This window comes from Amborella trichopoda, chromosome 4 (genome assembly GCF_054954075.1).
Source record: "Amborella trichopoda isolate Santa Cruz 75 chromosome 4, AtrichopodaSantaCruz75HAP2 v2.0, whole genome shotgun sequence".
NCBI lineage: Eukaryota > Viridiplantae > Streptophyta > Magnoliopsida > Amborellales > Amborellaceae > Amborella > Amborella trichopoda.
Window position 1 is genome coordinate 8,971,732 of NC_142339.1, and position 72,089 is coordinate 9,043,820.

Below are 72,089 nucleotides of genomic sequence, written 5' to 3' on the forward strand. Positions count from 1 at the left end.
GATCTATAGGGCATACAAGGTGGTTGAAAGAATAAACCTTCAAACTCTCCCAAGACGGTTCAACAATTGGATCTTCCCTAACCGCGCTTTACATAAAAGAATTTGGTTCGCAAGTTGCACCTTTGAATTGATTTGTAACTGGAAAGAAGGTTGCATCTTTGACTTGATTTATAACTTGGAAAAGGATATTCAAGTTTTGAACCCTCAAATCGCTTAAAATAAAGGGAAAAACATAACAATGCCTCTACATCACTATCAACCATCCCCAAATATGGATATTTTTTAATTCCAAAAATTAATTTGAGTCTGTACATAGATTTTTCAAAAGAAGAAAACTCAGTAATTTCTTTTCAGTGCCTTCTAACCGTATATTTGCCTTAAATCGGCAACCCTAGGTGATAGTGCCCCTACATCAGCAGGACAATCTGAGACGTAGCTCACCATTAAGCTCTATACAGTGCTAAGGCTTTATAAGTCGAATCGCTTTCAGAAACTTGAAACCGGTTTGTTATATGTTCAACCTGGGCCTCCAATTTCAATGGTTGATGGAAATTCTTTTGTGACTAGGTCAAGCTTACGGAATCGAGAGAGAAAAAAGACTGGGCCATCAAGTTCTGAAACAATTAGCCAAAAATGAAAAAGAAAAAAATTAGCCAAGAAACAAAAGATTATACAGGAATTCTCCATATTTAGATGTCATGAACCACAAAACCATGGTTTTCTAGCAAACAACAGACTAGGACATAATCATCACCAGCTCAACCCTGCTTAAAGGCATCCACTTTTGATGCCCAACTTTATGTGGGAGACAGAAAATACCGGTATTGAGACGTAGATAGATTTGGTCAAGAGTGAGCTTTTAGTGAATGGGGTGATATTGGTCTGAGACACGCTTTGGTGGCAACTTCCGGAGGATGAAAAGGACCAGAGCTGATGGAACAATCTCTACTAACTGTCAACCCAACAATTCGTTTATTAGCACAGAACATTCTCGACATATCAAATTGGACAAACGAATATGAGGCTCTCTCTTTCTCTCTCTCTCTCTCTCATCATATACATGCAACATGCAGACTGGTATGATACAGTAGCTGTGTAAATGAGCTTTACATTCAGTTTAATAGGCAGTGCAGACATAGTTTGGTTGATCTGGAAATCATGTACAAAAGAGAGGTGCACTTGCATCTAAAGTTCGCTAAAGACATTACAAATTAATCTGATTTACAGTGTGAAATAAATACATAGGAAGACATTACAGATAGAGCCATGAAGCAATTGGAGAATGAAGATGCATGAGAAAATGGAATGGATGACCAAAAGGAAAAAAGAGCTACTGTTCTTCAATTTAGAAGAACTAGAATATCAGCAACTATAGATAACATATAATTGAACATATCCATGTAAAATTGGAGTAATAGAGAAGAATACCAGGCTGTAATGGTCAGAGGTATAAAAATTGTTGGTACCAAATGTAGTATCTAAAGCAATGCATGAACTCATGCATATGTATAGACATGCACCTCAGGGATAAATGGATAAATGATTGAAAATGCATGCTCACCGTGTAATATATGAGATTAAGAATAGGATGGTTGAGGACATCAAGGTCCACATCTTTATCAAATGCAGAAAAGGCGACCTGCGAATGCAATTTATGTTAGGGCCACAAAATCCACAGTAATATGTTTTCAAATTAAAAGTAACAGAAAATTCGAACTCACCATAAAGCACCTAATCAGGAAGCAAGTGCAGCAAATTGCAGTCACAAAACCGACCTGCAAAAGAGATGGCCCTATTCTTAATGATGAGATAAATGGAAATAGAAGGAACAGAGTGAGTTCTTTAATAAATTCTCACTTATGCTCAGCTTGTAGGAAGGTTCAGGTCTAGAAACAAGCAAATGTGAAGAGTATACTTTTCCTGGATTGCAATTGCAGTTATTCTGAGACGGAAAGAGAATGCAAGGGATATGATCCAATGGCCCAAAGGAAGATTAGGAGAAAATTCAATGCCATGTAACAATGGCACACATTGGGAAGGTATTTGACATGAGTGATGATGTCACACATGTTCTACATGTTCTAGATGCGGGCACCAGTAGCATATGCACTATCTCATCAACAAACTCTGTGTCATCTGTTGACGTGTCAAAACATTACCATACCATGTACACATACTAGGCACATGTGCTTAAATATCAGGAAATAACTTGTGTCCATCATTTAAAGCACACTGTCCAGAACCCTTCTCGAGGAAAGCTAATTGTATTAAAGAGTTAGACAAACTTCATTCAAGTATATTATTGCGTGTAAAAATTGGGAAAAGTCCTCCCACAATCAAAAGATGCAGCCAGTCTCACACTATGACAAAGACAGCCAGAAATGAGGAAAAATGGAGGGTGGCTTCACACTTCAAGGCGTGTTGAGCATTAAAGATGTACGGAGGGCCCGATGTTTTGTGAAGCCGTTTGCAATGGTATTGACCTCTCACCAAAAATGATGATATGTGGCAGTGAGCGAGGAACTTCTAGGATGTATCTCTTAAAAAATCTGGTCTAAATCTCCATAGGTGGGTAGAAACTCTATTAGCACAACTGATGGTGTTTGGAGTCCCCTTCAAACACTAATGGTGGCCTCAGCTTCCATCAAATAGCTTTAGACTTGTTAGGAGAGAACATGATTCATACAATTTAGCATCCCAATTTAGTAGGAAGTCTGAGGTGATGTAACTTTTGAATCCTTCAAGCCATCTGGCCCATTTCAATCACCACCTTTTTGATGTTCTTCATAACATTTAAGATGGCTCTCTCCATGGCTTCGAAAGTCATCAGGTTTCATTTTAGCCATGTATTATAACAAGGCGAGATTGTTTAGACCAGGACTGAACCTTGGGGTTCAAACTTGATACCCCCTGAACACTTCCAAGACCTCTGTGATGGACCATGTTTGATTTGAGGTCACGAGAATAAGAATGGGAACTGTTCAGCGATGCTCAAATTCCCCAGCCATCTGTTCAGCCATAACCATACACTTTCCCTAGTTTTTGGTAGCAATCGAACTACAGTTGCGAAGTTATTGCAAGCTGAGAGTACCCCTTTCCATGCTGCAGACATACCAAGGTTGGCATTGATCTTTGGCAGCCAACACGACACATTCGACCCTTATTTTTGCTGAGTGACCACCTTCCAATGATGTGTCTCTTGGGTCACATGGCACCAAAGCCATGTCTGCACTATTGGACATACATGTCTACATTATTGCATGTACATGTCAATGATTAGACATAGATAATTTATTTTTATTTAATTTTATTAATAAAGAGTCAAAAATTAATTCGTATATAAACATACATGATACAAATTAATTATATATATATATATATAGGGAGAGACTACAAAATGCCTATGGGCAAAAATGAACAGTATTTTCGCCCATAGGCTAGGCGCAGTCCGATTTTTTCAGACAGCATGGATTAAAGACCGTCATGGACATAGTGACGGGATTTTTTTCACACAAAAATTGTACGATGGCCGCCATGGCTCCCGTAGGTCCGTCGTGGGCGAATACTGTAGCAATTAGCCTATAGGCATTTTTTAAACTTTTCCATATATATATATATATATATATATATGTCCCCTTCCTCGTAATAGTACATTTATGTTATAATGAAATGGCCCTCTGACTTCCTACATCAGCTCGGGGGAATCCCTTCGCCACACTAGAGGACTTACTCAATGTAGGGCACAAAGGGACAAATTGAGAGCAATAAGTCTATCTCCCACTAATGGACTCGAGCTATGGGAGCCAGAAACTATAGCTGGCAGCCCAAACAACGAGCAAGCCAAACATACATCACCCCTAAAGCTTGACAGGAGGTTCTTTTCAGTCGAGCCTCAAAATTGATAAGAGTAACCATTTTAGGCTCATGCTTGGTGAATGATGGTTAAAGATGTTAAGAAGTCATGGTGCAAGGCCAGAGGACAAATGCAGCGTACCCAGGGATTAACATTAAAAAGGTGGGTTCGTCTCTTATGGGAGATTAACAGTTTAAGGTGATCAACAATGGAACACCTTACTGGAGGAACCTGTTTCCTTCTTGATGTAATACGTACTGTCAACATTTCGAAAAAAAAAAATTTATGTAAGACGTAACTCTACGACAGGCCATCAAGTAAAATATATAGTGGGTATCCATAGAGCGAACTAAGTGAATCAGGGGAATTTGATGGAAAAAGGTTGAGTCTATGAATCGGAGCAGACATTAACATTAGTCTTTAGAAGATCCCCATATGGCCATTTTTTGAGAAGAATGGGTAGGCTCCCCAAAAAATAGGAGAGCTCAAGATAGGACAAAATGACAAAGTAAAAACCTTAGGCTCTTTGGACAATTGCTCTGGAGGAAGTGAAAACAGCACAGGGGTCTTATAGACCTGGTCAAAATAGTTACAGAACCTAGCCAAAAAAAAGTTACAGAACCAGTCAAAGGAGAAAATATCTAAATGGAAGTGGACAAGTAGGTGGAAACAGGGCCTATGGTCTTATAGACCTAGACAATATCACATATGAATCAGCAAAACAAGAACATGGTACAAATCTTTTAAAAAGAAGTAGACTAAGGATGCAATATATTAGTTGTAGCTGAGAAACTAATAGTCAGTTTGGATGTACCCAAAGATGCTAGTTTTTTCGATGATAAGTGAATAAAATCTCCCAGAGGTCTAAACACGTTGTATGTCAAGTTTTTTCGGAGGCAAAAATAAAATATCAAATCTATGGTGAAATCGACATCCTAAAATATCCCAATAGGACTCGACCCACCCCCCTAAAAATGGAGTTACTCTACCCCGTACTCCAACAGAAGAAACCCCTTCCCAGCTCACCACTTTAACTCGTTATTTCCACCATTACCAAAGGGTGCAATCTTTGTTGTTAGACAAAAAGAATTGACCTCCCTCTCTAAAACCATCTCAAAAGCTATATCCATCTCTCTTTTCAGCCTCTCTCTCAGCCAACAGCCGGAATCCTCAATTTCAAGGGTTCTTTCTCTAATCCTCAATTTCTAGGGTTCTTTCTCTCTACCTTTCATTTATTTGAAGGCATTTCCGGTTTGGTTCTTTTGCAACCCTACCATTCATGTGTTTCTGTCTCTTTCAGAAAGAGAAAAACCATAAAACCAAGAATTGCTTAATGGAGGTTTCATGGGTAATTATCTGAACTTTCCAATGGGTTTATTTGGGTCTTGGGATTTTCGGGTTGGAAGTTTTGCAGGATTTTTTGAGATGTTTAGTTGTGCGCATTGAGAGAGAGTCGCATAGAAGCAAGGGTTTTCAATGGGTTGGGAGGAATGTAAAAAAAAGGGCTTTTAGAATGTCCAAAAAACTTTGTAAGGGTAGAAAACAATTCAAAGTTTTTAAAATGTATACTTGAAAGACTCGTAAGTATTTCATAGTAAGTTTTCATAATTTGACCTCCAAACTAGCTATAAATGATATAAAAATGTTAAGTTTGCAAATGGAGTTAATATACAGACTATATCAAAATATGGCAGATACTTGTGGATAGATAAATATTATTATATATTCATTTCATAGAGATTATTGTCATATATTTATTTTTAAATTTCATATTTAGACAAAAAAAATATGCTCAATCAGGAGTGTCATCAAACGATGTGCATAATCCTTCCTTCATACACGAACTTTTTCATATTTTAGAACCTTGACTGCCATTTCTTCGTTTCTTTGACTATTTTTCAATACAAATCCTCTTTATTCTATTTTAAATATTTCCCAGGTTAAAATAATTTAAAACAAAAAACTGTTTTACACCTGAACAATCTCAATAGTTGTGTCCAATTATGGGATTATTCCTACATATATATCCTGTTATAGCTACATCCAAGATATATGTATGGCACAAACATAGAATAGCAGCATATTTTGCTAAATTAAAAAGAATAGGTGAAGCAGAAACCCATCCATACATGACCTAATGATTTCGTTATGATATAAACAAAAGATTGTGTTAATTAATCTCTAAAACTAGTATAAAAATAAGGAAATGAAGCAAACATCAGATAAAACATAAAACATCGTATATCAAAATAGAAACAGTGAAACATTAGTTTAACAATAATCTAACAAAATAAAATGAAAAAAGAAACCAGATGCCATAAAAAATAGGAACTACGTATAAATTTAATTAAAAATAGAACAAAATCTTTCACTTGAAAAAAAAATACAAGGAAATTTTGTCCGGTCTAATTATTTTCATGTATGAATTGCTTTTTGGGTAAAGGGATTCTCAGTCCCCCAAAAGTATAGGCATTAATCAAAAAAGAGCTTGCCACAAGATATTTATCACCAATGGACCTTTTATTAGAAAACATTAAGTGCTCCAATTCGTTTTCTCTTTCATTGTCTTGTTTTTGAAAGATAATTAGTAAAACATTTCACTAACCGATGTTCCCATTCACACTCGGATTTCCCCAGCAATGAAGCAAATATTGTTGTCTACAATGGAGTAAACCCTAGGCCAAGCCAAAAAGACACAAAATTAAGATTAAGGAAACAGCATGACAGAGCACTAAGATAGGAAAACAATGAAATCATAAAACCAGCTTCATGGCACTAGAATGATGCACTTCCACATACCAAGATGGGTCTAGCCTGAAATTCTAAAGATACATGAGCATCCCCAACCAAAATTAATGTCCATTGGAGTCCTAAAAGATGTTTATATGCTGGATGTGCTAAAGGAGCCAGTGCAAAAATCTTAAGCACTATTAATAAAGCTCTGTAATTCAAGGAATATGCTAATTTAGATGCAAAATTCATCACAAATTAAAGAGGTACCAACCTACCGAACAAAATCAAGCAATATGTCAGATATGAATAAAAAATGGAAAGATCATATCTGATGCAAGAGTACTGGCAATAGATAGCATCCAATTGTTCTATTCCATTATGACAGAAGTAATTCAGCACATAAAATAGAGAACGGTTAATAACAACTCATTTTTTATTCAAACCTCATTCAGCTTCTTTCGACGTCCTTTAGACTCAATTGGGAACCGTCTCAACATAAAGAACAACCTAAAAAGCATAAATGGTCTTGTAAGGAATAGTTCATTTCATGAAATAATATGGAAAAACTTGCATAATTGCTCCCTCAAGAATAGTATGGAAAAACTCGCATAATTGCTCCCTCAAGAATAGAAAATTACCTCCCACCATACAACAAGAAACCCAGTGCCGCAAAGAAAGAAACAACTGCAAGCAGTATTGAGTGAGAATGCAAGTCAGCATCAATCTATCCAAGGGAAACATGACTATTCTCTGCCAATAAAGTATAAAAATGATGACTTAGATTTGTAAGGCTGTATTCTTCATGGGAATAACTCAAAATCCCCCGGGACCAGGGGGGGGTTTGGTTTGTTGGTTCTGAAGGGAGCAGGATACAAGAAAATCTAAAGGAATAGAACTACAACCACCTGCGAAGAACAGTTTAGCTATTTCCAGAGCAACAGCATTTGGACTTACACGTACATAAATCCAGATGCACACCTGCCAAAATAGTTATATAGTCAATCAGTCGACAAAGATACACATAACAGCATACAAAAAATTAGAATAATGACTATCTCAGTAGTTCGTGAATACACAACTATCACAGGAAATTGGGAAGCTCTCTACATGCCTGTAGAAGGTATATAGCACCATTGATCATCAAATATGCAGGTCTGAGCCTATCAATACGTAGGCTTCTTGCCTGAAAAAAACATCCCAATAATACGATAAGTCGACATCAGCCCTTGGTTTATTACATGATATAACGAGATGAAGACAACAACATGAAAATAAAAGGACCATGCCTGGTGATATATCTCTGCCCAAAATAAGACGAGCAAAGTGTATGTTGAAAAGAAAAGAAGTCCAGGAAGTTCTAGAAGTACCATTTGCAAAACCTGCATCAATAAATAAATTTTAGGAAAACCATCCTCCCAGCCGACACGAACAGAAGCAAATTACATAGAACAGTGGAAGTAGCATCATGCAGTTGATGCAATAATACTACAGAAACTTAGAATTCCAGGTGAATGGTTCATAAGCCCACTAACAATATGACTTCATAAGTGAAAGTGTGAAAGAGAAGCGAACCTTTAACTAGTGGAGGACAGTGGCCATTCATGCAATTAAGAGACCATCATACACAAATAAACTCCACATGTAAGTTACAAATGCAAAATGACCGAGCTGTAAAAGCAAAATGCCATATAGGTCTCTTTAAGTGTATTAATCTTGCAGACGTGTATCATACAATTATTGTCTATTTCTAGGAAACGACCATCATTAATTCTGTTATTTAGACTTATTCTGTATCGGATCAAGCAAAGTGCAATATAGTTCTCTGACTGGTATTTCCAGAAGAATCACCATTGAGTTTTATCTTAAATAGAGTGTTGTCTATTGATCATCCATGTATCTCAAGACAGACTCGGGCAAATATGAAAGTGAAGAATCTTGAATGACTCAACGCAAACTTCAATAGAACCGTTTTCAAGTCACAATGGAACATTCTATTCCCTAAACGAAGAACATATAGCATAATCTTGTAAAGAACTGGTAAAATATCAGAAAGGAGTTTGAAAACCCTTATAATGTCACTAAAGGGGTCAAAAGATTACAAATTACATTTGAAGACATATGCTTTTAAATTTCTATATCCATCAGGTACCTCCTCAAAAAAGTATTAAAAAATTCCCAAAATTGCCCCTATTTGGTGTTGGGAAGCAAGAACAATTAATGGTACTTCAGTAATTTTACCCCCAAAGAAGCCTTAACCTAATGAGTGTACCCCTTTGGGTGTAAAACTGCCCAAGTACCCCTAATTGTTAGGGCTTCCACCACCGAACAGGGGGAATTTGGAAAATTTTCGAAGTTTTCTTTTTTTTGTTTTTTCTTGGGGAGGAAGTACCTGATTGATATAGAAACTTAAAAGCATACCCTACATGAAGTTTGTAATCTTTTGACCCTTTTAGTAATATTGTAAGAAGTTTCAACCTCTTGTTTGATATTTTCCCTAAAGAATATTAGAAAAAGAGATATGATGAGTGGCAAAAATATTGACTAGTCATATTGCAGCATAAACAAATGAGTTGAGAAAACAAGTCCAAAGCTCTAAACAGTCAAAAAGTTAATTCATTTTCTGAGTGGCACAGACAAGAAGTTCATCAGTTTGAAGAGAAATGTGTTAGATAATGAATTATGTCTTAAGATCCATTTCATCAGCGAGGTTTCCCCAAGCTTCCGTTTTTCAGTTCCTCAATTTCTCAAGGAAACATACATGGCTCTTTTCTATGAGAAATAGATTGCTAGTTACAACTCTACGTTGTTTCCGATTTCTGGAGCACGTGTAACAGCTCCATTGGTGTTTAGTAAGTTCTTATACAGCAGAAACAATTAAAGAAAGTTTTTTACATCATAAAAAACAAGACCCTTACAAAGGTAATAGCTAAATCCTAAAAAAAGAAAGGCAATCATAGCACAGTATTTACTGCCATCCAAGGGGGATTTTCTGTACCCCAGATCCCAGCATAGCACTTGGAGAGATTTCAGTGTTACTCTTAGACAAAGTGGTAATTTGATCAACTGTTAAATTTACTTAGCCAATAAGCTGTCATTCTAACAAAGTTGCATATGCTCCACATAATATAACTTCAATTCACACCCAAACCAAATAAATAGAGATCACCTCAGTCAAATAAAAGATTCCCACCCATATAGAGATATATCTTCCATTCAATAGAACCAACACATTTAAGACTCTCGAAAGGATTAAAATATCCTGCAGACAGTAATTTTCCAACTTTCATTTGAAAGAAAGAGAAGCTAAGACCCAATTTCTCTATCTCAATTTGCAATGTGATAGTCTGGAACTAGAATATGCATTGCTTTTTAAAATTTCAAAAAAATTTAAAAGGTCAATTTAACAATTTTAAAAATAAAAAAAAAAATCATAAAGAATGCAAGCCTCTCAGAGGCAGAAAGCTCATGACAGTAAGACCCTCTCTCTAGCAGCTTTTCTTAGTCTTTCTTCCAAGCTTTACCTTCAATTCTTACTCTTTCTTCCAAAATTATACCCTCAACAGTCCCATTAATTCTATGTAGCTCAAGGCCAAAGAACCTCTACGGAGACCAAAATGGCCATCAGCCCAAATATTCCACTTCCCTCTAAGACCTATCAAGCAAGCACATAGCTCTATGGTCGCAGGATCCTATCTTATCTACAGTAACCAAACCACCATCAATACAGATGCACATTTGTTTACAGGTACGTGGATACAAACATATATAACTTGAAATACGCATATCTATAAAACTACATGAATTTGCAAAGGGTGCTGCAAGGACATTACAATTTCAAGATCTTGCCAGTCTCCCCACAACAAAAAAATGCATATAATCATCAGCACTGTCTAGATCTGATAAAATTCCCCTGTTCCTTTGGTACATAACTATTTCAAAGACATTCCATCATAGGTCAAGCCAGCACAAAGGAACACCGAGAACATGTTGCATGCATCTTCTCATGAAGACAAATATATAAGTGTAAACCTGCAGGTCATCTCATAATATTATAAATACACAGCAATTAAATTTGAAAAGTTAAGGCCATGTGCAACATTCGACAATTATAACATGCAACATTCGACAATTATAACATGCAACATTCAACAATTATAAACGATCTGACATATTTATGCTTGGTTGACTCATGAAAGAAGAACTTACTTTAGGCTTTAGAAGGAAAACACTTCTATAAAATCCAAACAGAATTGCGCGGACTGCCACAGTACAGAAATAATTAGCAAATTAGGTAAAAAAAAAAAATCCAGCAAATTGTAAATAGAACATCAATCCAGCTTTCGCTCTTACGTCCATTCACAATGAAATTCATCAAGTGGAAAACCTTTTGTGTTGTCCATCCATACTCTGGTACACGCAACTGAATGCGGAAAAGTTGTATCTGCAAAATGGTTAACAAAATTTAGGTCATCCTACAACATCAGCTTGCAGTCATCCTACATATCATCTTGCATAAATTAATTCAACCAACAACAAATTCATGAGAATGGATGTGAAACACGAGATACATAGTGAACATCCCAAATCTTAACTCTTCGGTGGAAATGATTAGTTTTAAGAAAGAACCAAAAGTAAGAATAGTTTTAATATTTTGTTGTTATTTCCCTTTCCTCATGAATTTAGTGTTGACAGAATTGAGATTCATGATAGTCAGCCTGAAGGAATTATGGCCAGAAGGTTAGGCATAATTCAAAGATTCATCCAATTAACTAGGCTCTCTTCCTAAACTCAATACCAAAATTCTGGATCTCACACCAACAAGATCCACGTTTTTCCTACCACATTTCATCTTAATAGAATAACTAAATATAATAAGATTTACACAATAATTTTGCTAAAGTATATCGTTAATGAATAAGTTCAGAAATTTTTTTATAGGAAAGAAGTCCAAGAACAGTCAAATTTATTGATGGAGGCATATAGCTTCTGTACAGCCATAACTTTTAAAATGACCATTTCCTTCATTATAGTGTATTAGATCATACTCATCCCATATCATTTTTATTTTTTTCCTATATCATTTTTATTTTTATTCTATCCAAGAGAGTTTAATCCACCATTAAAAAAAATAAGACTATTTGTCATACTAACTTGTTACAACTTAAAACGGGATAGGACTTAGCATTTTCACCAAAATTCAGCTGCCCACACCTACTTATCTAATTCTTGCAATATTGCTACAACTTTCATATTTCTCAGCATATAATTTTAAAAGTTTGTGAGCAGCATCACATTACATTAAATCCAAGACTGCATTCAAGCAAGCTCAGCATTGATATCCTAGCAGCTGCCATCATCATCATCTGAGCCTTATCGCAACTATTTGGGGTCAAGTATACGAATCATGTTCCACCATTCCTCTCTATCAAGGGTCATACCCTGAATCAGACCATAGGTCATCATATCTCTTCTCATTACTTTCATCCATGTCCTTTTGGGCCTTCCCCTTACCCTTTTAGAGCGTTCCACTTGAACCAAATCGCCCTTCCTATTTGGTGTTGTTCTAGGTCAACGTGACACATGGCTAGAGCACCAAAGTCTATTTTTCCTCATCTTATCGCCTTTTGGAACCAACCCTAAGTTCCTTCTAATGTATTCATTTTGAATTTTATCTTTTCTTGTTTTGCAACTCATCCATCTCAACATCTTTATCTTAACTACATTCATTATATAAAAATATTGTTTCTTGACTGCCCAACATTGCGTCCCATAAAGTATGGCTCATCTTACAACCTTTGGAAGGACATATCCACTTTGTACAGCAAACTCTAATCCTATACATGCTATCTTCCTCAATCTCTCCATTCTCATAGATTATTGACCCAAGATATCGAAAATAATCTCTTTTAGATACTTCTTGGCCATCAATCTTAATTTATTATTCGTTTTTATACCTGTTATTACTAAATTTGCATTAATATATTATGTATGTCTGGCCAATTTTAAAACCTTTAAATTCTAAAGATTCCGTCGAAAATTTTTACTTTGCATTGACACCATTTCTAGTCTCATTAATCAAACGTATGTCATTCGCAAACAATATACACCACGGTACCCTCATCTTATAGATGCCCAGTTAACTCGATCATAACCAAAACAAAGAAATAAGGGATCACAGCCGACCTCTGATATAAGCCTACTATCATTGAAAACTCACTTGTCTTTCTACTAGTTGTCCTCATACTAGTTAGCACTCCCTCATCAAATATCTCTCTTTCATGTTATAATTGTTGCTTAGTCACACTCCCACTATTACATAGTGTAGCTCATAAGTTTGATCCCTCTATAATTCATACAATTATGTATGTCTCCTTTGTTTTAGTCATAGGTAACACGGTAATTTTTCTCCATTCGTCTGGCATTTTCTTTGTTCACAAAAGCTTCTTGAACAACTTGGTCAACCAGAATCAAGTTAATCTCTACCAAGCACTTTCCAAAACCTCTATTGGGATACCATCTGATCCTAAAGACTTTCCTATCTTTATTTTTCTCAATGCTTCTCCAGATTCAGATATCCTAATCCTACAAATGTATCTATGATCTTTGACCTCATTTATGTCAAAGGTTCCTCCTAATGTTGTGCTCCCATAGTGGTCGTCATTTAGCAATTTTTGAAAATAAATTCTCCACCTTTCGTTGACCTCATCATCCTTCACTAACACCCTCTGATCCTCAATCCTAATGCATTGAAGATGATCTAGATACCTACATTTCCCCTCTCTCATTTTTGCTAGTTTGAATACATATTTTTCACCTTCTCTTGTCCCTAATTTATTGGATAGTTCAATATATGCCTTAAGCTTGGTTTTACTTACTATTTTCTTGGTGTTCTTCTTGTCATTTTTATATTCTTGCAAGTTTTGGTCATTTCTATTCTTTTGCCAAGGTTTGTAACATGATCGTTTTTTGCTGGTAGCCTTTTGAACCTCATCACTCCACCACCAAGTTTCCCTATTTAAGGGTCTTTTCCCTTTAGATTCTCCTAAAGCCCCACCTTCTTAATACATTTAGCCATCTCATTCTACATAACATTAACTCCATCCTCAAAATTATATTCTCGTTCTGTTATCAATTTATTCCTAAGTAAGTCTATTTTCTCCCTTTTTTAATTCCACCACCTAGTTCTTGGACACCTATTAATTTCACTCCTCTTCCATCTCTTTATGCAAACATCCATAACCATGAGCTTATGTTGTGTAGCCAAACTCTCTCCTAGGATGACCTTACATGATGGTCTATTTGCCTTCTTAACTAGAAAAAAGTCTATTTGGCTTTTATACGTTCTGCTTTTGTGAGTTATTAAATGTGAAGGCCACATTTTAAAGTAGGTGTTGGGTATTGTGAGGTCATAAGCCATAGAGAAATGAAGAATAGTGTCACATATCTCATATCTTCTCCAAATCCATATCCTCCATTTACCCTTTTACATCGTCTATTATTTTTTTTACATGACCATTTAAACCCCCCCAAAAAAAGTCATCTCTCGACCTTGGACTAGTCCATCCATGTCCTCCCATAATTGTCTTTTAGTTCTATCATCTAGTATTAGGCAGCTGTCAATTTCCAAAATCTCTTCTAGAAAATCCACATTACTCCAAGGTTCAGGGAAGCCCCAAAACATCTTATCAAGGCGTGGATAACCTTCAATTATTTAGGGCATCAGAAAATATTGCTAAATTGAAGGAAGGGCCTTTGCCCATGCTTCCAGAGAGTCCATCCTTCCAACCAATCCCATCCCAAATGCACCTTTTTATATTTCGTCTTACCTAACTCATCATCATCAAAGCCTTTTCCCATTTGGGGTCGGCATACCTAACTATCCCTGATAAAACTCTGGTCACCCAATAACCAAAAGGATATCACATCAATATAAGTTTTAAGAATTAATACCTCGTTTGGAGTCTATTTCGGTGCTACCAAAGACCCGCAACAAGATTCTGACCTATCCTTTATAACCCTCTATTCACAAACTTATGCTGCATCCACATCCCATTGAACTCCTCACTAGTTAGCTCCCATGAGATAAAACCCAATATACCTGTACACCACTGCTCTAACCACCATCACAGATTAAAGGAGGCTCTTAATTTCTATCCTCCAAAAAGCCCGAAAACATGAACTAGTGTATAAGTTCAAATTTCAAAAGAAACAAGTCGAGTTCCAAAAGTGCTCACCATCCACAAGCTAATCAGCACCATAGGACACCTAAAAGCATCCATTTGATGGACACAGGGAAAAAGGGTCTAACCCCAAATACCACTTTATAATTCAAAATGGATAAGTAGATGCTCAATTGTCTCCATCATTTTACACACAATACAAATTCAAAACTGAAACCAGACGGTTTCCTATGAGGAACTCACTTCTAACCACATGATCCTTCCAACTATCGGCTCTCTACATATATATCCATTCATGGTCCCCAGAAGCAAACTCCCCTTTTAGGAATGGAGAGCAACTCTAAAATCTCCAACAGATAATAAACCAACTCTTCAAGCTCATCATCCCTGATCCCCACCTAGAGCGGTGAAGTCACATTACATTTTCAGTTCTCCCTTCCTATTGAAGCACACTGCTCAAAGGCCTCCTGATCCCCAGATAGCTAAAATAGAGATAAGAAGTACCATCACAAGCAAGCATCTTGGAGCATATATTTCAATTCTTCAGGAGCTCATCCTTTTCCCTACCCAACCTACCAATTACCCTACAATGTCTTATGCCTCCAATACCTACGGTAAAATGAAAACCAAGTGAAGTACTATCCCACCTAGCCCCACAATCTCCCACACTGACACCCCAAATTCTCCTTGTGATGCCACAACCAGTTTAGTGAAGTGCATGTTCCAATTTCTCAAAAGCTTTCTAACAGTATTTTGGTAACATGATATTTTATATACTGAGTGCTCAAAAAGTAGGAGCACAGAAAATTAAAAATACCATGTCAATATCAGAAGAAACTCTACAAGCCCTAGACTATTTCTAGGGATATCAAAATTTTATCTGTCATCTGCTGTTGCTTTCACTCATGTAGTACATGTAACATGAGACAAGTCCACTATACAATAAGCGCATGACATCTATTCCATTTATAAAAAACAACAAACGAAGGTTTTCAGTTGCCCTTAAGGGACTTGAGGAGATTGAGTGAGGAATCAAATAGTGTTTTGTAAATCACCTCAAATCTTTTCAATTAAAATACAAACTACTTGGATAACAACAAGAGTATTGCCCCAATTCGCATATCCCAAACCCATTGGATCCAATCCCCATGCCTCCTTGCCACTGATCAAATAAAGGAAGGACTCCTCCCTGCTCGTTGTCTTTCAAGTTTTTCAAAATAAGACATAGGTATCTACAAGTGTTAAATGAAGTAAACCAAGATATTAGAACTGGGCTTGACACAGATAATTCCAAACCTGTACCAAAAGGGCCCATAGAGCCAAGAGTCTCCATGGTACAGGCCTCCCAACTGCCTCGAAGTGTATTATATCAATCCCAAGCATGTACCTGAAACCAAGCCCATATTTCACTCAAACTGTGTCGGATTGCATCTACACACTCACCTCTCTTCCCCGACTCCGGGCACTGAACACCTCAAATTAATTTTATGCCCCAATGTCAGAACAGAATCTGAAAATAAACATTAGCTTTGCGAACTAAAGATTGCTAGACAAATCCCTCATTTCAAAAATACAACTAAATGGCTCAGATATTGTTATGAATAAAGAGGGGGAGAAGGAAACCTCCCTTCATAATCATCTCCCCAATTACACTGACAATTATTAGGATACATCAATTTGCCTAAGTATTTCAGACATCAATATTAGAGTACAGTTCATTATGTAATGCAGGCCATTTTAGTAGCCATCTTTCATTCCCCTGTATCCCAATGTCATAACCAGTTGTTGCAATGGTATTTTATGATGTTATTATTATTCACTTTCCATGTAAATGAGAAATGCCTACAGAAGCTACAACTCCCGCTTATCCTTTCTCCTTGCCTTGAGCTTCAAAGATCAAACCCTACTCACTATGCAAAGATTCAAGAAGGATTCATGCACAACATCTCTAATTGATCAAGGAAAACAAAAAGGGAAGGGGGGAGGCACGTAAGATAGAACAGTACTCGATCTTTTCTCAACAAAGTCCCCAGATGGTATCTGTCCCACCTTTCCTCATGGATGTGCTGGGTTTCCCTATGGCTCCAAGATTTCAAAGCATTATATATCCTAGCCAAGGAATCTCCTTGAACCCCCATGATTATCGCCCTCCCACTTATTGTTGATGTTTTTTATTTTTTTAGGTTAGTTCAAGGGGGATGGTGTCCTCAACCCGTGGTAGGAATGGAACTCGAGACGTTGTGTTGTAGCGACCCACCACCTTGACCACCTAGCCTTAAGCCCATTCCTGCCTATTGCTCATGCTTGTGCAGGGTTTTCCAACAAGTCCAAGGTTTCAAGTGATCACTTAGCCTTGCTCAGACTTTTTCCTAGAGGCCCTTTCTAATAGATGTTCTCTGGTGGAGATCACACCAAATATAGTTTTCTGGACTTTCATAAGCCAAGAGTCAGAGTTTTACATGCCACCTCTTCCTGGATCAAAAAACTTTATTGTTTTAGTCAAAAAGGTATGTTATCCATGAGAAGCTTTTCCCCACTTATCTCGAATTTCAACAAGGAGCTTGGCTGCTATGGAGCTCTTCCCAAATCCTAGAAATGAAAAATGAGAGGGCTCTTCCAGAATTTAAGGGGATGTAATGAAATTCAGTTCCCCTTCAAACGAAGACCATCACACTGAATCCTAGATTACAGCAATTAGAAACAAAGTTCACTGAAGTTGGTGCATTCTCTCATTCAAGCATCAGTGGGTCCTTGGACATTCACCATACAAAACAATGGTCCTTAGTGCACCCATTATAATGAGATAGGGCAAACTAAGGCCTCACCTGGATGCCATCCCAAACCATGGCTCGAGCGCTGTTGGGGAAGCATTTTGAGTGATGCCCAATTTGTCGGTCGGTGGTTTCTATCTTAACTACAAATGTAAGAGGGACAAAGATAAGTAATAGCTGTTTTATCTTAACCACAAAAGTAGCACACATTTCCATTAAACTCAAACCACATAATTTCTAAACCACAGGTTGCAGCCAAACAATGGGTGAAATGTACCAGTTGGCTTTTTCATGGATATAGCCAACAGTAATTTCAAGTGCACAATCTAGACTAATATAGCATTTCTCACAGATTGCACGGTCCAGATTTTAACCCGCAAATTTCATGACTCAGAAATGAAGAAATGCAAGGATATGTGTCCTTCAAAGGACAAACCAATCAACAGATCCCACCAAATCAACCTTCTATGGCTGTATTTTTTCTTGCCAATCCATCTCATGTATTATTGATATTACAGCCAGTAAAATCTCTGTAACTTTAATTCCTTTAGGAGTTTTAATTAGCTTAGTAAAGTCAAATTTGCACATGGCTTCCCAAAGACTGAGAAGGCAAGAAGAGGAAGCAGCCAGCCGAACACCAAACAATCACTTACCACCACCCAAGCAAAAGCATCAAATCATAAAGACCCATTATACAAATGACAGGAGAAAATACCCATCAACTAAAGTCTTTGATATTGTGGTAACAAATCTCAACCAAGTCAGAATCCATAAACAAAGTCATACCTACCAAGACTTTGACCCCAAAGCTACACGAAACCAAAAAAAACAAAAAGAAAAAGAGGACATTTTTTGAAGGTCAACATAAATAGTAACCTGCTTCATGTTTTTATGATTGGCCACTTAAACCAACTTTTCAATACAACTAATATATAAAGTCCCATTAACTGAACTAATGAGTAATGACCACCTCAAACAATCACAAGAGAGGCCAAACATAGAAATATCACAGAGAGAAAATTCCAACTCATCAATTCACCATGCCCCAACAATCTAGAAAACAATCGAATCCCTAAACTAAAACAAAGGAACCAAGCAAATCAAGCTTAAAATCAAAAAATGAAGAAAAATTTTTCTGAATAAAATCAGGACCATGACAAAAAGAATCATATTCACTGAAACGATCACACATCAAAAAACAAACGCATCAAAACCTGAGACATTATCGAGACAGAAACCCTAACTTTCCCAAAAAGGAAATAAAAGATAAAGAGTACAGACTAACTTACCAAAGCAACAGCAGCAACAGCCGAATAAGCAGCACAGAGAGCATAGAAGATCCCATCCTGCCATTTCTGAGAGTTCTGGACCTCGTCCCACCAATCCGAGGCCGCACTGTAAACTCTTTCGTCTTTCGGCAAAAGAACTGCCATTGTTGATCTAGGGGCCAGTGATACAGTAACCAGAAAGGGCGTCAGGTAACGTAAAGGAGGCAAGGCCGAGGAGGCCATCGACGAGAGTGAAGAATGAAGAGATCGGATGACGAGGACAGATGGAGACAAGAGGCTGCATCATACAAGTAAACACGTGGCGTCAGGCGAAAAAAAACAGTACTTGTTTCCGTCACATCCACTTTTGTTGCCGTGAAATAGACAGTCTACTATGTTGTATATCATTTTAGTGCGTGTGAAGTTTATTCTTTGGGAAATTTACGTCCGGAACGGGTTGCAATGAGTGCCTGGAAAATAGCATGTTATTATACAGGAGGAACGCATCATTAAATTTTTTTATTTTTTTTATAAATTTTGATTTTTTAAACATCAAAAAAAATGATAACTCCCGATATTTTTTATCAAATTTTTTATTCACTTAAAAAAATTCAACATAATGTGGTTTGATGGTCTTAACATCGGACTACTTGATTAACTTACAAAATTCAACAGAATGGGAGCCGATTTTCATAAAAAATTGCAACAGGATGTGGTCTGATGGCTCTAACATCTTAGCGCTTGGTTAACTTTCAAAATTCAATAGAATACGGTCCAATGTTAGAACCATTAGATTATTTGATTTTCATAAAAAAATGTCAACAGAAGGTAGTTTGATGATTCTAACATCGGACCGTTTACTTAACTTACAAAATTCAAGAGAATGTGGTCCGATATTAGAACCATCAGACGGCTTGATTTTCATAAAAAATTGCAACAGAATGTAGTCAAATGGCTCTAACATTGGACTGCTTAGTTAAGTTACAAAATTTGACATAATGCAATTCAATATTAGAACTATCGGACTGCTTGATTTTCATAAAAAATATCAACATAAGGCAGTATGATGGTTCTAATATCAGATCGCTTGCTTAACTTATAAAATTCAACAAAATGCAGTCCGATGTTTAAAGCATCGAATAGGGGAAAACTTGACAAACAATGAAAAATGTCAGGGTTACCAAGCAATCCGAGGTTTAAAAAATTAGACTTGGAAAAATTTGGTAAAAAATATAAAAAAATCAGGGATCCATCATTCCAGATAATAACAGGCTATTTTCGGGCCATTCTGTTATGACGATATTTATCTCTTCCTTATGTTTTAAAAACAAGGCTAACATATCCGAACCAATCAAATCATGCTAATTCATATATATATATATATATATTTTTTTAAAAAAAAACTAAGTTTCCAATTTTACCCTTTAAAAACTAAAAAAGACAAGGTTAACTTAAAAAGAAAACTAAAAACTCAACTTAAATCTAAAAACATAAAAATAGTAAAAATATAAAAGCAAAAGAAAAAAACCCAATGCATCGTAAACTACATAAAATTATTCGATGTGCAATGAAATCGACGAGATCATAATTTTAAAAACTATAAAGGATCCAATCTTAAATTGATTTCAGTATTTTTTGAATCAGTAGATGATCCTATGTTTGATAATTATCTTATATTTGCTAATGATCACAATTTTTATAAAGAATAAGAGAGATAGGGGAATTATCCGGAAATATATTCTCCCTCCCAAATCCTTTTAAAGATAAATAATAAATAATACATAATGTTCTTAACAAATATTAACCAAGATAAATAAAATATATGGGGAATTTGTGAGGCCCATCTCCACACACGCACGAACATTTCAAACTTTAAATGAAGGGTTGTTTTGGTCAACTCCTAATCAATTAAGCCAATGTTCAAATCCCTCAGACAAATCTTTTATTACAATATTAACTTAACAAGGGAAATTTACCAAAAATACCTATAAGAGATAATTATTTAATATTTTGTCTAGTTGTAATGATTTGCAAAGATTCCAACCCAATACCATATGTTTTTTATAAACATTATGAAATTAAATTAAAAGATATAGGTAAAAGTTTATATTGTTCTTCTCCCATGGGTAATTTCATAAACTTCCCATTAATAATAAAGGCGTAGTTGTAATGATTTGCAAAGATTCCAACCCAATACCATATGTTTTTTATAAACATTATGAAATTAAATTAAAAGATATAGGTAAAAGTTTATATTGTTCTTCTCCCATGGGTAATTTCATAAACTTCCCATTAATAATAAAGGCGTGTTTGATATTTAATAGGTTGACCTCTAAATTATATTTATAACAAATGTCTAAACCAGTTTAAAAAAACGTCGAGTCGAACCGGACTCACCCGGTTCGACTCGGAAATCACAATGGATGGATCGAATCGGCGAAAAAAACGGGAATCGTCCGGTTCTAGAGAGAACCGGACGATTCTGCACAGTGACTCGCCGATTCACTGTACGGAATCGGCGAGTCCAGTACGGTTTTTTTTTTTTTTGTAATCCATGATAGATTTTTTTGTAATACTTGATTGATTTTTTTGTAATCCATGATCGAATTGTTTTTTTTTTTTTTTGTAATCCATGATCGAATTTTTTTATTTTTTTTGTAACCCATGATAGAATTTTTTGTAATCCATGATCGAATTTTTTGTAATCCATGATCGAAATGTTCGTTTTTTTTTCTTGTAATCCATGATCGAATTTTTTGTTTTTTGTTTTTTTTTTTGTAACCCATGATAGAATTTTTTGTAATCCATGATCGAATGTTTTGTAATCCATGATCGAAATGTTTGTTTTTTTTTTGTAATCCATGATCGAAATGTTTGTTTTTTTTTTTGTAATCCATGATCGAAATGTTTGTTTTTTTTTTTTTTAATCCATGATCAAATTTTTTGTTTTTTTTGTTTGTTTTGTAACCCATGATAGAGTTTTTTGTAATCCATGATTGAATTTTTTGTAATCCATGATCGAATTGTTTTTTTCTTTTTTTGTAATCCACGATCGAATTTTTTTTTTTTTTTTTTTTGTAATCCATGATCGAATTTTATGTAATCCATGATCGAATTTTATGTAATCCATGATCGAATATTTTGTAATCCATGATTGAATTTTTTGAAAATTTGTGATTTTTTTTTTTTAATCCATGATCGAATTTTTTTTGTAATCCATGATAGAATTTTTTGAAAATTTGTGATTTTTTTTTTTAATCCATGATTGAATTTTTTTTTGTCATCCATGATAAAAATTTTTGAAAATTTGGGATTTTTTTTTTTTAATCCATATCGATTTTTTTGAAAATTTGTTTTTTTTTTTTTTAATCCATATTATTCAAAGAGAAAATGAGAGAGATGATGATTCTGAGGCCACCCTATCCCAGCCATATTATTCACATATCGAGTCCCAACAGCAACAGTGTAGGGATGAGCACAACAGTGCAGGTGAGCATGAAGGATGGACAATCTTCGGGGATTTTAGATTAGGAACACAACAAAACACTAACACTCAGGGATTTAGAAATAGTCAGACGGTTGCTAATATCGATGATTCGTTTTTAGATCGAATCAATGAATTATTAAACGAATTCAATCAATGGCACCAGCGTGACCAAGAAGAGCAATAACATCGTCTATCATTTTATTTTTAGATCATATGTTACTAATTTTATGCTTTATTGTAGTTCATGTATGTTGATATATTTATTCCATGATAATTCTATGTTTATCCTTTTGTGTGATGTAAATTAAATGCTGAATGGCGGTTCATGCAGGGAAAGAACATATCAATATTCGCATATTCATTCAAAAACATGAAAATTCTTAATGGAGTACCCTCATTTTTTATTGAATTCCTAAAAAACAATATTTATAATGAATTTTAATATTTTTTTCGGATCTTTTTTAAGCTTTATTCTGATCGATTCACCCGATTCCCGATCCGTATAGCCGATTCGCCGATCCGGATCGGTTTTTTGAGAGCCCGATCCGGGTCACTGATCCGTTTTTTAAACCATTGGTATAAACCAATTTTTTTTTAGTGTTAGTCGCCACTTCTCATTTTACATGTTATTTTGGAAGTTGCAGGTATAATTGCGGGAAGCTCCTAGTTCTAAAGCCGCAACTTCCTGAATCAAACACGTCCTTTTTGAGTTCTACAAAATTTTGGACTCATAAGATTGGTAATATTTCTCTAAATTTTTATAATCAAACTAGTACCATTTATGACAATCTACAAATCTTTTTAAATTGAAAAGATTATATATTCCTATGGGAGTAGTGTGTATATTTGCTCCCTCAGGAGAAACATTTCTTGGAACCCTAGATTTTTGGAGATGTAACGTACTAAATTTAGCATCAAGTTTTGGACGGTTAGATCTAGGTATTTGAAAACTAATATCCTTTTTTTTTTTTTTTTTGGGTATGCATCTAGAGATTCTAAAGTTTGACCAAAAAAAATTTGAACAAGTAAATCCTCCTAAAAAAATAATTTGTGATCAAGAAAATTCCCTAAGTAGGTTTTTTGCTCAAGAGAGCATATGTACAACATGCTCCTATGAGAGAACTAATTTTGTAGGATTGAGTCTTGGTTTGGGTAGATGCTTTCAAAAATATGGTAATGAATGTTGACCATAGGAAATGCATAATTTTTGGTACCCAACAAGATCACAATCATCTTTAACCATTAGATATGAAATCATGCAAGTGATAAATTATTTGCTTAGCCCCAAAAAATTTTTTCCTTTTCTTCTTTTGAATTTTGTCAGATATTCCTGACTATCTGATTTCACATCTGATAATTAGGAATGACGATGACCTTCTAATACCATGGAAATATTGAAATACATTCCCTAAATTTCAAGTATCAACTTTAGATTTAAGTGAAAGGAACACAAAAACCATGGTTTATGTAAAAGAAAAAATTATGTCCAGACAATTAAATTTTGTAATTATGGACTGGTTCAAATTTATGGAAAATTTATTTGTATGTCTATTTTTTTTCAATTTTGCCCCTCACTCCAATGTTGAAAATATCGGACTGCGTTTTTATTTTATTTTTGTAAAAATTTTGAAACATAAGGACTTGTCCGAGGTTTGAATTCTCAAACTACCCTATAGTTTATAGTTTTTGTTTTGAAATATAGGGTTTGATGTTCAAGACATTGGACTAAAATTTATAAAAAGAGAGCCAAATAGGTTAGTCTGATGTTCATGATATTGGACACCCACCCAACTACCACCTATGTGGATGATGTTTCTCTGCTTTTATGGATGATCTTTAATGGAATAGATGATGTTTTCGACAATGTGGTTTTGTTATGGATGATGTACATTTGATGTTCGTGATAATGTGGTTTTATTATAGTTAATGCCTTTAATGAAATTATACTTTCTCTATGATACAATGGATGAAGTGATTGTGGATACGGAAGATGTATGGATGATGTCTTTGTTAATCCAAATACTTTCATAATAACATTTAGCCTTTGTTATCTGTAGCTATGGATCCCCAACGCCGTCAGCTGTTGGTAATATTTAGTGTTGTATATACAATGTGTTGCATAGCATGTTGGTATATCACTGCCCAATAGAGAAGAGAACATGTTCACCCTCGCAAGTGCTTCAACAAGTTGCAAGTGGAGTAGTTTGCTTACCTCGATCTTTGTAATTTGCTATAGGAGAGGTCACTGATTACTGACACACAATATTTGGCAGTTCTGGAACAAGTTGCAATATTCTTAAGCACCGTAACACACGATCAGCGGAATAGGGTGGTCCAAAAACGTTTACAACATTTAGGGCAAACCATAAATTTCTTCTTCAATAGAGTTTTAAAGGCAATCTTAAAATTGGAACCCTTGTTTATGCAACCACTCGGCAATGAAACACTTACGCAAATTGCTAGTGATACACAGAGATTTTACCTATATTTCAAGGTAAGCAATTGTCATGGCATCCACATTGTCGTTCACACATGATAGTTAAATCTGATAAGGGTATGATATTTTGTCTTAATAGGATTGTGTCAAAGCCATTGATGGGACTCACATCGTTGAGTGAGTTAGAAGTCAGTTTACGAAATAGAAAAGGCTTTCTAAGCCAAAATGTTATAGTTGCGATTGGTTTTGACATGCATTTCCATTGCATAATTGCTAGATGGGAGGGATCCACATCAAACTCTGAAGTCTTGTATGGCGTAATTAGTAAGGAACACAATAGGCTCCTAGTGATTGAGGGTCAGTCTATTGGATTCTTTCTTCCATGAAACTTTTCTTTCTTCCATGAAACTTTCTTATTATTTGGGCGTATAAATTACTCACTCCATAAACGTAGATTAGGAAAATAGTACCTCGTGGATGGTGGCTCCACTATGTGTGGTTTCCTTGGAGTATATCAAAGAGTTTGTTATGATCTAAATGATTTTGCATCAGGCCCACAAGCTCATCAGGATCACAAAGAGTTATTCAATATACGACATTCAACACTTAGGAATGTGATGGAGATGACATTTGAGCTGTGGAAGGCAAGATTTCTTGTACTCAGAAATCAAATGCAATATCCCCTGAGAACACATGTTGATGTAGTTGTTGTATATCCAATATTGCACAACTACATCATATTGACAAGATGAGCCAATAGTAGAACAGAAATGTGATTCTGAATGAGGGTTGAGAGACAACTAGTAGATGAAGGAGATGACCATTTTTTGCAATTGACAAAGGGAAAAATGATCATGATGATGACGTCCGCCTATGAGATGCAACGTTTTAGATATGGGAGGCCTACGCTCATCGATGGAGGCTATTTTATTGTATTGGTTTTGTGAACTTGATGTGTGTACCATATTAAATGGTTGTTTGTTGAATGTGACTTATTTAAATATAAATTGACATGGGTATGAAATTATGAAGTTGGGTTTCAATGTATTTGACTTATCTAACTTGTCATTCTTATATCGTATGTAAAATTGTATTTTGATTGTTAGGTTGGTTTTGGTTAGATTTTGCTTTCCTGTTTTGCAAATTGGCGTACTATACTCTTGCTTAGTGGCACCTGGGGTCTTGTATGTTTACATATTGTTTGAAAAAATCATTTGACTAGTATTTACCTCTTATTGATTTATTTTCTATGGTATTATTTATCGTATGTTGTTTTTGGTTCCTTCACTAATTTGTACAATGACTAGCATGCCTTTTAGATTGAGTGGATTTCAACTATTTTGTTGTGTTCAATCAATGCATTGATCTTTTAGTCATTTTTTGTCTTAATTTAGGTCATATGTTATCACCGTATTTGTTATTTTGATATTGTATTGTCTTTAATTTGAGACTGCAACAGGAATGTCGACAGTATCTTCAAACCATGGGGGCATCCAATGCTGTGTATGTCATCACTGTGATGTTGATTGTGTTGTATACAAATCAAACACCAGAGGCAACCCGAATGGACTATGTTATCGATGTATACAGATGAAACTACGTTTCTGTAGTGTGTGATGGGTATATCTCATTGAATTTTGAGTTTCATCTAATAAACACAGAGTATATTGAGGGAAATAGATCCAACCAGATAAATAGTCATTTTCGAAGAGATAAAAAATGGCTACTACTTCAGACATTGGTGTTAGTTTATCTATTAATTTTCCCACTGCTTTAGCATTTCTCAACGCATTTGCGATATCGAATTGCAACCATTTAACGATAGGGTATACTTTCCAAAACGGCATCTAAGGAACTAAGAAGCAGTCCAAGACACTCTGAAACAATTGTAAACAAGTTTGTCAATTTTGATTGGAAAAATTATGTAAGGTTTTTAAATTGGATGCCTGCTGCCTTGAGAATGCCAAAACCGAGCTTATGGACCATGCTAAATTGGACTCTGCTGTTTACATTCGGATTTATCTTGTTGGTCTGAAGTTGTTTGTCTCGATTACACTTCTTGCCTTTTCTGTCTTAGTGCCTGTTAATTGGACAGAAGCAACACTGGAGCACCAATCGCTCGATTTAACATTCAACAAAATAGACAAACTTTTTGTATCCAACATTGCTTATGGATCAAAGAGATTTTGGATTCAAATGACAATGGCATATGCTTTTACATTTTGGGCATGTTATGTTCTCTATAAAGAATATGAGATAGTAGCATCAATGAGGTTACTCTTTCTTGCATCTGAAGTCCGCCGCCCAGATCAATTTATGGTGATTGTAAGAAATGTTCCTACGGATCCTGATGAATCTGTCAGTGAGCATGTCGAGCCTTTCTTTTATGTCAATCATCCTAATCACTCCCTCACCTATCAAGTTGCCTACAATGCAAACAAACTTGCTAGAATAGTGAAGAAAAAGAAAAGTTTACATAATTGGCTCGACTATAACCAAAACAACTGTGCTAGAAATCCCAGTAGACGGTCTACTAGAGAGGGAGGCTTTTTAGGTCTTTGGGGGGAGAGCATGGATTCTATCGACTTTTATACTATTGATATTGATAAGTAATCGAAGGTAGAAGAAATTGAGCGGGAAAGGGTTATAAGTGATCCTAAGGCAATAATGCTTATGCCATTCGTTTCATTTAGGACTCGATGGGCTGCAGTAGTTTGTGCACAAACTCAGCAATCAAGAAATCCAACATTATGGCTAACAGAATGGGCTCCCAAGCCTCATGATGTGTACTAGCATATTCTTACATTTCCACTTGTTAGTCTCACAATTCGAAGGCTGATTATCAGTGTGGCACTTTTTTTTCTCATTTTCTTCTATATAATTCCCATCACATTTGTGCAATCCCTTGCAAATATTGAGGGCATTGAGAAGGTTGTTCCTTTCTTAAAGCCTTTGATTAAGAGAAAGGATGTAAAGTCATTCATTCAGGGTTATCTTCATGGGCTTCTTTAAATATATTCCTTATCATTCTGCCAACAATACCCATGGCCATGTCAAATATTGAAGGTCGCATAGCACACTCAATTTTAGAGAGAAGATGAGCAGCAAAATATTATCTTTTTATATTGGTTAGTGTATATTTGGAAATATACTTAAAGGGACGGCATTTGAGCAACTTAAAATGTGTATAAATCAATCTTCGGATGAGATCGCAAAAACAATTGGTGTATCCATTCCCATGAAAGCAGCATTTTTCAAAACATATATTTTGGTTGATGATTGGTCTGGAGTTGCTGCAGAGATCCTCAGATTGAAACATCTGATAATGTATCATTTGAGTAATACACTTTTAGTGAACACAGAAAAGGATAGAGAAGATACATTGAATCCTAGGAGTTTGGGTTTTACTTCACCTAAACCTCAATTGCACTCGTATTTCTTGCTTGATCTTGTTTATGCCATTGTGACGCCCATTCGTCGTTCTTTTATCTGTCTTCTTTGGCCTGACATATATGGTTTACCAATATTAGATCTTTACAATCAAGAGTATGAAAGTGTAGCATCATTCTGGCCAGATATACATGGTTGTACAATCATTGCTATGGTTATATCACAACTCGTACTCATGGGATTGATGAGCACAAGAGGTGCAGCTCAATCAACAACAATACTCATTCCTCGTCCCATACTAACTATATGGTTCCATATGGTGTGTAAAGCCGGTTTGAATATGCATTTGTCAAATTTCCTTTACAAGAAGTAATGATGAAACACGTTGGAGGGGCATACTGAACCAAATCTGAATCTTAAAGCCTATCTACAAGATGCATATATCCATCTGGTTTTTAACGATGGAAATGGTCACCACCAACCAAAACCAGGGTTTGAGGAGGAGAGTAACCCACACGTTCCAACAAAGTGACACTCTCAATTGTCAACTCCGGCACGAAGCAACCATGGTTCAAACTCAATTTCATCAACTTCTAATACCAATGTGTAAGAAACTACAAGTTTGTTAAGTCTAACATGCCTCTTGGGTTTGGGTTTATATATTGTAAATGCTTTGACGCATGATATTTTTTTTTAAGGAGCCACCTTATTTTAATACCAATATGTGAAACTTGAACTTGACAAAATCATTGAGCCCCCACCATTCTAATGAATCTGTTAAACAAAAAAAATCTCAGGCACCTAAACTATACTCAAACTTACATTAAAATACAAGATATTGTTCCTACCATTCCCATATATACTGATTACAATATATACATTTCATATTAACTTAGTACACAATATATACTTTCCTTTCACGTCAACGATATAGCAAATTTGAGGAGCCGAAATGCACCACAGTGGGCAAGAATCACAAGAACACAGCCTAAAAATTCAAAACCACTGCCAATACAACAATCTGGTCTTGTTGACCAAGGGTAGTTGAGACATTTTTGTATTTCCTATGTGTATCTATTGTTCTTATTGTTGTACTCGTCTCTTTTATTTTCATAATTGCATTGCTCAAGAACATCTCTTAAACCTGTAAAATCTTGTTATTGACACACATTTCGGTGGTAGTTGACATTGTCGAGAGACCGCTTGAATTTTGAAGGACAATGAAGTTTATTATACAACCTCTCATCCGTCGTCTATTTATGACATTTGTTGAGGCATTGAATAAACTCGCCACCAAAACTATACTGTAATATTTGGGGCATTTTGAATTGTAAGAGAGAGAGTGTGTAGTTAGAGAGAGTGTGTAGTTATGCATGACATGAACATACAGAGAGAAAGAGAGAGATGTGGCGCATGACATGAAGAATATTTGTACGATAACATGCAGATACAACCTTGTACAAATATTGAACATAGCAATTGAGAAAGAATGAGTCAAAAGTACGCATAGAGAGAGAGAGAGAAAGAGGTCCCAACGCATTGCCGCCCAAACAACTATAATAACGAAAATTTGGCTGCCTTGGGAGGCCTAGACCACAAAACGCCTAACCATAGCCTAAGCATTGGGGTCTGGGCGGGCATGCCTAAGGCTGGTGCCTAGGCGGTCTGAGCCTCTACCTAGTGCTACCCCTTCAAAAAATAAATAATTCAAATCCACCCAAACAAAAATAAGGCATAGTATTGCTCTTCTCTCTCTCTCTCTCTCTCTCTCTCTCTCTCTCTCTAGTTCATGTGCTCTCTCTGCATGTGAGAAAAAGAAAAAGATGGACTCCAAGAGTTTGATACGCGGCCCCCGTCTCTCTCAGATACCCGTACACCCACAAAGGTACACATGGACCCATGTGTTATGTTTCTACATGTAAGAAGAAGATGACCTTCAAGTGTTCGATACGAGGTCCCTCTCTCTCTCTTCATATCCTCCAAGTGTTCGAGACCTCTATCTCATAAATATAGATCCCAAAGAAAAAATAAAAAAAGAAGATAATCTTTAAGAATTTCATATGAGACTTCATGTACACACATACACAAACTAAACACATACACACACATGCACAAAATACACATACAAAACATCATATGGCCCCCACCCCAACCCCCTTCCCGTAGGGCTGCAGCACATATCCCTTAGGGCGGCAGCACATAAGAGTCCAAATCCCTAGCTGCCTAAGCGGTCACATCCGCCTTTAAGGCTGCAGCACATAGGAGTCCAAACCCCTAGCCGCCTAAGAGGCCACATCCGCCTTCTTAAAAATTAACAAGGATGGTCAAGACATTTTGACATGCCACATCATCTAATTGGACCAACTTGAAAGTAACTTACTTTCAACCCATAAACCAAGATAAATAAATAAAAATAAGAAATTTGTCATTTACTACTTAATTGAAATTCTATGATAGAAAATATATGATATTCATGATTAAGAGTGATCATAGTGTCCTCACTCACCCCTAAAACTGGGTGGCAACGGGTCTTATGGGACACAGACTGGAGTCAACGGATCCGATTGGACCCAACTCAAATATTAAAATATATATGTATTTAAATATCATTTAATATATTTTAATAAATTGAGAAACGTGGGACCCTGACCCGAATAGTATTCAGGTCCAAGATTTGAACCCGGACCCAACCCGCCAGGTCCAATATTTGGACTCATACCCAGACCTCGGTCGGGCCTAGCCATCAGTTCCTGGTAGTGATTTTGAAAAAGTCTTGAGCTATATTTGAATTAAGATGAGAGGTGATATAGTAGTGGAGGGACCATGTTGTGCGAGCCAAATGACATGAGTTGTAGTGGGAAGAATGGTAATTTCCCATATCCCTCCTCATGTGGTTATGCTAGTGAATTGTTAAATTACTATTTTACCCTCATAAATCTCACAAGGATTTTTAATTGAGAAAAATGACAATGACATACTGGTTAGAGTAGACGAGTAACTTTTCTCACATTTCTCTTGTGTAGAAGTCTGTTTCCCATTACATAAGGGATTTCAAAAATCACTATCAGGATCAAGAAATGGTGGGAATATAACTAGTTCCAACAAAGTATTGAAACTGACTGGTACCCCTTAAGCCCCTAGGTTTTTTGTTTAATTTTTTTTCATTCTTAATTCCTTTTTTGGTATATTTTAATATTTAAAAGTCCCCATAACTTCTTTTTTTGTTTTGTTCTAACTTTTTATTTGTTAACATTTTCCTGGATCATCAATGCAGAAGGATTCAAATCAGCGATCCAATATAAGATTGATGGGTTAATGATCCAACCCAGTTATTTGTTTACTGGAACAATGGTTTTCAATATACAATAGTGATTAAAAAAAAAAAACTGCTCCAAATCAGGAATCACCCGATCCAACTCAGGATCAGACCGGCCTAGTCACCTGACAGAATAGGGATTGAGTTCAATTTATTAGCATGTGCCCAATTCTATTAGAAAATTGGGCTTGTCTATCACGAAACTGGACGATCTGGATCAACTAAATCACCTATTTCCCACTCGTTTTATGTTTCTTATTTTATTTTTAAAATTTTAACTTATTATTCAAAAAACAATTTACCGTTCCGATCTAACCGGATTGGGCTAGCTAGTGACCGATCCAACCACCCAATCTAGGTTTTAACGCACTCTAAGTTATTGGAAAAATGACGATCGGGATTGGGAATTAGTTGGGACCAACTTTGATTGTGATAGACTCATCAGTTCTTTCAGGATCTGTTTGATAACTAAAAGGTAAACTTTCCCTAAAAATCATAAGTTCTTTTTTGTTGGGAAGAAAGAAGATCTCAGAAGGAAGTTCCCGTGTTTGATAACCTACCAAATTTAAAGAAACTCTGTGTACCTGTGTTTGACAACCTGTTAAAATACTAGACCTATAGCAATGCTATATTTTAATAAGTTTTAATGTTTTTCCTTTTTGGGGATCAAATATGAATTGAAACTTAACTACTTTGCATTCAAATATGCATAGGTAATATCCACATGAGTTTTGATGGAAGCCTATTTTATATTTTGTGTGAAATTTGATGAATGGACTTCTCCCTTCCCCTTTCCTCTATTCTCCTTCTTTTCCCAATAAAGAGAGTTCGATTGAGAGAAAGAAATGTCCTAAATAACCCTTGGATTTCGATCATTGGACAATGGTCCTAGAGATAGATTTGACAAGAGTGAGAGGTGAAGAAAATACCCCAAATATTATAGTACAATTTTAGTGGCCAACGCCTCGACAAATGTCATAAAGAGAAGAAAGAAGAGATGTTATATATAAACTTCATTGTCCTTCAAAAGTCAAGTAGTCTCTAGACAATACCACAACCTGAAATAAGTATCAACAATAAGATTTTACAGGTTCACAACATGTTCTTGAACAATACAATTTTGAAAAAGAAAAAATCGAGTACAACAATAAGAACATTACATAAGAAATACAAAATATGTCTCAACTGCTCCTGATCAAGAAGGCTGGAATGTTGTACTGGCATTGGCTCCTGAATTTTTAGGTTGTGTTCCTGTGATTCTTATGGGTGACTCCCCAGTGGTGCATTTCAGTGCCTAAAATTTAGCACGTTGTTGATATCTTCTATGTACTCATCACACCACTTAAATAATTTGCATTTCTCATCCTGACATATATGACATTTTCTTTGTATAGTCTATTTGGGTTGCCTCTGTTAGTTGATGTATATACAACACAATCAATATCACAGAGAGAGCATAGACAGGATTTGAGGCCCCCACTGTTTGTTGATGTTGTCGACATTATTGTTGCAATCACAAATCAAAGATGATATAATATCAAAAAAACAAATGTGGTGATCATAGATGACCTCAATCAAGACCAACAATAGTAATAACTAAAAGATCAACACATTGATTGAGCATAATAAAATAGTTGAAATCCACTCAGTCTAAAGGGCATGCTTGTCATTGTACAAATTAGTGAAGGAACCAAAAACAGCAAATGATCAATAATACCATAGAAAATAAGCACTTCAATAAGAAATAAATAATGCATATATGATTTTATCAAAACAACATGTGCCAATAAGCAAGAGTAGAGTGCACCAATTTGTAAATATGAAAGCAAAAATCCAACCAAAATAAACCCAACAGTCAAAAAATAATTTACATATGATGTAAGAATGACAAGTGTTAGAGGAGTCAAATATAATGAAACCTAACTTCATAATCTCATACCCACATCAATTGATATTGAAATAAGTCACATTCAACAAACAAGCATTTAATATGGTACACACATCAAATACACAAAACCAATGAAATAAAACAGCTTCTAATGATAAACGTATGTCTCTCACATCGGTAACGTCGCATCTCGTAGGGGGGCACCATCATCATGATCATTTTGCCCCTGAGTCAGTTGCGAAAAACTATGATCTCCTTCATCTACCAATTGTCTCTCAACCTTCCTTTGGAATCATATCTCTCTTCTACTATTAGCTCCTCGTGTGATCATAATGTAGCTGTGTAATAGTGCATATGCAACAACTATGTCAACTTGTGTTCTCAGGGAATACTGCTTTGATTCTTGAATACAGGAAATATTGCCTTCCACAGCCCAAATATCCTCTCCACCACGTTCCTAAGTGGGGAATGTCGTTTATTGAATAACTCTTTGTGGTCCTAAAGAGCTGAGCCTGATACAAAGTCGTTTAGGTGGAAGCAAACTCTTCGACAGTCCTAAGAAACCACGCATAGTAGGTAACCACCATCCATGAGGTAGTATTTTCATGATCCATGTTTGTTGAATGAGTAAATTATATGCCCAAATAACAAAAAGGTTTCAAGCAAGAAAGAATCCAATAGACCTACCCTAAGGCACTGCAAGCCTATTGGTTCCCTACTAAGTGTGTTATAAAGGACTTCGGAATCTAATGTGGATCCCTCCCATCCTGCAAATATGTAATGGAAGTGCATGCCGAAATCAACCGCATCCATAATATTCTGGCCGAGAAAACATTTTTTGTTTTGGAAGCTATTATGCAACCGCTTCTAACTCTTGCAGGATGTGACTCTCGTCAATAACTTCGACATAATCCTATTAAAAAAAATCATACCCTTATTAGTATTATCTTATATGTGTGAACAACAATGTGGATGCCATGACAATCGCTTACTTTAAAATATGAGAAAAATCTATGTGTATCACCAACAATGTGCATAAGTGTTACATTGCTTGGTGGTTGCACGAACAAGGGTTCCAATTGTAAGATCGCCTTTAAAACTCTATTGAAAAATAAATTTATGGTTTGCTCTTAATATTGGAAGCGTTCTTGGACCATGCTATTCTACTAATTGTGTGAGAGAGTGCTTAAGAATATGGAAACTTGTTCCTCGGCTGTTAGTAGTCAATTATCTCTCCTATTGAAACTATAAAGATCGAGGAAAATTTAAGTATAGAAAAATTAATGCACCAAAAGTCATGATCCATCAAAAGTTAGAACTAAATCCAGAAAAATGTGGCACTCCAATATTCAATAGGTTTCTCAGGCATCCATGGGCAACACTATGATTTTACTACTAAAACTATGATCAAAGGGTTATGGCGATAGAAAGAGATAATTAATCGATAGATAAAGAGAGAATGGAACTAGGGTTTTCGTTGGGGCATTAGATTGCAGAGAAACAATACTACGATATACAGATATGAAAGTGAAAGGGATATAGAGCGAGATAAAGAGATACCAAAGTTTTGAAGAAATAGGATTTTAGAGACATAGAAACTCACCTGGAAGAGGCTTCAGGAAAATGAGGAAGGACTGGGGTAGGGTGTTGTGGTGGGTAGATGTAAAAAAGTTCTTGTTGTAGAGAGAGAGAGAATCGATTTGGGGGATGCAATAGAGCAGGGGAGAGAGATGGATTTGAGAGAATCGAAAAAGAGAGAGAGAGAGAGAGAGAGAGGATAGTTACATGTGATAACTGAGGAGGCAATGGCTTGAGGAGGGAGGTCAATGTGGGTTTTTTATGAGAATATGCTTTGAGGAAGAAGCCATTTTTCAAGGGCCAACTTCGCATTTTAAGTTCCATCATTTTAGACGGAACTTTTTTTCTTCAACACGATGGTGTAATAACCCCCCATGAGAATTTCTTCTTAATGTATAAGTTTTGTTCATCAAAGACAAGAGTTATATAGCAATGGGGAAGTTACTTCTTCCTCCCCTAACTTTCAGTTATCAAACACACCCTCGGAGAACAAAGCAGCCTACCAGGCGATCTAGATAGGTCAAATGTCCCTATTCCCACTTGTTTTATTTTTTATTATTATTTTTTTATTATTCTTCAGATGTAAATATATTATTTAAAATATTTTCTAACTGATTCCCATATTGGATAATCAATGTGGCCCGATCTGGTGGTTGGATCGATCTCGCCGGTGACAGCTCCTGTCATGCAATCTAGGTTCAAAACACCGAAAACAACAAAGTTTTGCTCCTCTAGAAACTCTTGTCATAGGGATATTTAAATAAATGTTGGGTTCATAAGAACGATTTCTCAATAAAAATTTACTTCCTTGATTCACACAAGCTCAATTGACCACATGAGTAGTAGGAAGATATGGACCATGTAATGTGTGAAAGTGTGGTCAAGATTGCATAAAGTAGACCACATTGAGAAGCCATTGGTTCCACATATAAGAAACATATGTCTCCAATTTTTTAACTCCATTAGGAAAAAAAAAAAAAAAAGGCTAACCAAGGTCTTTTGTGCTCAACTTTCACGAGTTTTTGGCATGTAGTATTAGTTGACATTGTACAATATGAATGAATGTTATTTGCAGTAAATTTTTATTTACAATCGGCTGTTGTTTGTTATATAAAAATTTACTGCAAATAACATTCATTCATATTGTACAATGTCAACTAATACTACATGCCAAAAACTCGTGAAAGTTGAGCACAAAAGACCTTGGTTAGCTTTTTTTTTTTTTTTTCCTAATGGAGTTAAAAAATTCTCCTTCTTTTTTTTTTTTTTCCTAGGCAGCTGCCCAAGGCCTGAGCCTCACCCAGGGGAAAAAATTCCCCTTGTTAAGAGGCAGTTTTGGTGTTTTTTAAAAAAAATAAAGGGGGATGAAAGTATTTTTTAAGCTCATTTGAAGCCTAAACCCCATTTTAGAGCAAGAAAAACCTCTTAAAAATAGATTTTTGTGATTTTCATAGGATTAAATAGTTTTTCAAAGTTACAAGAAACTGATCCAAACATCACATATTGAGATTAGATTTAGTTTTGGATTTTTTTAGGTCTATTAGATGGTGTTTTAGAAGATTTTGACATTAGAAAATATCTCAGAGGTGAAAGTTTAGAAATCGAGCAATCAAAGTAAGTGAAAAATTTTATTTTTTAGATTTTTTGTATTATTTTGAGATATCTTCTTCAGGATCTAATCGAAAGCAGTGATCCAAAATGAAAATATTGCAACAACCCGAATCCTTTGGATAAAAATTGCATGAGATGCAAATAAAGTAAAAATGATACAAAATGGGGCATAAACCGGTTTAATAAACATCTTGCCGGTATTAGCAAGTTAACGTCCCCAGTGACAAGCCGACACTTGTGCCAATATTGTGGAAGAGAGAGATGAAGAAGAGTTTGTGGATGATATCGCATAACCCATCTATGATGATGAGACAAATTTGGTGCAAGAAGAGATCAAACCCGAGGCAAGCTTGGTGATTTGTCGAGCTTTAACCACTCTAAAGGTGGACTCTAGCAAGGATTGTTGAGATCCAATATCTTCAAAACCCGTTTGCAAATCAGGTGGAAAGGTGTGCATCGTTGCTATTGATGGAGGAAGTTATGAGAATATTGTTCACAAGAAATCGTGGACAAACTCAAGTTGAAAACCGAACTGCACCCAAGACCCTATCAAATTGTATGGTTCAAGGTGGAGTCATATTTACATTGGCTGTAAAAAGAAGAAGTAACACCCATGAGTGTACCTAGTGAGTTGAAACCCCTTTTAGAGGAGTTCAAGGACATCAACCTGATGATCGACCAAATGGATTACCCCGACTAAGGGATACCAAATTGATTTGCCAAACAAGGCTCACTATCATATGAGCCCAAAAGAACACGAGGAACTTTACCAACAAGTTACAGACCTACTCAATAAGGGGTTTATCTGACAAAACATGAGTCCATATGCGGTGTCAGCATTGTTAGCCGCAAAGAAGGATGACCATGGTGGATGTGCATTGATAGTCATGCTATCAACTGGATCACTATCAAATACAGGTTTCCAATTCTAAGGTTAGATGATATGTTGGATATGTTGGGGGTGCCCAAGAGTTTCCTAAATCGATCTAAGAAGTGGGTGTTACTAAATTCGAATGAAGTCGGGTGATGAATGAAAAACCACATTTAAGACTTGCGAGCGTCTATATGAGTGGCTTATCATGCCATTTAGTCTTACCAATGCGCCTAGCACTTTCATACATACGGTGAACGAGGCTCTTTGGCCATTTATAGGCAAATTCGTTGTTGTCTATTTTGATGATATCCTTGTGTCTTGACCCAAAAGAACACATTATACACTTAAGGGTTGTGTTAACCTCTCTAAGGAGTGAAAAACTTTAGATTCATCTTAAAAAATGCTACTCCTTAACAACTTGCCAAATTTTCCTAGGCTTTGTTTTTTCCTCTACAGGTGTATAGGTGGATGAAAATAAAGTAAAGGCTTTCCAAGAATGGATGAAAGTAAATTAAAGGCTATCCAAGAATGGCCTTAACCTCAAAGCATCCATGATGTGCGAAGTTTTCATGGATTGGCTTATTTTATCAAAGGTTTATCAAGAATTTCAATACCATCTCAGTGCCCTTAACTGATTGCATGAAGAAGGGAGAATTCCATTGGTCATCATCCACCGAGCAAAGCTTTTAACTTGTTAAAGAAAAGCTCTCAATTGTGCATGTGCTTGCACTACCCAACTGTAATAAGGTGTTTGAGTTAAATTGTGATGCATTAAAAGTTCGTATTGGTGGAGCGTTCAATTAAGAAGGGTATCCAATAGCCTTTTTTTTTAGTAAAAAACGCAATGAGGCTATGCGGAACTTCCAAACATATAGACTTGTATGTCGTTGTGCAAGCCCTTCGACATTTGTGCCAAATTCGGCCCAACCAAACAAAGCATTGGAGGACCTTGTTGAATCTATTGTGAAAATCCATAAAGATGTTCACCAAAGACTCGAAGCAAGAATGCAAAGTACAAAGAAATGGCCGACAATCATTGGCGCAAGGTCTTCTATAAACGAGATTTTATATGGGCATACCTAAAGAAACAAAAATTTCTTGAGCTCAAAAAAAAGAAGGTTAGACTATGTCACATACTTGAGCGGATAAACAATAACTCCTACACAATTGAACTTCCACCGCATATTTGTACTCACCTTGCTTTCAATGCGTGAGATCTCACTGAGTATTACGGTGTTTCGAATACAAACTCGAAGGAGAGTTCTTTAGATCATGGGTAGGATGATGTAGGTTAATTTAAGACCCAAAAGTCGAACTTGGAGAAGTAGTTCCCATAAGATTTGAATGCGGGAAAGAGAGTACCAATGAAAGTTAATTTCCAGAATTGGGGGTAGGTATACACTTAGGAGCTGGCGAGTTTTTTTTGGTAAGAAATTGAGTAGCTTTTAATTTGTATTGGAAATGTGAAACAACATGCATAAAAGGGTTAGGGTATGCCATTTTGAACTCAGATTATGTAATTTACAAATATACAAGGGTTTGAAACTTTTTGGATTATGAGATTTTTAATATTTTATGATGTATACTCATATTCCCCTACCCCCACTCCTCTTCTTCATCCTAGGTTCTAGGCCGCAGAGTCCCAGACCCAGATTCAGATCCAAATCCAAATTGTTTATAAGGGACCCGGACCCGACCCAAAAAAAAAAAAACAGAGAGAGGAAAGAAAGAGATCGAAATCTCATAAATAAATTTATGAGAGGATTAATCCCCACCGTACATTTTATAGAAGAATAATGGTGGGATCAAACACATATTTCATAAATATGTTAACTATCTATGCATTATTTAAATATTATATATATATATATATATATATATATATATATAATAAAATTCGGCTTGGGTCCATATGGACCCAGACCTGACCCATCGGGTCCAAATCTTGGACTCATACCCAGACCTAGGTCCTGGATCTTGGGTCTATGGGTCCCAATTGCCACCCCTACATGTGTGCTCGTCTTTTCTGAAATTTGGAATTCATAGCCTCTAAAAATAAAAATCACCTCACCTATATAACTAAGTAGACTGACCTGGCTTGTGGGCCTCCAGGCCAATGTGAGAAACATGTATGAACTCATTGCTAAGATGTGTGCAAGCATAGTTTGGATGTGCATATCACTGCTACTAGACTCTCGTATTTGGAAGCTGCAATCACTATATCATATTTGAATACAAATTTCCAGTTTATGTTTTAAAAGTTGAAGATTGTCACTAACCCCAATACTATTTATTTTGTCACCCACTCCTTCAGAGAGTTAATTTTTTAGGACAAAAGGCGCAATACTTGATGTAGTCCTTCATAATGTTTGATGGCTCGGAGTTTACCTTACTATGGAAGGGATCCCTAACAATTGTAGATTCTAATGTAGAGAAGAAGAGGAGGTAAATAGCCATGGCTGGATGGAAGACATGGTTTAAAGAGATGCTTTTGGTAGACCTTGGATCCCCTGTTCTGTTTTCGGTTTTCCTTTTTCCTTCTCTCATGTAAGGGAAAGTGGATTTCTCATCTTTACAGGAAAGTTTATCCTTTTTTGTGCTCTCTTTAGTCAATATTTGAAGAAAATGAGTAATTGTCCTTGATTAATTGAGAGGTACAGCAAGGGTATATATAACAGTATACGAGAACAACTAGATAACGATCCTTGACTGGGTAAATCAAGGATATAGTTACAATCAATAGTTACAACAAACCAAGATAAGTTAAAAATATGTTAACAACTCAAAGAATCTTTTTCAAATTCAAATGCTCTTTCTCTCAATACACTCCGGCAAGATGAGCGTCCAACTGGACGAACGGTCAAATAGTCTCTGAGAGAATAAAAACGAGTAGGAGATAGGCCTTTGGTGAGTATATAAGCGGTCAGATAGTCTCTTAAAAAATGAAAATGAGTAGGAGATAGGTCTTTGGTAAAGATATCAGCGATTTGTGCAACGCTGATAATAAACCGAATATATAATGAACCCCGGGCAACACGTTCTCGAATGAAGTGATAATCAATATCAATATGCTTAGGGTGAGCATGAAGTACCGGATTGGATGCTTACTATGTGGCATTGATGTTATCACAATAAATCACTGGGGGAGAAGGTAAAAATATATACAAGTCTCGAAGTAGAAAGAGGATCCATTGAATATCTGCAGTTGTAGTAGCAAGAGCACGATACTCTGCTTCAGCACTAGACAGAGATATTACAGGTTGCTTCTTTGTGTGCCAAATCAAGAGATTCGATTTAAAGAAAACCCACATGCCAAAAGTAGAACGACAACTATCCGGGCAGCCAACCCAATCTGCATCAGAGTAAGCCTGAAGTGTCTCATCAAAAGAAAGTTTATAGTGATGCCAAGAGTAGGAGTCAATATTTACTCCTAACTAGGTCCTCTACAATTGGATGGAAGCTTAGGCCTTCTCCACAAGTGTTTTCCTAATAAATTGTTTGCCAACTTTAACTTTGGGGTACAAGTCTCCATATGGAGTTCTATTTAGTACTCAACCAGATTACAATAAAGTCTCCATATGGAGTTCTATTTGGTACTCAACCAAATTACAATAGTTTGCGCAACTTAGGGTGTCGTTACTATCAATTTCTTGGCTCTTATCACTCTGATACCATGAAGAGAATGAGTAATTATCCTTTAATTAATTGAATAGTACAGTAAGGGTATATATAACAGTATACAAGAACAATTGGATAAGGATCCTTGACTGAATAAATCAAGGACATAGTTACAGTCAGCCAACCAAGATAAGTCAAAGATATATGAACCACTTAAAGAATCTTTTTCAAATTCAAATGCTCTTTCTCTCAACAATATTCTAGATAAGTATGTTATTAGTGCTTGTGTGCCACTTATGTGCCATGCATGCCCCCCTTTCCTATAGTTTGGCATGGATAGCTCTTTCATGGATTTCTTTCTAAAATTATGATTCTCTTCACCAAATATGATGTGTCCTCGAGTAGGTTTGCCAATTGGGCCTGGATGGCCTTCAAGCTTTGGTTGAGGCCCGGTATGAGCCACATATGGGTATAAGTAATGAGAAAAGATCTGATGATTTATAATTTGAATGAGGGTATGTTTGATAGTGCGGAAGGGCAGAACATGATTCATGTAGCCGCCCTTAAATAGTTGAGATAAGACTCAGATGATAATAATGATGATTCTCAATTAAGTCAAAAAATTTTAGTCCATACTTCATAATCTAATTTTGGACCAATGTTGTCAAATTTGCTTCGAAGTCTTTTTCGATTTGGTGAGAAAAATGAAGCACTTCGATACTTCAGCCGATTCGGTGGAAGATAGACTTTTTTAAATAAAAATATGCAAATAAATTTAGATTTTTATGTATGTAAATAATGGAAAAATTCAAAAAAAAATTCAAAAAAAAAAACTTTTATGTAAATATTTCTTTGCTTAGGTTGAAGAGGCTGAAGGTTCAACCGAAGAGGCCCAAAGCATACCGGAATCTGATCAAAGTAATAGCACTAGGCTTCTCTTTGTTTCGATCTTGGCTTAAAATCCGAATGCTTTGGCCGAAGCGAAGAGAATTTGACAACAGTAATTCGGGCCCAAAGCGGCCCAAATATGACTGAAGCAGCTCGAATCAGACCGAAGCGGCAACACCAGATTTCTCTTCGCTTCGGTCTAGGCCTAAAATCTGAAAGCCTCTTCAGCCGAAGCAAAACGAATTTGACAACATTGATTTGCACATTGTGTTATTTTTGGCTTTATTGTTAACTTGGGCAAGTCCGAGTAACTTGCAACAGGGCCAAGTACCTGGCCCAAGGCGAGTCTATAAATACAAGTTTTCTGAATTTGGATTTCAGCAAATTTGCAAATAAAGACGATGGAAAATATGAAAAAGAGCCAAATGTTGGGAAACGACAATAGAATTTGGATTTCAAACGAATTAAGCATGTTTAATATAAGAAATATGAATCATGTATCCAATGGTCAATTGTTACTTGCACTGAGCTACTAATAATACTTGCACTGAGCTACTAATAATACGCATCATGACAAACCAAATTAGAATTGGCATCAGAAGTTCAAAGCATGAATCCAAATGTAGACTGCACTAAGCTACTAATGTAGAATTGCTGTTGGATCAAGCATGGGCTTATAAGTTCTCATTTAAAAGAAACGCTAATCTTATTAGGGCCCATGCTATGCTAAAATAAAAAAAATAAAAATAAAAAACCATGATGAGAGTATCAATTTCAGTAGAGAGAAACATGTGCAGCTGCCAGAACACTGCAACGTTACAATCACTAAAACTTTACATTATTCTGCAATGGGAAAGCCAAATTAGGAAGTAATAAGATAGCAAACAATTGAAATCCTTTTTACTGTTATATGGTTTCATATTTTATGTGGAGACTTGTCATTTGACAAGACTATCAAAGTGTAGGAAACCTTGGCCCTTTCCAAAAAGAAAAATGTGGCTGTGGCAATCTCAAAAACCTCGCATAGAACACTTGGCCCTTTCCAAAAGAAAAATGTGGCTGTGGCAATCTCAAAAACCTCGCATGTCATTCAATTGACTTTCTAGAATTATGAATTAAAAAAATGATATTTATTAATTACTGATACAGAGCAATCAGAGAAAACTATACTGAACTGTGGTCAATAACATTCAATCAGTTACTGCAAACATAAGAGAACACCACTAAACAAATGTTTTACCCCTTTCACTTTCGTTTCCTTTGTCACTGAGAAAAAGTAAATGTGACAAATGAATATGACATCGACAAGATCCTTGCTCAAGTGATATATTTTTTTATGTAACTAAAAATTTTCTTTTTTAGAAAATGGCATATCACTAAGTTGTTGACAGGATAGAAAAATGCCAAACAAAGGAAGAGAATGATGAAAGGAACAATGAAAGCAGGAATTGGGTGAAAATATCATATCCATTTGCATGAATCTTGGGAGCTTGAGGGGGAACTTGGCACTTAAAAATCAATGGTGATTTGAGAATCGCAGCCCAGATTTTCTAATCAAACAACTGGTTCATTTCCTCCTCTATAGGAACAGGAGATAGCGCACTAGAAACCTTTGAGCAACAACATCTAGAACTGAAATACAAAAAAAGCAAACACAAAAAAGTTATCATGCAACTTGAATATCCAATCTTTTTTTAACTTCTTATACAAAATTCAACATTGAGTTCGTCATTTTTATGTTTGGTAGTTTCAAGTTAAAATATGCCAAAGCAAGTGCAACTTAACTAGGACAATAGGACGCATTCAAGAATCTGGATACATTGATCATCAAAATAAAATAAAATAAAATATATGAAGAAAGAAGAGAAACAATACTATGATACTCAAGTTTGGAAATGAATATTATTCCCTATTGTAAAAAAATTAAAAGACATATATGTCAAATCAAGAGAAAACAAAAATGGAGATGAGGGGTAAATTCTAACAAACAAAAATAAGGCCCCTATATAATGGATTCTGGTATGGGTGACTTCAAGTTATAGAAAACATCACATCTGTATATATCGATTTTTTTGAGATTAAGAAGATGATGGCCACGATCCCTTCCAAATGCTCCTCAGCACCGGCAATTCCTCGAGCAAGAAGCTAGACGTAGCATCAAGGGCAACCCATTCTAATCTAAGCATCCCACAATTTCCAAAATATTCAACATTTTCATGTAGGATAGTTGCTTGAGACTGAACAAGTCTTCGCAACCTTCTACTCCTAGTTCTCTTAGCTGCTGAAATATCCCTGCATCATTGGGTTTTTTGTTGAAAATGTGGTTATTGCTAATGGGTGTGATTATTGAGCTCAAGTTGCCCTGGCGCTCCAATTCCTCCTGCTGGCTTCTGTGCTACCTCCCTCTCCTCACAACTTTCCAATCCATGCATCCACAATCCAAAACATTGAGCTCCTCCAAACAAACTAGCCTTGATACCACCCCATATTCTACTGACGATCACGAGTCAATCCCAAGTTTAAATGGTATAGCTTGACCAATTCTACCATCTCCTCAAGAAATCTTTTGATTCTGGTGCAATAAAAATTCAGCACTTGGAGTTGCTTAAGTGGTCCTAGAGGCAAAGTCCACTAGAATTACACGATGAGATAGAAGAAGGTGACAGAGATCCTTCAAGTGGCAGTGAACATATGCCAATGCAGGTGACATAGATCCTTCAAGTGGCAGCGAACATATGCCGATGCAGCTGAGATCAAGCACCTTCAGGGCTTCCATCCATTCAAAGAAGCCTTCTGGAATTTTTATTAAAACAAATTCTTGATGAGAAGTATCACCCAGTCAGTGGACTAAATAAATCTGTCCCCTTTCAGTCTCTAAGTAATCTGAAAGAAAAATATTGCATCCCATTTCATTATCATAAACACCTCAAATAGGTCCTCAAAATCTTCTATTTGTCTTTTGCTCGTTCCATCTTTCAATCTGCAAGCATATGAAATACATCTTCAGTGGAATGTTGCAAACGAATTTCACATATGCAAAATATGAAGACTACAAAATCATTAATATGTTAATAAAAAGGAATCATCTAAGAAGAGTCAACCCATACAAATACAAATACCAAGAAACAAAGAAACTTATAGAATTCTTAGAACTCCATAGCCTGTCCCTAAATGGATTGTTAAAAGAATCGAATAGATACAATCCATGAAGCTTCTAAATTACTACAAGTGTGAGAGGATTATTTGTTAAACATAAAGTTTCGAGAATCATGACATTGAAATAGAATAACTGGAGAAATTATCAAAAACTGAAAAATAATGAGTAGAGAAGTAAAAGGGGCCTGAATTGCCACCAATGCTTTTACATTTAGCCGACACATCAAAACAGGGCAAAGGTTTATTAATGCGTTATTGGCTACTAACCCTCAAGTTAGCATTTTCCATGATCGTCCTCAGCTCCAAACTGTTTTCTTGGAGATTTTTCTCTTGGGTAAGATTCAAATATTTTACAATTCAATTTGAAGCTATCAAACACCACTTTGGACCATAATGAGATATGGAAACGAAAGATCCGACAATATTGTGGATATAAGGATATTACAGCTTTATGAAACTTACCCTAAATGAATCCTTTAATATAGTCCTTTCCTCGGAATTTATTGGCTTCAGCCTCCGTCAGTTTGTGCGACAGAGGCACTCTTTTGTGGTGTTGGCACCAGGTCCCCAACACACATATTCTGCATTACAGTCCTAATACCACCAAGAAACTTAAGAGGTGTTAGTGATATTTGAGATATATTTGTAAATGCAAAAGGAAAATGAAAGAAAAATTAAAAGGAGGTGCTAGAAATTTTTGAAATATATTTGATCAAGCATTACCACTAGAAGTCAAACCCAACAAAGAACACAACCATGAAGATGCCAGCAACAGTAGGATTGAAATTCAGACATTGAACAAACGATCCTAATCAGTAAATTTTAGTAAATTTCTACGTTTATTTACAGTTAATGATTCTAAGAATATCACTATAAAATCGATCCCATAGATTGTCATTGTCATTAAAGTATGGAAGCAAAGGGAAAGAACTCTGTCTCCATTTGAGACATGGGAAACTTTGGGAATGGATGACCAAAATGGCACATTATCTATCATCTTTCTAACATATTTTACATCTAAATTTACCCCCTCACGGGAGATGCGAAGTAAAGAAAACACCAATACTAAACATTCCTTCAAGTGAACTTAACTCCTTAATGGTTAAACCACAGATGAAGTAAAACTAGATACAATCCATCACACAAATTCTAAACCGAAAAAACAATACATACACATCGTCAAAACTCAAACCACATACACACATCCAAAAAAAAAAAATGATCAATCATATAAGAAGCAATTTTGCAGCATATCATAATTCATGATCATCATCTCCTCAATAACTACTACAAAAACTAACATGATTTCCTTTTAACAATTCATATCAACCCACATAAATTTGAATTTTGAAATCATATCCATACATTTCCTGCATAAAAAAATCAGGATTAAATTTTCACATTAGCTCCTGACATTTCTCTCTCTAAAACATTCCCAAGTAACTGCCTCCATGCCTTCTGTTTATGTGATGAAAGATGGGCATTCTTCCTCGAATTTCCTACCAAAAAGGTTTTTCTTCTGCCCATATGTGTGCATTAAGAAGTCTCAAAGCTACTAAAATGGGTCTTTTTCAGGAAACAAGCCTTCTCTCATGGCCTTGTTTAGTGATTTGTTCCTTTGCAAAATAGATGGCTCTCTCATGGAAGCAAATCCGAATTAGCTTGCCCCTGCCTTTCATCTAGGATTTCAAAATTTGGGATTTTCTACTAAACCTATGGGAGCATTCAATGGATATGGCTTAATAGATAAGTGAAGCTAAGGGAGGGGTGTTCACCCAAAAAAAGCTATCGGAGGGGTGTCTGCCCAAGGCAGAGAGAATACAGCAACTCTTAATAACCATTTATATTGTGCTTGCATGTGACAAGTAAAAATCATAAACCATAAAAACCAGAGTAATTGAACAAAAAGTCATAAATCATACACAAGAGAGTGATAGAACAAACACAAACTACACACCAGAGTGATACGACAAACCTAAATAATGCTAAAGAAAAATTCATAAATCATACATGAGACCGATAGAACAAACAAGGGTTCCGGGACCTAGCCGAGTCCAAGTGGACTCGGCCAAGCACCTCCGATTGGTGGGACAATTCGGGTATTTAAAAAATTTCAAAAAAAAATTAAAACTAAGATTACATTGTACAATTTTTTTACATGATTTAGATGTCTTTAACATAAAATCAAAGACTGTTGAGTTTCTTTTGCCATAATCACATTTTTATATTTTTCTTGTTTTTGAATTTCTAAAAGATTTATAGGGTTTTTTAAATCCATGTTTTCTATACTTTTTTAACCTGCATTGTAGGTTTGAATTTAGTTTTAATAAATATTTATTTTTTCAAATTTTTCTATTTTTTACATTTTTTTAGGACCTTTTGGCCCTAGACTTGGCCGAGTAACACACCTTAGCCAGGAGGAGAGTTCCCCAGACTCAGCTGAGTAACTCACCACAAACAGGGGTAGGTTCCCTAACCGATGGGGGTTTCTGTACATTGGAACAAACATAAACTACACACAAGAGAGTGAAGCGAAAAACCTATAAGTACCACTCGTGATCTCCTCCACCACCAACTTTGTGTATTATTAGGTGGTATGCGTCCTATGGCTCCCATGATCGTCGTGAAATTTGCCGATTCACCGTCTTGTCTAACAGTGATCGTTGTGCAAAGTTTCTCATCAATGGTACTCAAGAGCAAAAGAGTTACCCTATGGTAGCACAAAAAGAAGAAAATGAATGTAGCAGTACCCATACCCATCATAAAGGTTTAGATTTCAATAGGATAAGAGTTACAAGTACACTACTTGAATAATACATTGAGAGAATGGAAGATTATTGATGATATGAGCTTAAGGATATTATATGCAGTTTTAAAATCCAATCACATCATAATTGTGTCTGTTGATGTTTATTTATTGGTGTTCTTCATTACTTCTTGGGTGAGGTTTGTTAAGATGCCCACCTCATATTATACCATGTAAGTAAGGCATACCTTTAAATTTTGCCGGAAGATAAAGTTCCATTTTCAGAAACTGTACGATGACTTGAATATCTGTGTTCAACCCTAATTATGAAATTGAAATTTTCACAAATAGTGAAGATCGAGGAGATCTATAAACCCTTGTAAATCTTAAAAAATAAATGGTTCACATAACTTGTATATACATACTATTTTAGGACTTGAAATTTTTATTTTTTATTTTATATCCATACATCTCAAGGTTAGGATGATCAGTTGGAAGGTTTTCCAGACACTCTTTTCTACTAGATTTTTTACGTGCACCTTATTTCTATAGTATAAGGTTGCAACCTCATTCCTTAGTTGTTTGGTTGTTGCATGTATTTGTGTCAACTACCATACTATTTTGTGTTTCATCAAAAAGCATCTCTTTTTCTATTTTGGGTGAAGATTAGTATTTTTTAATTTTTTCTTCACAAAGCATCAGCCCTTTAGATTTGTGTGCACATCCATAAGGGGGTAAAACGTAGCATTCAAAGATGCCACTAAAACCCGTTTTAGTTGTCACCTAGATGAGAAAAAATGGAGGGCAGTACTGATTTTTTCTTGCTTTTGAAATTGACAAATAAAATGGACATATAGTTATCGAGTTGGGAAACTGTATTTAATGATCCATATTTGGAGCCTCACTATAATCCAATCAATGATGGATTGAAGAGAGAGTAGGACTTACTTGAACACCATATAACAAAAGTGCAACCTCTCTCTCTCTCTCTCTATATATATATATATATATATATATATGGAAGCCACTACGCAACGCCTATGGGCGAAAATGAATAGTGTTTTCACTCATAGGCTCGGCGCCGTCCGATTCTTTCAGACGACGAGGACCTAGCATGTCCATGCCGGTACCCCGTCACGGACATAGCATGTCCGTGGCGGTCAAAAAACACACGGAAACCACCACGGACCACGCGTTGTCCGTTGCGGCTCCATTCAATCAACCGCCACGGACATAGCATGTCTGTGGCGGAGCAAAAAACTGTTCAAAATCGCCTATAGGCTTCAAGAGTTTTCCATATATATATATATATATATATATATATATATATATATATATATATATATATATATATATATATATATATATATATATATATATATATATATATATACGAAAAAAATTTCATAAGCTACTAGCTAGCTATAATGAATAGTATAAGCTACTAGCTCCCAACCATCAGATCTTTCATCGTGTGGTTTAAAATTCATATCACGATTTTAATTTTAATCTTCTTTTTATAAATCAGATTAATATGAAATTTTGGGTGTATATACCTAACACTATTGCACACCATATAAAATATAAAAAAATTACTTGCAATAATTTAAAATGGCCAAATTACCCCCATCATTTTTCAAGGGTATTTCGATCATTTTATATTTAAGGAAATGTTTTTTATATTTTTTTTATTGTGCACCCTATTTTTTAGTATACATGTCTGACATTTCATTAAGATTTGATTTCTAAAAAAGAGATTAAAATTCAGATAGTGATATGAATTTTGAACCACCCGATGACGATATGATGGCTGAGAAATGTAGCTTATACTATTCATTATAGCTAGTAGCTTAGGAAATTGTTTGACATATATATATATCTATATATATATATATATATATATCCTATAGTGAGCCCATGGGCTCATGGAACAGTGTAACCCCAACGGTTCAGATTGAATCTGGGCCGATCTGACAGTCAGGACTGTATATCGGTAATATAATTTTAACATTTTTATATAAATCCAAATAGCATGAAATTTGGAACATAAACTCTTCTCATCAAGGTGCACCTAATAAAAATATTAAAAACATAATTCACAAAAAAAAAATTGACCAAAATTCCCCCAAAACTTTTTAGGGGTATTTTGATCAATTTAATTTATGCGAATTATTTTTTTGATATTTTTATTAGATTCGATTATTCTTGAAGAGAAAACGCTCCAAATTTCAAGTAATTTGGATTTGTAGAAAAAAATTAAAGTTCAATTACGAAATACAATTGTGATCATTAGATCGGTCCAGATTCAATCTGGGCCGTTGGGCTTGCATTGTTCCATGAGCCCATGGGTTGACAAAAGCTTTTTCCATATATATATATATATGGGAGTAACTTTTATATGCTGAAGGGCAGATGCAGTACTATACGGCTAGTGGATCTAACGGTTACAATCAATTTTCATATTTGAACTTCAATGTTTTTATATAAAATTTCAAATCACCTTAAAGTGCAAAATATAAAGAAATAGTTCACAAAAAATAAATTAACTAAAATGCCCTTAAACATTTTAGGAGTATTTTGGTTAACTTATGTTTTATAAAGTACTTTTTTTTTTTAAATAGGAGCACCTATTTTTTAAGGATGGACACTCCAAATTTGAAGTAATTTGTATTCAAAGAAAATCTAAAACTCAAATATGAAACACAATTGTGGCCATCTGATCGGCCCATATTGAATCTGGGTGATTGGGTGTATATTATTGTATCGGCACTTGATTGGAGGGTAATAACGCATCAAATCATTTTATTGGAGGATGATGACCCATGCGACCATACATGGTCATATTAATCATAATAGGAATTTACGCATTTGAGTTTGGCAAACAACAGAAGAAACCAAATGAAAGATGCAAATCTTAATAACCATTTGCGTTACCTTTCATGTGAAAGTAAAAATCATAAATCATACACAAGAGATATATAGAATAAACATTAATTACACGCAAGAGGGTGATAGGACAAACCTATAGATCCCACCCCTAATGGAGATCACCACCCTTAGCTGATTATTTGGTGGGATGCTTCCATCTTGCCTTCCTGTGATCATTGTTCGATTTAATTCAGTTCTCTGAAGTCTCTCATCAATGACTGTCGAAAGCGTGAAGAAAATGAATGTAACAGTACCCATGACTATGCTACCTGTGTTAACAAAGAAATACATAAATTAAATACCATAGAACAAAGCAAATCAACACTATGTATACCAATATGATAATACACAATTGATAATTCATGATGCTTCGAAGAAACCTTCGTGTATATCAATCACATATTAAGATCTAATCCAAGGTACTCAATCTGTCTCTACGGTAACAGTACGTCACTGGCTTCAACCTCTACATAAAGTTCTTGGTAGCCATTTGACATTTTTCTACACTGTTACACCATGAATCCATGATAACATCCAAATTTATGATAAGTCATTCCTTTTACAAGCATATGAAGCAAATTAAGATTAATTGAAATTTCTTTGGTGGAAATTTACAAAAGTTGCTAAAAATTTTAGGCCATATCTCTAAAACCCATAAGTGAAGCTACTTGTTGAAAATTGACTCTAGGTTTTGTGAGCATAGTGCAAAGTGACTTGAAGAGAAGTAGGATACAACAAAATCCATGAAACCAACCTCTCCATATATGTCACCTTAATTTGTTCTCCCCAAAGTTCAATGACTTATTTTTAGGGCTATAAATGAAAGACTAAGGACCAACATATTCATATGCCATGCGCCACAAATATAACATCTAAGGAAGCAGGAATAGGAACCTAAAGATCTTATTGAGAACAATTCTCCACTTTCACCAGGAATCAATACTTAAGGCTCATCACAAAAGCCAATTATTTTTTTTAAACTCCATCTAAAAGCATATGCCCATGGTCAAGTTCCTAGAATGAACCTAAGCAAGCACATGGAAAGTTTCCAAAAGATAAGAAGCCTTCAATGGAAAAAACATAAATTACATTTTCACCCATGTACATATATGGTAAGAGATGCTCAAGAAGAAAGAAGAAACCCTTAATCGGACTAGTGGAAACTAAATTGCTCATATATAACAAGTGTTATAAAACCAAGAGATCCGGATTGGGGAATCGTTGATCCGGACCAGGAGTTGACCAGGACCGAACTGTCCTGGCCTGGTCCCCCTTTAAAATCCCAATTTTCATTTTTTTTTTTTCTTTTTCCGGTTCCGCTCCTAAAATCCCCTTTTTCAGTTTTAAATTTTTAAGCTTGTTTGATGTTCTTAGCTCCCCTAAATGCCGACCCATAAATTTATGTTTTTTCTTTTTAAAATTTTAATATTTTTATAGATCGTTGATTCAGACTGATCCAAATCACCTATCCAGCAATACGATACAAACATGTGGGGTGCATGATCCACCCCACCTATCCGGATTTTGGAAAACTGTCCAAGCATGACAAAGAACCATATTTTCTCAATTCTTTATGGAAAACATCTACTAAATCTATTTCTCTAGAATTGAAATTAAAAAAATATATATATATATCAAAAATAAACTACCTGTCCCAGCCACACTCGGCCGGTTTTCATGTGTTTGGTTTGCGACTCAGCAGCAAGCCCAGTCCGTGTGCTCCAGGCAGTCGTAGTTCAGAGACTCTGGAGTTTTCACTAACTGATCAAACTTCAGCGTTCCCTATTTCACCATTTAAATGCCTTGGGATTCATGTTTTCATTTGCAATTCAAAGGTTGGGAAGATGTGATATTTATTTACCAGAAAAGATGAAGGCTAATGGATGGGACAACCGATCACATGTAGGAGGCGAAGAATGTACAGTTAATGCCTTCTCAGAAATGGAGATTGGTGTAAAAAGAGTGTAGTGTTATGCGTCCTCAGAAATCGCACGGACGAGAACAACAGATCAAAACACAAAGAGAGCTATAGTGGTGAAGAACAGAGAGAATACAAACAGCTACAGGAAGAGGGGTCAAAACAGAGAGAGAGAGCTACAGTAGTGAGAAACAGAGAGAATACAAACAGCGAGAGGAAGAGAGCTCAAAACAGAGAGAGAGAGAGCTATAGTGGTGAAAAACAGAGAGAATACAAAGAGCTAGAGAGCTATAGTGGTGAAAAACAGAGAGAATACAAAGAGCTAGAGAGCTATAGTGGCGAAAAACAGAGAGAGAATACAAAGAGCTAGAGAGCTATAGTGGTGAAAAACAGAGAGAATACAAAGAGCTAGAGAGCTATAGTGGTGAAAAACAGAGAGAATACAAAGAGCTAGAGAGCTACAGTGGTGAAAAACAGAGAGAATACAAAGAGCTAGAGAGCCATAGTGGTGAAAGACAGTGAGAACACAAAGAGCTAGAGAGCTATAGTGGTGAAAAACAGAGAGAATACAAAGAGTTAGAGAGCTACAGTGGTGAAAAACAGAGAGAATACAAAGAGCTAGAGAGCCATAGTGGTGAAAGACAGTGAGAACACAAAGAGCTAGAGAGCTATAGTGGTGAAAACAGAGAGAATACAAAGAGCTAGAGAGCTATAGTGGTGAAAAACAGAGAGAATACAAAGAGCTAGAGGAGGGGTATTGTGAACAGCTACAGAGAGAACCTCCAGCCCTAAGGAAAAGGTTTATATAGAACTAAGGTTAAACAATCAGCTCACGTAAAAAATTACAGGGGTTGTTTTGATGTCTAAATATGCTCAAATTCATCATCATCTCATCTGCACCAACATATATGAAAAAAAAAATAGATTTTTAAGTCTTTTAAATAAAGGAAAAGCTTATATAGAGCCAAGGCTCTAAACAATTAAATTTAAGCCTACATCAAAAATTTTACTAGAAAGGGCTGTTTTGATGCCCAAATATCTTTAAATCGATCATCTTGACATCGATATGCATGGACAAAAGAAAAAAATAGATTTCAAAGTTTGAAAATAGTGTATTTTGTGACATATTTTTGGACCGTCAATTTTCAAGTTTTCATACATCTATCGATCCATACTATTTTTTAAGGTTTAAACTTTATAAATAAATATAAAAATATATTTTAAAGCTATCACAAAGATTTTTAATAGTAAAACCATATTTTTCGACACCATTTGAAAGTAGGCTCTAATTTGATTGTTTAGAGCCTAGGCTCTATACAAACCACGCCCTTTAAATAATACGTCTTACATTTTTTAACTTCAATTTTCAAGATTTTTAAGTTTTCATAGATCCTATTTGAACTACACTATTTTTTAAGCTTAAACTTTATAGTTAAAGATGAAAAATATATTTTAATGCTATCACAACCATTTTCAGTATTGAAACCACATTTCTCGATAGTATTTGATGGTGAGCTTTACTTTGATTGTTTAGAGCCTCGGCTCTATACAAACCACAGCCTTTTAACTTCTCAACATTTTGGCATCCAAAAATGTACATAGTGAACACTTAATTTTTAGGATGAAAGGGATAGTCTAGATGATTTGTTATAATATATACTATTTTTAGAATTTAAAATTTTAATTTTTTGCATAACTGTAACGTTTAAGGTTAGATGATCAATTTACAAGTATTTCAACAAGTAATTTTTAATGAATTATGGGGTGAGGTTTTATTTTGTTTTCATAAAACCTAGGTAGAAACTTCATCCATTTGTAATAAATGTACATGCGGACCAAATGAGAAGACGGTGGTTGCACATACAAACAACATTGGTGGTAGAAAACCACTACTGGTCGGTGAACCAGATCCATATTGGTGATTTAGACTGATTTTCGAGCGTGATTCTACAAATGATAATCAACCTTAAAAAAGTTAAAATAATTTTAATTTCTCAAAAAGTGCTTGATTCTTTGACAAACTTACCGTATTCCCTGGCTAGGTCAAACTACTCTACGGGAATCAAACACATTCCTAGTTCCCAAGGAAAACCAGATTAGTCTCCACCAATTCTGGATCTAAATTGGTGATTCCCGATCCAAATCAATCATCTCGGCCTTGATGTTATGGCCGTGAAAAAAATTAGGATTTCAAGCTCTAAATTAGTGTATATCGTATTACATTATTTAGACCATCTATTTTTCCATGAAAATCTACATCATTTTTCAAACTTTAAATTTTATCGTTAGTGTTGGAAATTGATTTTAGAGTCATCATAATAATTTTCAGTGCCACGTGTACTTTCAAGATGAGGATTTGAGGTGAGGCTTTATTTTATGTTTATAAAACCTCAACCTTATATGAACTTCCTCTCAATAAAAAATGCCTTTTGTGCTCAATTTTCGCCAGGTTTTGGTGTGTACTACCTTTTCCGTTGTACAATGCGAATGACCGCAATTTTTCGTAAATTTTCTTTAGAATAAAAAGTTTGTTGTCTTTGCACTCTTGGCATAAAAGAATGTTTGCCATTTGAATGAGGCGCATTTAGGTCATTCTGCTTTTCGTCACAATCTTGGCCCTAAAAATAGTTTTCAAGTTAGCAGTAGCAATGGCCAATGGGCAAGATAGTTTTATCTTCTTCTTTTTTGATAGGTCAATAACTTTTATTGATAGGTGTTGTAAAAGCTTCAAATTACAAAGTTGGAATCAAAACATCATAAACATATAAGGAGGATAGAGCTCTCTCACATGTTCGGTAAGTCTATCAACCACATCATTAGCCTCTCAGTAGACATGGTAAAATGGTAAAATGAGATAATTTAAAACAGTACTAACACATATATTATAGATTTTAAGCCAAAAAACAAAAAGGAACGAAGGAACCTTTTGATCTTGCTTGCACCAATTAATTATGTTAAGGGACTCTCCTTCAATCATGATAAAATCCACAATACTTTTGCTAACAATAATTTCCAAACCTTGCAATGGCGAGCTAATTCAGCAGAATTAGTCGTAACAGTCTCGCAAGAACCAACATATGAAAATACAATATACCCTTCATAATTTTTTAAAATACCTCCTATTTTGGTCAATCATGGGTTCCCAAAAGAGCTCTCATCAATGTGAACATAGCTGAAAGCTAGGCTTTTAAAGTTAACAAAGATGTTGGTCCTAGAGATTCCTGTTGCGTGAATGTGGCCATTAAAGGCTTTATGAGTGCTTGTAAATTAATATTATATAGTGGAACATGAACTCAGTGGGAGTGTGGTCTCTTGTGGATCATACTAAGCAAACGATGTTTGTTGATACAGGATTGTGCTTGACGTGATAGGTCAGTCTAGTTGGACAAAACCAATGTTACTTAGGCTAAGAGAAATAAATCAATGAGGGTTATATTGGTTATCCCTTGATGAGATCGGAATATACCCAAATGAGTAAGCCAAGGAATTGTGTGACCTTTGTATGTGATGGTGCCCTGCAGAAACAGAGCCAAAGCCTCATCATTTGTACCATCACACGGTATGCACATTGATAGCCATTTTCGAGAAAGCGTACCACCTTTCAGAGTGAAGCGTGAGCACGTGCGAGAGAAACCCCCTGTGTACCATCGAGCTATAGATTGCATCAAAACAGGATGTCCTTGGTTTCATCTGCAAGGGGGACCTGAAATCTATATACTGGGACTGCGACCCCCTATCCATTGACTAGATTTTGGTGACTCACTAATTATCCCATGCATGGACTGTGGGTCATGGGTAACGCTAAGTCGGTTTGAGAAAGCCTGTGTGGTTCGTAGTTCGCGATTAGACATGGAGTGCCTTGATGGATATTTATTCTTAGACCATATGGATCATTTTCTCATCAAAGTATTTTATTTTGTTTATTTTAATTATATTTGATTTTTAGAGTTATTATTTAAAATTTTCTAAATCTCTGATATTTTATTTATCAAATTTGGATTTATAAAACTAGATATATTGATTTTATAATAATTTAAATATTCAAATAATAATTTTATGTATTTTTTAAAATATAAAAATAATTTAAATTACATGGGAGGCCCAATATGTCATTTGTGCCTACCATTGCATATTGGGTAGGGCCCATTATGTACCCAAATAGGTAGCACGCACCACTTAGAAAAACCTTTTGTTTTGTGGAGATCAAGCTCTAAAGCTTGAGAGATAAGTTTATATTGTTTTAAATAACTTGAGTCTTGATGAAATTTTTGAATGATATTTTGGTATGTATGAGAAGGCTTATGAATAAAATAACAAAGGATAATATTGTGATATATTAATTTCTTATTTGAATTAATTGATGGGAAAATGATTTATGAAGTGGGGGATAATAGTCTAGCATCTTCTATAGGATGTTGATGGCCCATCTATGTAATGAAAAACTTATATCTCTCACCCTCCAAGTCACCTAAGATCAATAGTGTATATTCAATCTCACATGAGTAGCAAGCCAAGAAAAGCCTTAAAAAACCCTAATCTTGTCCAAACACTATAAAAAGGGATTGACCCTTACCCAAATCTCTACACATTATCTCTTACACTATGTACTTTCTATCTCTCTCTCTCCCTCTCTCTCTCTCTCTCTCTTTTGACAAACTAGGGGACACGCCCCACTTAGAATTTCCTTTTAAGAAAGTTTCTCTCTCTTGAAAGGCCAAAGGGAGCACGCCCCACTCTCTCACATCTCATGGTGGTTCTCTCTCTATTATCTCATGGTGGTTCTCTCTACTTTCTCATGATGTATCTCATGATCTCTCATCTCTCTTTGCGGTTTAGATTATAGGGTTGTGGTAGAAAAGAGAAGCATATCTCTCAAAGTAGGTTGCTAAGGGGGTTCATCTAAGGGTTTGAGTTTAGTCATCAAGGGGTTCATGTTCTATTGGTGTGGCTTGTACGAACTTGTTTTCTCGGTTAAGATTGAATATTGACCATTAGATTCCACGCCATCAGAGGAAGGTGACTCAATGTAGGGTGTAAGATGCCCGGTTGAGATATTCCATGACCCTATATTTTGTTTTTTCATATTTATTTATTAAATGTTTTATTCCCAAACATAGGTTATGTCTTTTTTTTGTTAATGAGAAATGTGTTTTTCAAGAGCTTCAAGTTTTTTAGATCATATTGTATTATTTTATTTGAAGTTATTATATTATAAAAAGACTACTTGTAAGTGATCTAGGCCATGAAGAAAAGAAAACGAATAGGAAAATAAAATAAAAATTATATACTCTGACTAGATCACACGAGTCTTTTCAACTCCTTTGCCTTCATTGGTAATTGAGTACCAATCCCAAAGAGTTCGTAGGATTCTGTCTTTGATGTTTCCCAGATCCAAAGACACATCCTCAAAAGTTCTCCTATTGCATTCAAGCTAAATCTGTTAAGAAATAGCTCCTCTAAAGATCTTCCATATGAGAACACCCTTACATGGCAATCCTGTTAGATTCAAGAGGATAACAACATGGATGAGATTCAAGAGGGCGAGGGCGAGGGCGAGGGCGAGGGCAAGGGCGAGGCCAAGTCGATTCGGCCGAGTTAGAAAACTATGGTTTTATCAAGTAGAGTTGTGCCCCTAGTTTTGGGGTAGTGCCAAATGGCTCCACCGAGCGATCTGAAATAAGAATATCGGTGGAACCTTAGACAGCCCGTTTCTTCACTCTCAAATAAAAATATGGGCGGCAAAACTGAGCTCCGCCCAAAGCACGTCCGAGGTTTCTATCCGGGGACCATCATAAGTGAGAATACGGGCGGTCGGAGGATGGCGTGAAAAGGAAAGGGACCACCACACCACTGCGCTCTTTTATGGTCTCTACATTTTGTTTATTTGTTCCTACTTTTACTACGTTTGTACCACACTGTATCCACACGTCACCTTACAAAAATTTCCATGCCCTGCGGCTCACTCTCATCGTCCTAGGTGGGATTTGTAAGGACACCTGACTCCGATTCTTCCATGGGCCTTCATCTTTCCTGGTAAATAAATACCACATCTTTCTAACTCTTCAACTGCAAATAAAAACATGCGCTAGGTATTTAAATGGTGAAATTGCACACGATGAAGTTTCATCCGTCGATGAAAACTCCCGTGACTCTGAACTCTGACTGGCTCTCGCTTCCGAGTGGCGAACCAAACACATGAACACCGGCCGAGTATGGCCGGGACAGGTAGTTTACTACTGATATCTTCCTTTTCTTTTTTAATTTCATCTTTAAAGAAATAGATTTTGCAGATGTTTTCATTAAAGACTTGAGAAAATATGGTTCTTTCTCATGCTTGGATATGTGCGGTCTTTCAAAACCCGGATAGGTGGGGGTATGAGATTGCTGGATCGGTGACTTGGATCAGTCCGGACCAGCGTTCTGTAAAAATATTAAAATTTTTTTAAAAAAAAACAAGGAAGTTTTGGGGTCGGCATTTAGGGGACCTAAGAACATCAAGTTGAAAAAGGGGATTTTCGGAGGGGAATCGGCAAAAAGAAAAAGATGAAAAATGGGATCTCTGAGTTTTAAAACACTTGTTATATATCCATAAAGGGTTTCTTCTTTCTTCTTTGTTGTTCAGTATCTCTTACAATTGATGTAACATGGATGAAAATGTGGTTTATGTTTCTGCCATTGGAGGTTTCTTATCTTTTGGAAACTTTACATGTGCTCTCTTAGGGTGAATCTGGGAACTAGACCATGCGCAAATGCTTTTAGATGGATTTAAAAAAATTAATTGGCTTTTGTGAGCCTTATGTCTTCATTACTGGTGACAGTGGAGAATTGTTCTTAATAAGATATTTAGGCTCCTATTCCTGCTACCTTTATTGTTATATTTATGGCACATGGAATAGGAATGGATTGTTCCTTAACCTTTTATTTGCAGCCCTAGAAATAAATCACTGTACTTTGCGGAAAACAAATTAAGGTGACATATATGGAGAGGTTGGTTTCATGGGTTTTATTGTAGCCTACTTCTCTTCAAGTCACATGGCATTATGCTCACAAAACCTAGTGTTAATTTTAGTCAAGTAGCTTCACTTATGGGTTGTAGAGATATGGCCTAAATATTTTAGCAACTTTTTGTAAGCTTCCACCAAATAAAGTTCAATTAATCTTAATTTACTTCATATGCTTGTAAAAGGAGCGACTTATCTTAAATTTGGATGTTATCTTAATATAAAAGTGTAGAAAAATGTTAATGACTACCAAGAACTTTACGTAGAGCTTGAAGTCAGTGAAGTACTGTTATTGAGTGCCGTGGATTAAATCTTAACATGTGATTGATGTGCACGAAGCAAATTGTTTCTTCAAAGTATCATGAATTATCAATTATGTGTTAATGTATTGTTATACAAAGTATTGATTTGCTTAGTTCTATGGTAGTTAATTTATGTATTTCTTTGTTAACACAGGTAGCAGAGTCATGGATCATGTTACATTCATTTTCTTCACAATCTCGAGAGCCATTGATGAGAGACTTCAGAGAGCTGACTTAAATTGGACAACGATCACAGTAAGCCAAGATGTCATGGAAGCATCCCATCAAATAATCAGCAAAGGGTGGCGATCTACATTGATCAGGATGTGGTAGGTGGGGGTGCGATAGACATGTTTGTCCTATTACCCTCGTGTGTAATTTAAGTTTGTTCTATCACTCTCTTGTGTATGATTTATGATTTTTACTTATCATATGAAAGGGTAAAACAAATGGTTATTAAAATTTGCACCTTTCACTGGTTTCCTCTCTTACTTACCAAACTCAAATGCTTAAATTACTATTATGATCATTATGACCATGTATGGTCGCACAGGTCATCACCCTCCAATAAAATGATTTGATGTGTTATCACCCTCCAATCAAGGGCTGATACCGCCCAACGACCCGGATTTAATTTGGGCCGATCGGATAGTGACAATTATGTTTTTTCTTTGAATTTTAGTATTTTCTCTGTAAATACAAATTGCTTCAAATTTGAAGCATCCACTCTTAAAAAATAGGCGCTCCTAAAAATACTATAAAAAAATATTTTATAAAAATAACTTGAGCAAAATACCCCTGAAACTTTCAATGGTATTTTAGTTAATTTATCTTTAGTGAACTATGTCTTTATATTTTTTAATTATACACACTTTAATGAGAAGAGTGACCTTCCAAATTTTAGGTGGTTTGGTTTTGTATAAAAACGATTAGAGTTCGTGGCTGTTAGATCCACTAGGCGTATAGTACTGCATTTTCGCTTGAGCATATAAAAGTTACTCCCACATATATGTAAAAATATATGAGAGAGAGAGAGAGAGAGAGAGAGAGAGAGAGAGAGAGAGATTGCACTTTTGTTATATGATGTTTGAGTAAGTCTTGGTCTCTATTTAGTCCATCATTGTTTGGATCATAGTGAGACATGAATCATCAATACATTTTTGCAACTCGATAACTATACCTCCATTTTCTTTGTTGGTTTCAGAAGAAAGAAAAAATGATTTAACGGCTTCCATTTTTGCTCATCTAGATCTCTCTCCATATCATGTTTTTGGCGTGGCATTTAAGGGGACAACTAGAACGTGTTTTAGTGGCATCATTGGATGCTAAATTTTGCCCCCTTTATGGGTGTGCACACAAATCACACTGCCTTTTCCCAATTATTTGGGGTCGGCTACACGAATCTTGATTCATCATTCTGCTCTATCAAGGGCCATACCCTCAATTAATCTCATATAACTATTTTGTTAGAAGTTTGAAAATCTTGCTCGAGTAGAGATTGCTTGACCAGAGGAACTCATCCGGTTAGATCTTTTGAATCCTACTTATCTTGTAAAATTTTCTTTCTAACCAAATTCTCAACCAAAATCTTTCGAACTTATTGGTCGAACTAAGAATCAAGCTATCCAATCCTATAACCCTAGAAAAGCCTTAGGAACCAAGGGAACCCCTGGGAATCCAATTAGCTTCTTTATTCCAAATATGATTCTACTTTGGTTCAATTCTATTATTTCTAAGTTTGTCTCCTTCAAACCTAGTGTTAGAGCCCAATAAGTGTGCCTGTAGCTAGACTAGTGGGTGACCTCTCAACAAATACTGCAAGCAATGGATCAAGGTGAAGTCATATGAGTCCTAATAGCGCTGTCGTCTTACCATTTGGGACTAACACGAGTTGGCATGATTGGCACTCCACCTCATTGAAATGTAGGATGAGGCCAAAGTGAACCGGCATGATGGGCATTCCTAGGCACAACCGGAGCGACGGGTCAAGTTGAAGTTAGATGAGTCTTAATAGTTGCGCCCTTTGAACATTTGTTATAGGGGCGGCAACTTGGTCGAATCGACTTACTAACCCGATGGGTTCTCCTAAGCCGGGTCTAGGTTTGAATCGGTATATTGGACTCAACTCATCGGGTCTGGGTTCATTTGACCTGGAGCTGACCCAGGTATTGGTCAACTCTGCCCTTCTTGGCCCTATATTTATGGAAAATTTTTATATAAGGTTGCCAAATGTAGAATTAAAGATCCACATTAAAAATCTATTGGAAAAGGTTGTTTTAATGTTGAAAAACCCTCTAATTGATTATTTCGACATCGAGATATATGAATATGAAAAATAAAAACAATTATGAGTCCCAAAAATAGTACATCTTTGCCACACATTATGTAGACCGTTCATTTTCAAGATTTTCATATGTTTATAGATATACTTGATTTTAACCATTTTTGGAGTTTAAAATTTTATAATTAGATATGAAAATAGATTTTGAGATAATCCTAAGAATTTTTTATACCAAACTTACATGTTAAGATAAAATTTGGAGGTGCGCCTTAATTGGATTGTTTAAGGTTGCAACCTTATAGAAACCACACCCTATATTTATATATGCAATTTATACATAACCTATATTATTTATATATATGTATTATAAAATACATATAAATTCGTTATTTTTTTTTACCCAGACCATTACCTAATCCGGTCTGGTGCAGGTAACTGGCTTGGCTCTGTGTCCAATATTTCATGTTTCATGCTCATGTCCCACTTTTGAGAGAATTTGTGGTACTTAAATTTGATTTTTTTTTTTCTATTCATTGGTTAAGCTCAAATTTGGGTGTCCATACTTCTTACCATCATGCACTTGTAAAACGTATAAAAATAATACTTTGAAATAAATAAAAGAATAAAATGACCAAAATACCCCTGAAGCTTGTTTGAATATTTCTATGGAATTGTTTCGTTATAGTTTTTATAGATACGTGATGGTGAAAAGTATGAAAGCACGAAGTTTGAGCTTAATTCGATAAATAGAAAAAGAGATAAAACTAAAATACTAGATGCACTCTGGGAAAGCGGGACATGAGCGTAAAATGTAAAACATTGGGGATATTTTTTAAATTTCTCAAAATGTAGGGGACATTTAGAAAAATTTAGTAATAGAGAATATAAAATTTAAATAATAAAAATATATTACGAAGGTTAATTAAGTCAATCAAGCACCTTTAAAAAACGAGCCAACGCATATGTTTGCAAAGGATTCTATGGCATAGGTGGCGAGAAACCTCACCTGTCCTAGGTTCACCACCTTCATTGACACTATTTGCTTTGCTAGAAACACTATCAACGTCACTTGGCTAGTGGACAACTCAGATTGAGCCTCTACTTGGTGGAGGGGGGTTACAGGTTCCATACCGTACAAAAATCTCTTCTCCTAAACCTTTATGGGTCCAGCCTTATCTTTTTAGCCCTTGACCCTAACTGATCCCTTTTACCATTTTTCCGTCAAACTCGAACCGTGGAATATAGGCACGAAAGTCTTTCCCTAGGCTCTAGGACACTGAGATAACTGGGATTAATGTAAACCCTAGTTCAACTCCTCCAAACTACAAACAACCAAAAGTCCTCATGACCTAGTCTATGTTGTACCCCAGATGGACCATAGACTACCATGGGTGCCTACTACCCCAACGCCTTCGAGTCTCTACCAAATCAATATAAGTGTTAAGCAACTCTGTTTTGAGCAGGAAAGGGGCTGCGGTCGTGGTGTATCATCCCCACACCCAGTTACCATGTCGTGGTATCCATTCCTACCGGTGACACCCCCAATTAACATCTTCAAAATGTAACTTCCTAATCTATTGAAAAAATATAAGTTCCTAATCTATTGAGAAAAAGGGTAGGGGCCTATCTTCCTCACTGAATTACCCAGAAAGAAAAAACTTCTGGCTCAAGAAATCTCGTCAACAAAGGAAAAGGTTGCTCCACGTCCCCTCTGTTTGATTTACGCCTCAAATGCAAGTGTTGGGCATGTGGATCCGGCATGACCATGTTGGCCTCCCTTTTCATTTCAACATTATCTCTCGTTTCTTTAGTATATTACATGTTTAGTGTGGTCTATTTCTAACCTCAAATGTCTTAAGATCTTTAAATTTGGTATTTGGCAAAATTCTTAGCCAACACAGTCTACAACAGAGGAAGTGGCTGTGAAGCAATTTTTTCCATGGTCTGTAATTTGGAGGGACCCATTCCATTAACATTTCCAATTAAATCGATTTTGTTTAGGAGCAAGTCAAGGTAGAGGAAGAGATATTGAATCTTTAAGCCTTGGTTTCTTACGTGTAAAGACCACCTCTTCCTTTTCTTGTTTAATGTGCATTTTCTTATTGATTTTAACCATAGATATGGAATCTCCCTTGATTCTATTTGTTGAATTGTCCATTTCTTGATATTTTGTTGGTTGCCTTTCCATTTTTAAGGTTTACATGTTGATTTGCCATTTCTTTAGCTTTTATCAGTTTATTGTCTTTCAGTGGCATTTGGACACTTCATATATCTTATGGTGTCGCTTATCGACACGTCTCAGCACGTAGACATGTGTCGATTGGTGTAGACACGTCCCCTCTGTTTGATTTACACCTCAAGTGCAAGTGTTGGGCATGTGGATCTGGCATGACCAAGTAGGCCTCCCTTTTCATTTCAACATTATCTCTCGTTTCTGTCATACATTTCATGTTTAGTGTGGTCTATTTCTAACCTCAAATATCTTAAGATTGTTAAATTTGGTATTTGGCAAACTTCGTAGCCGATACAGTCTACGGACAACAGAGGACATTGCTGTGAAGCAACTTTTTCTATGGTCTGTAATTTGGAGGAACCCAATCCATTAATATTTCCAATTAAATTGATTTTGTTTAGGAGCAAGTCAAGGTAGAGGAAGAGATCTTGAACCTTTAGGCTTGGTTTTTTACGTGTAAAGGTGCCCCCTTCTTTTTCTTGTTTAATGTACAATGTGCATTTTCTTATTGATTTTAACCATAGATACGGAATCTCCCTTGATTCTATTGGTTGAATTGTCCATTTCTTGATATTGGTTGCCTTTCTCTTTTTAAGGTTTACATGTTGGTTTGCCATTTCTTTAGTTTTTATCAGTTTATTGTCTTTCAGTGTCATGTGGACACTTCATATATCTTATGGTGTTGCTTGTCGACGTCTCAGCACTTAGACATGTGTCGATTTGTGTAGACATAGACCAGACACGTTGATTGTACATGTCAAGTCATTTTATTGATGTTTAGTACATGTTGACACGACGACACTTTATAAAAGCTTTGTCATTGTTTAAATTTATACAATAAGAAGCCTATGGCCACATGGTAGAGTGGTTGTTCTTGACATACGATGGCATGAGATCGAATCCTCGTGGGTGGCTCCTTTATGAGTACTTTTTTTGGAATATTTTGTAGAATTGCATTTTCAATAATTAATGCCAAGCATATGATAGGTACCTAGGATGTGTTCAAGTAATATACCACCATCTACCTCCATGCAGGCTGCTATATGTATATTGTTTGCGAATAATTTTTTATATATTAGATAGTTATTTAATAACACGAATTTATTAGAGTAGAGAAATCAAATTATTTAAATATTGGGCAAGCTTTCTATGCTTCCCCTACAATGTAAAACTTATATACTTCCCCTTATCCAACTGTTCATTCTTAATGGAGGACTATGATTGCCCCAATCACAATGTCATATCTGTACACTGTTTTATTTTTAATTTTTTCTATAAAATAATATGAAACCAAATTTTGGGAGTCCAATCCTCTATAAAACTCGCACTTGTAAAAAATACAAAAAACATATTTCCAATAAAATAAAATGACCAAAATACCCCTGAAAGTTTCAAGGGGTATTTTGATCATTATATTTTATCGAAAAATTATTTTTAATTATTTTTTGTAGGTGCGCCCCAATGAGAAGATGACACGTACCAAATTATAAAATGATGAGTGGCTCACTTGGTCAAAAAATGACGGCTGGATGGTAGGGGAAGCATAGATCTTCTATGCTGTATGGGAAGTATAGAAACCTTGCCCTATCAAACCTGACTCAATTCCAAAGAACTCTCATAAGACAAAAAAACATGATATTGTTTTAGATAATATTTGTCTATACAATTAACTTTTGACCAAAAGGTCCTAACTTAAGTATAAATTTTGTAATGACATTTTTACCTCTGTAAATAGTTACCAGTACTCATGAATAGTACTGGTGAATATATTCATGAAATAAATAAAAAACTATAAAAACCCTAGAATCCTTAAAACAACTAAAAGCCCTGGAAATAAGCCCTAAAAGCAAACTGTAATATACATCTTTTAAAGTTGAATAAAAATAAAGAATAAGAACGATTTTTCCCTCCATCATTCTGTTAGCAATGGGTCTGAATTTCATGTGTTCATTATCATGGAATCCACACTTTCTTGTGGGTTTTTACAATGAATCTTCTTGCTCATGGTTCTACTGAACTTCCCCTTGGATTCACTTGGTTTTATAAGTTCCATCATTTTCTTTGGTTTTAATTGTTTGACATTGTTCGTCTTCGCATTTAGTTACCAATTTCTTGTTTCCCCTTTCGCGGTGATGATTTTTCTCACATTAATAATGTTGTATTTGGTTTTTCCCTTTCCTATTTGAGAAACTCAAGTATGGTCGATGACATTTACAGAAACTACTTAGAAATTAATTATTTCTTGCTAAAGAATATTAAAGAAAGTGTGTGAGTTCAATGTCTAGATCCAAGAACACTGATTTGAACCCGAAAGGGCTGGATCAGGTGGCTTGTTTTAAAGTGGTCCATGACATTGATCTTGTGTTATTCTTTTCATTTTGATGTATATACGGTTCTAAGACCAATTATTTACAATAATATTCATACTCAGATCAGTTTCTTGCCTACTATTCCAGAGATAATAATTTGTGGGCCAATATTTTAAACACTTGCTCTTCATTTGATGCTATAGTGTTTTCTGGAAGACTGGGAAACCTAATGCACTCCCAAATATGTTCACATGGGGAACTTCATTGAAGGATCACTGTCCTCTTTAAAAAGGAATATGCGGGACATCATTTCTTGTGCTAATCAAACAGCAGTTTCTGTATTAAACAAGTACCTCTACTATGTTATTTGACAAACATAATAATATACTATTCTAAATTCATGGAAGTATATTTTTTTTGAGAAAAAAATTCATGACAGTATATTATGTTATGTATTAATCATGTCTGGTGATTTGTTTCATTTCTTACAGAACTCAGCACCGACTCCTAAAAGTGGGGCAGAGAATGGTCAAGCAGTGGCTGTACAAGTATCATGTAACAAAACAGCTTTTCATCATTGTAGTTTGTTTGGATACCAAGATACTTTGTATGACCACGAGGGCTAACGCTATTTCCATAATTGCTTCATTCAGGGTGATATTGACTTCATTTGTGGCGATGCTCGATCCCTCTATGAGGTAAAAATTCGCTCTCAAAATGCAAGTGATTGATAGTAAAAATTCTCTCTTAATGTGGTGTAGTAGGGCCTTCGTAGTCATCTTTGTTGCATAAGGGGATCATGGCAATTTTGATTTTATCTTTTTTCTTTGTTTCTAGGATTGAGTTGAATTTTATTGGCAAGGAAAAGTCTTGGATCACAGTCCAATATAGACAGAAGGGATCTGGTGAAACTGGATTCTCCTTTGTAGGTGGTCATATCACTGGGCATGGGATGGTATATTTAGGACGGCCATGGGGTGAGCTCTCGACAGTAGTATTTTCTAACGCCCAAATAGACCAACTGGTCATCCCTCAGGGGGGTTGGGATGGTTTTTGGTCAGCTGAGGACCGAAGCAAGTAAGTCTCTATCTTCCCCCCACCCCTTCTTTTCCTTTTCTCTCATGATTAAACATATATAGGAAATAATATTTGGAATTATATGTCATTTTTGGCACTCTTATCCAACTGAGCTCGATTGGATAATGCAAGGGGATTGACATAAATATACATGAAGCTCTGCTTCATGAGACAGCCCCACTTAAGAGTCAAAATTGAAGGGATATAAGATAAATAAAAAAGTTAGACCGACATCTACCAAAAGCCATGATTGAGCTGATATTTGAGCTTATCATTATCAAAAAGGAAAAGGAAGACATGTAAGAAAAACAGATAAATGGTTGGAATGTAATAGCATCTGGCCCCCTTTATTGAAGTACCGTGTATGCACTGGTTTAATGTTATGAATCTATCAACTCTGCATCTTTTGTATATGAACCAGTCTAATATTATGAATCTATCAACTATGCATCTTTTCTATCTCATGTCAGTGGGTAATTTAAAGTTTAAATATTATTGATAAACAGTGATACATAAGTAGCCATTTTGATTATCTGTTCCTAAGTTTTTTGGCATAAAATGTAGACTAAGAGTTCATTCTGATTTGCTTGCATAGTTTAATGCCAATGGCACGATAGGGCGTTGTTTTTTAACAATATTCGTAGACTCATCTGTAATTGAAAATTTTAAAAAGCCATTTATAGAGTTTGTTCTATGCCTTACTCTTTTCTTTTTTTCATTTTTTCAATTGCTGAGATTCCAAACCTGCCATCCTCGGGTTCTTCATAGTCGTCTCTGTTCGGTTAGAGTTTTTGTTCTATTTTCCTTTTGTCAGATGTATCTCTAGTACTAGCAGATAAAAAAAAAATGTATCTCTAGTACTAACACCTCATTTTCCTTTCCCTTTCCCCCTGTCAAATATATCTCAAATTACTAACCCACTCATTTTCCTTTAACAAATATATCTTAAATATCACTTACACATAGCATATTTCTTGGTGGTATTAGGACTATGTATTAGGAAGAATTTGCATGTTGGGGACCTGGTGCGAACACCACAGGGAGAGGTCCATGGTCCTATAAGCTGACAGAGGCTGAAGCACAGAAGTATTGAGGAAAGGACTATATCAACGGATCCACATGGATCATTTGATTGTAGTTTCTTTATCTTATCTCATTGTTACGTTACTTTTGCATTTGATATTACATGAAGTTCCTGATATTCATGGTTTGGTCAGTAATGGACCCGGTTATGGCTGGCAAGGTCCGCCCCGCATCTCTTTCCTCCTCTCCGACCCCAAATAAAAAGAAAAAAAAAAAAATTGTTTTGTTTGCCATTTCAGAATAATGATCTTGTGAGCCACTCTTACACCTGGGTTAATAGCTCTCTAATTATTAGCCTTTGATACTGTCTTGCTTGTAGGTTTGGAAATGGATGACATGGGGATGCCTCTAAATGCAAATTAGTTTTTCTAATTTCTAACTTCCTTTTTCTATCCATAGTCTAGATAGGGGGAATGCTCCTTTTGTCATGAATGAGCATTAATCTTAAAAGCTCAACAAAATCCAATCTTCTCTTTCCCTATGCTCTCTTGCATCGTTTAGTTAACCAGCTGATCTCTTTCTCTGTGTCAAATATCTACCCCTTCTCTCGCTCATCTCTACCTAAATGCCTGGTTCTCCCTATGTAGGCAAAGAAATGGAAACCCATGTGGAGATTTCTACTGCTCTTTCAGAGAAAAGGAGCAGCTCTAGGGATGTTTTTCATCATGGTTCAGAAGAGATATATGTGAAAGGAAAGTATATATGGTCTACCAGGTTAATTTGGAAGGTGTATATTGTATACTTTCCTTTCACAATATGCACCCATGCAAGTTTCTCTCTCTGGACTACGGTCAAAATTTGAGGGTACAATCAAATTTGAACCTATGCTTGGTTCTTGCTTCTTAATCTGAACAGGTGCAAGCCTCAATTCAATCTGTAAAAGTAACAAGAACCTCTAATGGTTCCATCTCTCAAATTTTAAAGCATAGGATCTTTGCATTGATCCATGAGAGGAATCTGTGCCAATTCAGATCGCTTTGGGGTTTACCTCTGTTTACCCACGTTGAGAAGCTTGTCATTTAAAAGAAAAAATCGTACTTTATTATACAAGAGCACCAAGAATGAGGCAGTGTTGCGATGATTAAAGAAAACAACTAAACCATGACTGAGATGCAATACATCCCTCAAGAAGCGCAGGAAGAAAATGCAATCGCGTTCGAGAGAGAAAAATGCAATCGCATACTTTGTACAGAAATGCTGATGCTAACGGTCCAAGCTCCTCCCTAAATCGGGATTCGGACCAAGGATTGCATAGATCTATTAAAAAAAGGTTTTAACCAGAGGGTGGCTGATTCGATCTACTAAACACGTCATTTTTTTTTATTTTTTTATTTTTAACGGGTAGTTCAGTGGGGATGGCTTCAAAGCTCAAGATGTCACTTTGTGTCGTCCCGTTACCTTGACCTCCTTTGGACCGCATGTCAAAATAAACTACCCACTGGATAATCTTAAGGAAGAGAGGCTTCATTGTAGCTAATGTTTATCAATTGTGTTTAATGGATAATGAATCTGTGGATCATATTATTCTATATTGTTTTTGTACACAGGAGATTTGGAGTTAATGCAGACAGCTAATCAAATTAAATATCCTTAGTCCTCAATCAATGCCAATTGTGTTATAACAATGTATGAATCCTGGATTAAAAAAGTTGGGGACAATGTTATGAAGGTTTCTTTGGGTCTCTGTGATATGGAACACTTTGGAGTGAACGCAACAGAAGGGTGTTTGCAGGTGAAAGTCTAGATATCTATTCCCTAAAAACAAACACCCTTGCTACGGCGGCTAATTGGCTCTCCACAAACAAGGATAGCAGCTTCATTCCTAGAAATCAGATTATTCAAAACGCTGCAAACTTCCAAAGTCGATCCAATGGTAGACAATCAATATGAGATCCACTACAACAGGAAAATCTAAAACTTAATTTTGATGGCAGCTCCTTCAAAAATCCATGTCTTGTTGGGTTTGGTGGAATTGTTCGTGATAGCATGAGCAACATCATATTGACTTTCTCGAGCCCAAGTAGCATCACAACTGTGAATGAGGCCGAAACAAGAGAATTGTTGGAAGGACTGAGATTATTTTCCCAGTTAAGTGGAAATAAAATTGTTGTGGGCGATTCAAAAAAATGTGATAGCATGGGCTAAAGGAGAGATGAAACCACCGTGGAGATTCACATCCCTGTTTGACGAAATGTTTTATTTTTTAGCTTGCGACTCTTTTGAGCTCCTTCATTGTTTTAGAGAGGCTAACTTCGAAGTTAATTCTCTTGCTAAGGGTCGTGTACACCAATCTTCTTTAGTGGTTATATCATTTTCTCAAAGGTGTAGTTGGCATACGGATGCATCTGTAGCTGTAGAGGTAAGGTGCACCTTCAAATTTTATCATGGTATATAATTTTAATATAAATTATTTTTAGGATTATCTCAAAATCTATTTGTTTATCTAATTATAAAATTTTAAATTTTAAAAATGGTTAAAATCAATTATATCTATAAACATATGAAAATCTTGAAAATAGACGGTGTAGATAATATATTGTAAAATGCACTATGTTTGTGACCTAAAATCTTTTTATTTGTCATGGTCATACATCTCGATGGCGAGACGATCAATCTAATGGTTCTTCAACATTAAAACTACTTTTTCCGATGGATTTTTGAGGTGCATCCGTAGTTCTATACTACAAGGTTGCATCCTTATATAAACTTTTTCCTTTTCTTAATTGTACTCTCTCAATGTAATTTTGCTCATGTTTAAGGAAACTTGTGGTTATCATTCAAAAAAAGAAACGAAAATATACACTTCAATATTTTTTCGTGCTGATATTCTTTCTTCCTTATGACCTACTTTTTCAATACAGCCATTTTCGAGCCTCAAATCGTCGTGGCTAATTGTTGATGTTATTAAACCAATGTATAACAAAATGGACTGGTAACCCGATCACCCAACAATCTCTCTCTCATATTTGAGTAGCAGAACAATTGAAATTTTATCAAATAACACAAAAAAAAAAGTATAAATACACAAATAAGAAAAACATAAAGTGAATTGTTCCCTCCACTAAAATTTCTATGAAATGTAGAGCTCCTTCTAAAAGTTACATTATTTACTCTTACCACTGTTTCTTTATCTAAAATAATCCAAAAAAAAAAAAAAAACACG

General features: G+C 35.7%; 2 protein-coding genes, 2 long non-coding RNA genes and 1 pseudogene across 14 annotated transcripts; 2 read left to right on the forward strand and 3 right to left on the reverse strand.

Moving 5' to 3' along the window:
• Window positions 1-249: 249 nt before the first annotated feature.
• LOC18442890 (tobamovirus multiplication protein 1) lies at window positions 250-19,048 on the reverse strand. Its single transcript, XM_088863760.1, has 15 exons — window positions 18,827-19,048; window positions 18,328-18,346; window positions 17,592-17,680; window positions 17,130-17,191; window positions 16,063-16,153; window positions 10,937-11,027; window positions 10,793-10,845; window positions 7,698-7,769; window positions 7,492-7,564; window positions 7,225-7,270; window positions 7,030-7,093; window positions 1,722-1,775; window positions 1,562-1,639; window positions 820-952; window positions 250-614 (listed from the first exon to the last, which is right to left on the reverse strand). Exons 1-14 carry the CDS (start codon window positions 19,046-19,048, stop codon window positions 860-862), a joined length of 1,107 nt encoding a protein of 368 aa, XP_088719886.1. The 3' UTR covers window positions 250-614; window positions 820-859.
• A 7,347-nt stretch (window positions 19,049-26,395) lies between these two features.
• Window positions 26,396-28,651, forward strand: LOC18442891 (hyperosmolality-gated Ca2+ permeable channel 1.7 pseudogene; annotated as a pseudogene).
• Window positions 28,652-33,348: 4,697 nt separating this feature from the next.
• LOC148782247 (uncharacterized) lies at window positions 33,349-35,424 on the reverse strand. Its single transcript, XR_016054062.1, has 2 exons — window positions 34,927-35,424; window positions 33,349-34,236 (listed from the first exon to the last, which is right to left on the reverse strand). It is a non-coding gene; the product is annotated as an uncharacterized LOC148782247 (long non-coding RNA).
• Window positions 35,425-43,780: 8,356 nt separating this feature from the next.
• On the reverse strand, window positions 43,781-53,515 carry LOC110007974 (uncharacterized). Its single transcript, XR_002282361.2, has 4 exons — window positions 52,372-53,515; window positions 50,817-50,991; window positions 45,511-45,642; window positions 43,781-44,872 (listed from the first exon to the last, which is right to left on the reverse strand). It is a non-coding gene; the product is annotated as an uncharacterized LOC110007974 (long non-coding RNA).
• Window positions 53,516-58,725: 5,210 nt separating this feature from the next.
• Window positions 58,726-71,247, forward strand: LOC105421304 (putative pectinesterase 11). Of its 11 annotated transcripts, none has more exons than XR_016054063.1 (7): window positions 58,726-58,865; window positions 60,098-60,272; window positions 64,474-64,620; window positions 67,258-67,321; window positions 67,420-67,464; window positions 67,604-67,843; window positions 70,474-71,247. XR_016054063.1 is itself a non-coding variant. In XM_088864816.1 (7 exons), coding segments are annotated over exons 4-7 (351 nt in total). In that variant the 5' UTR covers window positions 58,726-58,865; window positions 60,098-60,272; window positions 64,474-64,620; window positions 67,258-67,319; the 3' UTR covers window positions 69,578-69,869. The 11 variants fall into 11 exon arrangements, 9 of the variants coding, with proteins under 9 accessions (XP_088720942.1, XP_020528359.1, XP_088720943.1 ...); XR_002282395.2 differs by lacking the exon at window positions 70,474-71,247 and adding an exon at window positions 68,831-69,102; XM_088864816.1 differs by lacking the exon at window positions 70,474-71,247 and adding an exon at window positions 69,514-69,869.
• Window positions 71,248-72,089: the final 842 nt, after the last annotated feature.

Coding starts and splice junctions, on each gene's coding strand:
- LOC18442890 (XM_088863760.1), bottom strand. CDS start 19,048: ATGGCCTCCTCGGCCTTGCCTCCTTTACGTTACCTGACGCCCTTTCTG. Junction 11,028..16,062: donor TATGGGCCCTTTTGGTACAG/GTTTGGAATTAT, acceptor ACCATTTTGCAG/ATACAACTTTTCCGCATTCA. Junction 7,565..7,697: donor GTGCTATATACCTTCTACAG/GCATGTAGAGAG, acceptor CTATTTTGGCAG/GTGTGCATCTGGATTTATGT.
- LOC105421304 (XM_088864811.1), top strand. Junction 60,273..64,473: donor TCTACATTGATCAGGATGTG/GTAGGTGGGGGT, acceptor ATTGTCTTTCAG/TGGCATTTGGACACTTCATA. Junction 67,844..69,513: donor TCAGCTGAGGACCGAAGCAA/GTAAGTCTCTAT, acceptor CTCCCTATGTAG/GCAAAGAAATGGAAACCCAT.